This window comes from Pelophylax lessonae (genome assembly GCF_965119305.1).
Source record: "Pelophylax lessonae genome assembly, chromosome: 8".
Taxonomy (NCBI): Eukaryota; Metazoa; Chordata; class Amphibia; order Anura; family Ranidae; genus Pelophylax; species Pelophylax lessonae.
In genome coordinates, this window is record NC_138775.1 from 216,122,414 (window position 1) to 216,194,502 (window position 72,089).

Below are 72,089 nucleotides of genomic sequence, written 5' to 3' on the forward strand. Positions count from 1 at the left end.
TATAACTAGTTTATCTAGATTAGGCCGGCCATAGGTTGAAGGAAAGGGATTGCAGGAAAGAAATGTACTCAATTCCCCCATCAACACTGACAGTCATTGTGTTCTCCAGGCTATAATAGTAGCTAGCAATAAATGCATGTCAAATCCGGTAGGCCGGGTGTACCCAACTTGTACATTCAGCCTGCTCATACATGGTTCTAATCACATCCGGTTCCTGCTAAACCAGCCAAGATTCAAACCCTCTATGGCCAGCTTTACTTTTATTTTAGTTACTTTGGTTTATTCTTCTGCAGTTAAAAAGGATGATCCAAAATTAGCTGAGGATGGTGGAAATTTTTTTTTTTTTTTTTGAAGTAGTAATCAAGTTAACTCTTCTGCACATAACTCACATACTGGCTTAGTTTGCTATCATCACTCAGCACTCTTTGGAGAAACTGCTTCATGTGTTACTTAATCATTTGTGTTGATTTACTAAAACTAGAGAGTGCAAAATCTGGTGCAGCTGTATATGGTAGACCGTCAGCCTCTTACTTCGGCTTGTTCAATTAAGCGTTGACAAAAACCCCTGGAAACTGATTGGTTTCTATCCAGGGCTGCACACCATTTTGCACTCTCCAGTTTTAAAAACTTGACCCCTTTGTGTACCTAGTAGTAGATAACTTAGGATGAATATGGCTAACTACCACTACTGGGTATACCGTGACCTGAATAAATGAGACCCTTCACAGACATTATTTTGTATAGTAATGCATTCTTAAACAGTGCTTTTAACAAAGGCCTATTATCGAAAACCTTGTTAGACTCACAATAACATTTACCTTACAAGCTTGGTATTCACAGAGAAATAAACTAAAATCCTTGAATAATTCTGCAGATTTCTGAAAAGAAATAACATATGTTAGCGATTAACATATCGTACACTATTAATAGAGAAATACATTATAACAGTACAGGGTTATGAACTGTAAACCAGTTATTTATTTATTTTTTTAACCACTTCAGCCCTGGAAGATTTTATCCCCTTAATGACCAGGCCATTTTTTGCGATTTGGCACTGCGTTATTTAATGGAAAATTGCGTGGTCGTGCGACGCTGTACCCAAATATAATTGATGTCCTTTTTTCCCCCCACAAATAGAGCTTTCTTTTGGTGGTATTTGATCACCTCTGCGGTTTTTAGATTTTGCTCTATAAATTCAAATTTTTTTTATCAGTTTAGGCCAATTTGTATTCTGCTACATATGTTTGGTAAAAAAAAATCCCAAAAAGTGTATTTTAATTGGCCTACGCAAAAGTTATAGCGTTTACAAACTAGGGGATAGATTTTTGGACTTTTTATTTGTTTAATTTTTTTATTAGTAATGGCGACGATCTGTGATTTTTAGTGGGACTGCGGCATTGCAGCGGACAGATCAGACCCCTAACTGACATTTTTGACACTTTTTGGGGACCAGTGACACTAATACAGGAATCAGTGCTAAATAATATGTACCATTACTGTATACATGACACTGCCAGGGAAGGGGTTAATACTGGAGGTGATCAAAGGGTTAAATGTATGCCTGTATGCTTACTGACTGTGTGTGTGGTGGGGGGGGTTCTGTGACAGGCACAGACAGATCGCTGATCTGTCCCTGCCTGTCAGACAGAAAATCCGCCTGCTTTGTTTACATAAGCAGGCGGGTCTTCTCTCGGTTTCCCGGACGATTGCGGGAGAGCAGCGGCAATCGCCGCCGCTCCTCCCACGGCCCACCTCCCGCTGTGTCTAAACGCCGCCGAAACCACATGCACTCCAGTCACGTAGGACTACGTGACTGGACGCAGCCCAGCTGTGCTGCCGCAGTAATATTACGGTGGGCGGTTGGCAAGTGGTTAAACTTCCCCTGCAAGGCAATGACATAATGTGCTAGTATGCATCACATACTAGCACATTATGAGAGACTTACCTTAAAAGAAAGCCCTCCAGCAGCAGGCTGTCACCGCTGACAGGGCTTCCATTTTCCCCTGGTCTTCCTTCCTGGTTCGCAGCCTCCGGCTACATGGCTGGCTGGGGGCATGATGACGTCACTCCCGCGAATGCGCGCGGGACCCACTGTTTATGGCACAGGCTTTGAAGGTCCGCCATAGTATGCCAGAGCTTCAGAGCGCATGCTGTGTGAATGCAGTGTGAATATCTCTAAACAGTGAAAATTAGGAGATATTCACAGCCTTATAGGCTTACCTGTAGGTACAAGAGGTATAACTGAGTTTACTAACACTTAAAAAAAAAGGGGGGGCTCAATGAACCAATCATGCAATTAAAATTTTTTCTCCCTCATATCCTTTATACTGTACATGGTCAGATATTGAACATAAACAAGCTTATTCTTTGTTCAGTGTGTTATGCCAGCCATATATGGATTGAAATTCACCCACTTCAGCAGAGACTGGTCAAATTTCAATCCATGTATGGGCAGGGTGGATAAATAACTGCCCTGTTGAAAAATGTATGCGCGATTGGCCCTGCCAGCTGTAGCCAGCATCGCTGATCAGTGTATTCTAACAATGGGAAAGTCTCCCCCTTCTCAGCAAAGAAAAAAAATGTATAATCTATGAGCTGATTTAGGTTAATAGCCTCTATTTACTTTGTAAATTAACCTTCACTTAGGCTCCGTTCACATGTCAGCGTATGGATCGCGGGCAGAACCGCCGCGGTTCCGCCCGCGATCCGGAGATTATTGCAAATCGCGGGACGCCTGTGCGTTGCCCGTTGATTTGCAATAGCCCCCCAAACGCTGAGCGATGTTGCTGCGATTTCCGCCTGCCGAATCGCGGTAACATCGCGCAAAAACAATCGCGGGACGCAATACGCTCCAAAGAAGCTCTTGTACTTTTTTGGGCGTATTGCGTCCCGCGATTTTTTTTTGTGCGATGTTACCGCAATTCGGCAGGCGGAAATCGTGGCAACATCGCTCAGCGTTTGGGGGGCTATTGCAAATCAACGGGCAACGCACAGGCGTCCTGCGATTTGCAATAATCTCCGGATCGCGGGCGGAACCACGGCGGTTCTGCCCGCGATCCATACGCTGCCATGTGAACGGAGCCTAAAGCCTTCACTAAAGTCTTCATATAAAAATAAATAAATAAATATGATATTACTTTATTTAATAATAAAATTAAAATAAACAATTCAAAACAACCTGGTCACAAAACACTTTCTCTCGCTGTGGGATAGGCTCAAGACAACGTATGGCCTATAACCCCCACATAATCCTCTTCTCTCATTCCTTAAACCCAGCCTAGGAATCTTCCACCTCGTTTCGGGCTTGGTCCACATCCGGTCTTTTCCGAGTACACAACATTGTCTTGGTGACATATTTACTGCCAATTCCAACGCTATGCGAGTCATTTGGATTCCCCCAATCAGAATTATTCTGCTATCACCAAATAAAAAAAGTTTTACTCTGTATACAAATACAGACAATTCACTTCACTGAATCAATTTTCACTGTTTGAACATGTCTGCAATCAGGACCCGCATATTTGAACACTAATTTCAACGCTCTACTCCCAGTTACTCACCAAGCCAGATGAGAGCCCCCCTCAAATGTTGCCAAGTTGGAAAGTGACCTAGATCGCACCTTTGAAACAGCAGAACGGTCTGAAATTTGGTGAGCAACCAAGGCCTCTTTGTCAAATGCAATTGCGGTTGAACCAAATACAAGGTGCTTACTCGTTTGTATTTAGTCCCTGCCAGAACCGCTAAGTTTGCCCCTAACTAAAGATGGCCTTGCGGATCGCCCGGCGGTTGGTTGCGGCAAATTTGCTTGTTTGCTGCCCCCCAAATTTGCGAACACATGGCGTCGTTCGCGGCGGCCATATTAGTTTACATTGAGGAGAAATTTGACCCATGACACAGCTGTCAGGTGGAACGGGACAGCCAATTGAAACATTCCAGCACATGGACAGTCCCCTACCCTATAAATAGACCTGAGCTGTCGGCAAATTCACATTACGCTTTCTACCAGTGTAGGGAGAGGTCTGCTGTGCTCATGAGGGAGAGTTTGTTAGACACAAATAGCGCTGTGAAGATCCACAAAAGTCCTTTTGAGGGCTGGTATTTCGGTATAGGCTACTAGTATCTTTTGAGTTTAGGGAGAGGTATCCAGTCGTTGCTTTCGGGGCAGTTAGAGATCATCAGCAGTGACACAAATCACTCTGTTAATGTCCACAAAAGTCATTTAAAGTGCTGCAATGTCGGTATGGGTAGGGTCTATTACAGTCTCTTTAGTATAGAGGCAGGTATCCAGTCTGTTCTGTAGGGGCAGTTAGAGATCGTCAGCAGTGGCACAAATTGCTCTGTTAATGTCCACAAAAGTAATTTAAAGGGCTGCAAATTTTTTGGTATTGCTGTACAGTGCACTAAAAAGGGGGGGGGGGGTAATCCACAGTATAATATACTTTGTAGAAAGCATATTATAGTGGAATAGTAGTATTATTGTGCACTGTGCAGCATTGTGACAGGTGTGGTGACTGAGCGATGCTGCAGCAATACTACACACAGTGCCAAACTCCCTGGCCAATTTTTTCAACAACTAGTGTGATAGACCAGTGGCCCCCCAATACCACATATTGAAGTGGGGTGTATACTTTTCTAAGAGTTAAGAGTTAAGTCTGATACACACAGTGCCAAACTCCCTGGTCAATTTTTTTCAACAACTGGTGTGATAAACTAGTGGCCCCCCAATACCACATATTTAAGTGGGGTGTTATTTAACAGTATACTTTTCTAAGAGTGTATTTTAGTCTTGCAAAAATTTGGCCTCTCTTGTTGTGTTGACTGTGCTTCACACAGTGACAACAGTTACTGGCCAATTATTTGTAGAACTGGTGTGATAAACCTGTGGCCCCCCAATACCACAGATAGAAGCGGGGTGTTATCTACCTTTTTCCAGATATACTGCGATTCTCTAGAGACTTTTGTCATAGGGTAATTAAAAAACATGACAGGCAGAGGAAGAGGCAGACACGTACGCAGGGGTGGTAGGGGTAGGGCAGGAGCAGTAGGCCGGAGCCTAAATGTGAAGTTTCAAAAGCCGCGTGCAATTACGTCAGAGGACGCACCAGACTTGGTTGAGTGAATCACTCAGCCTTCCTCTTCTGCACCCTCCTCATCCTCTCTATCTGCACCCTCTTCACGCTCTGCTGTGTGCACCCCCAAAGACACCACCACCACATACCCTCCGCTTGAGTCACTGGAATTATTTTTCGATCCATCACAAGACGTTTGCGATGCGCAGCCATTGTTGTCATCGGATCAGGAAGAGGAGGTAGCAACAGCCGCCACTCAGCAGTCTGACGACAATCAGCCCAAGGAGGTTGGTCCCCGCTGTTGCTGCCTACTCCGAGATCTCGAATGTTAGTGGTGGGGAAGGTGACGTGGATGATGACGAGTCTATGGACGTCACGTGGGTGGCCACAAGAGAGGAAGAGGAATGGGGGTTCAGGGGGAAAGACGGACCGGCAGATAGGGAGGAGAGGCAGGCAGAACTTGCATTGCACGAGAGGTACAAAGCAGACTGCAAATGTATCAGGAGCGAGCCATCAACCATGTATAGTCACATCTGGCACTCCTAGGACGCCGGCACAGTAAAAGATATATAGTGGGGGGGAGGGGGAGGGAGGTACCGCGCTTCAGGGAGGTGATATAAATAAATATTCAATAATAATAAAACCACTCCAAATAAATAATAAATGATTGTGATGGTGCTCGATTTAAATTAGAATATCTTCGACAGATTATAGGTGTATCTCTCTAATAAAGTATTACATTTTCAAATATTCAGTGGATCTTAATAAATCTATACATATAAAGTGCAACGGTGCTTTTCAGATTGATGAAAAATGTTTTTTAAAATAATATCTCAATTACTTTCAAATAAAATAAATTCATATAGGTGACAATAAAGTGTTCAGTGCTCGATCTATTCACAGGTGAGTGATCTTATTACACAATATCAACATCAAGTGTTTTCAATCTTTATAAAGTGCTTAAAGTGTCCCAAATATAAACAACATAAAAAGTGTCCTTCTTTTTCCGGGTATTGAACCTCCACCTATCACCATGTGGAACTATGGGGTGCTTCTTCGCGCTTATTTCCCCTAAGGGCGTGCTAGCTGCTCACCTCAAGTTTTATAATAATGCGCCTCTACAGTGTTGCCATCTGCAGCCTTTGCAGAGATGTATAGTAACGAAGTAGAACTACTTAAGTACTGTACTTAAGTACTGAAATGCGGTATCTGTACTTTCCTAAAGTAGAATTTTTTTCTCCTACTTCTACTTTTACTTCACTACATTTTTTCGATGATTTCGATACTTCTACTCCGATATTTTTTTTTTGTGCTGCATCGTTACTCGTTACTTTTCTCTGCCTTTCCCTTTTTTGTTTGCTTTCCCTCCTTACTGCTCTCTCCTACTCTTTCAATTATCCTCCCTATTCTGTAAAACAAAATTAAAACAGCGCTTAACACGTGAATAAAAGGGATCAAAAAACCTGAAGGTGCAATTGGTATAAATATATGTGTGATATATTGTGCAGCTGCTGTGCATCCAAAATTATTGGAAAAAATGTGTATAAAAAAATTAAAACAGCGCTAGCAAGAAAAACATTAAAGTGAATAAATATGCATATATGATAAATTTAAACCGCTCTTGCAAAAATCAATAATGTGAATAAATAAATATATATTATAAAGTGCAAAATGGTCTGTGCAAAATAGCTGTAAACAATGGATTTATATAATCAATCAATAAATTCAGCATAAATATTGAATAATTAATTCTTATAAAAAAGTCCTTATTCCTTGGTGCAAATAAATATAAAGTGCTCAGGTGCAAAATCGATCCAATCAAATGGTGCTCCAGTGAGTGACCCGACCCTCCAGGTCCCCTACTCACCACAAATATGATTTATCAGCGCATGAAGGGATCAACTGCCGCTATGGCAACCGAGCTCCAGTGTTGTTTTTCCAAGGGATAAAGAAAGCCTTGATGGGATTGCTCCAAGCAAGTGTTCGTAATTTATCCAGATATGAGGACAAAAAGAAAGGGGCCAATAGTGTAATATGTTTAAGATGTTTTTAATTCCCCCAAAGTATCAATTATACTTACAAAGTAGATGGGTAAAAATCGCATATATAATATCAATGAGGAACGCCGCATTGGCGTGCGTTCCACCGATTCCAGGAAGCAAAACCGGATGTGACGATGTGTGGTTGTACGCCGGAAATTATGTCAACGCGTTTCACCCGTCAAAGGGGCGTTTTCAAAAGACCGTTACGTTGAGGTAATTTCCGGCGTACAACCACGCATCGTCACATCCGGTTTTGCTTCCTGGAATCGGTGGAACGCACGCCAATGCGGCGTTCCTCATTGATATTATATATGCGATTTTTACCCATCTACTTTGTAAGTATAATTGATACTTTGGGGGAATTAAAAACATCTTAAACATATTACACTATTGGCCCCTTTCTTTTTGTCCTCATATCTGGATAAATTACGAACACTTGCTTGGAGCAATCCCATCAAGGCTTTCTTTATCCCTTGGAAAAACAACACTGGAGCTCGGTTGCCATAGCGGCAGTTGATCCCTTCATGCGCTGATAAATCATATTTGTGGTGAGTAGGGGACCTGGAGGGTCGGGTCACTCACTGGAGCACCATTTGATTGGATCGATTTTGCACCTGAGCACTTTATATAGATTTGCACCAAGGAATAAGGACTTTTTTTATAAGAATTAATTATTCAATATTTATGCTGAATTTATTGATTGATTATATAAATCCATTGTTTACAGCTATTTTGCACAGACCATTTTGCACTTTATAATATATATTTATTTATTCACATTATTGTTTTTTGCAAGAGCGGTTTAAATTTATCATATATGCATATTTATTCACTTTAATGTTTTTCTTGCTAGCGCTGTTTTAATTTTTTTATACACATCCTCCCTATTCTGCCTTCCCCCCTCCCATCCCCTTTTCTATAGGAAGGCAAAGGTAAAGATACCCCCCTTTTTCATGGGTACCTGGTCTCTGGCCATTTGGGTAGCGTTGTTCCGCTCCAGGCTTCCGCTGGGCCGGCGTGGAGTGCTCCCACATGCGCCTTTCGGCGCTCTGACATGTGTGGCGGCCTTCGGCCACTCCGCTCTTCCCCTCCTTGTCTCCATTCGCTGATGTCTCAGCGCTGGGAGGCGGGGATTCCGGCGGCCGCGCAGTAGAGGCACGTGCGCATGCGCAGTGCGATCGAGGCCCTGGCGGCCATCTTGGTTAAGGGAAACATGGGGGGGTCTCTGATGTAACTTAAGGGGGGGCTTTGTGTGGGCGGTCTCTGATGTAAGGGGGCTCTGTGTGGGGGGGTCTCTGATGTAAGGGGGGTCTCTGATGTAAGGGGGGCTCTGTGTGGGAGGGCTCTGATGTAAGGGGAGCTCTGTGTGGAGGGGCTCTGATGTAGGGGGAGCTCTGTGGGGGGCTCTATGGGGGGGGCTCTGATGTAAGGGGGGCTCTGTGGGGATGGTCTCTGTAAGGGGGCTCTGTGTTGGGGTCTCTGGATGTAAGGGGGGCTTTGTGTGAGGGGTCTCTAAAGTAAGTGGGCTTTGTGTGGGGGGGTCTCTGATGTAAGGGAGGCTCTGTGTGGGAGGTCTCTGATGTAAAGGGGGCTTTGTGTGGGGGGTCTTTGATGTAAGGGGGCTCTGTGTGGGGGGTCTCTGATGTAAGGGGGCCTCTGTGGGGGGTTTCTGTTGTAAGGGGGCTCCGTTGGGGGGTTTCTGTTGTAAGGGGGGCTCCGTTGGGGGGTCTCTGATGTAAGGGGGGTCTCTAATGTAAGGGGGGCAAAGTTTGTAGTGATCATAAAAAAGAAAAGTCAAATGAAGTGCAAAAAAAGTGCAAGAAAAAATGTGCAGGGCGCTGGTGGGGGCGCAACAGGATCAGCTCGCACAGGGCGCTTGAACACCTAAGGCCGGCCCTGGTTGGGAGGTTCTTTCCCATTAACAGCAGATATGAAATTATATTCATCTTGTTTTGTCACATATATATATTTGAAGATTCACAATATTTTGAACTTTTTATTGACTTAGATTTCATACACTCTTCCTTTATTTCATTATTGGAATATATTGTTGTATATCACATTGGTTTATATATGATTTTGCGCACCAATAAGCTGTGGAGAAAAAAAAATATGCAGGGAAGAGAAGGAGGGATGCTTTAAAAGGGGAAGGGAGGGACATACTTTATCTGTTTTTTGTTTACAAAAAGTTACAGTCTAAGGAATTGTGAATGTCCTTTAGGTTAATCATTTGAATAAATCATTTGAAATAATAAAAAACAATATGATGTTCAAACTTTTGACTTCTTTCTTTAATAACTACATAACACAGTACTTCTACTTCTACTTTCAGTACTTGAGTATAATTTTTTTTTCAAAACTACTGGTACTTTTTACTTTTAGTACTTAAGTAGCAATTTTTTTGAAAAAACTACTTGCAATACTTAAGTAAAAAAAATGTTGAATACTTTAGTACTTCCACTTAAGTAACTTTTTCTGCGAGCACTTCCACTTCTACTTATGTCCCTTTTTGATCGAGCACTTAGTCACGGTAAGTCCAACACTCACCTAGGGACAACCGCCCTAAGAAGGCACCTGAACTCCCATCACGAGCCCAGTGGGAGCAACACCGTCAGAACCCACAAAGCCACACTCCAGGCTCTCACCATCCAGCCCCTTCTCCTTCTCCTTCTCCTCTCTCCTCACATTTGCCCTCCACTTCACCTTCCATGATGCCGTCGTCACGTTGTTCTGGAAAAAGGCAGGCTTCTGTGGTCCAAATGTTGGAGCTGAAAAAAATGATGACGCTGGATAACCCTCTTGCACAACGTTTGACTGCTGGCTTGTCGGAACTGATAGCCCGCCAACTACTGCCTTATCAACTGGTGGGCTCGGAGGCCTTTCGAAAATTTGTGGCCATTGGAACACCACAATGGAAGGTCCCAGGCAGTAAATATTTCTCGCAAAAGGGCATTCCAGAGCTGTATGGCCTTGTTCAGCGGCAAGTGAATATATCTCTGGCACACAGTGTTGGTGCCAAGATACATCTGACCACAGACACATGGTCTAGCAAACACGTGGCACCCATGTAGATTTAGTTGTACCGCCACGGATTGCAAGCAGGCCTGCCTCTTCTTCTCCTCCTCCTCCATCCTCCCTCTCCTCCTCGGCTGACTCCTCCTCTTCCGCTGCTACCGTCTCTTCTTCTGCGCCACTCAAGATCCCCAGAACCTATTCCACATGCCAGATGAGATGTTGCCATGCTGTGCTGCGTCTGTTGTGCCTGGAAACCAAGAGCCACACTGGTCCTGCACTCCTTTCAGCTTTGTGTTCACAGGCAGATCAGTGGCTGACACCGCTGAATTTGACAGTTGGTAACGTGGTGTGCGACAATGGTGCCAATCTGCTGAGTGCACTGAAACAGGGCAAAATATTACACGTGCCATGCATGGCACACATCCTGAACTTGGTGGTGCAGCGATTCGTTGGCAAATACCCTGGGGTCCAGGACGTCTTGCGGCAGGCCAGGAAAATCTCGGGCCCTTTCAGAAGATCTTACACAGCCATGGCTCGCCTTGCGTACATTCAGCGGCGACACAACCTGCCCCTCAGGCGTCTTATTTGTGACTGCCCGACGGGATGGAACTCAACGTTGCATATGCTCGATAGGCTGCTCCAGCAGAAACATGCAGTTAACGACTACCTGTTCGAACTCGGCGGCAGGACAGGTTCTGGGGAGCTTGGCTTTTTTTCACCTCGCCAGTGACTGCTCATGCGGGAAGCATGCAGACTTCTGCGGCCATTCAATGAGATCACCAAACTGGTCAGTCACGGCCAGGGCGCCATAAGTGACATCATACCTTACGTCTTCTTTCTGGAGCGTGCATTGCGTCGTGTCATTGATCAAGCCGTCGAGGAGCAGGAGCAAGAAGATGAGGAAGTCGCAATGTTGGATGAATTCCCAGGGGGTGCTACTCCATCTGAGACAAATCAACAGCAGGAGTTTGAAGAGGAGTCAGAGGAGGATGGTGCTGGGGGGGGGGGGGGTGAGGAGGAGCAAGAAGAGCATGCTTTAAACCTTTCTGGGATCCCTGGTGTTATCCGTGGATGGGGGGAGAACGAGGATGACATTATCCTGGTTGATGATCTGGAAGCAGGCCACTACACCGTTTCCCGTTTAGTGCGAATGGGGGTCTTCATGCTCCAGTGTTTTAAGGGGGACCCCCATATAAAACGCATAAAGGCCAAGGAAAAGTAATGGGTGGCAACGTACTTAGACCGCCGGTACAAACACAAAATGACGGAAATGTTACCACAGTCACAGAGGGCGGTCAGAATGCAGCACTTCCAGGCCTTGCTGCGGGAAATGCTGCATTCTGCTTTTCTGTGCGCTGGCAGAGGAATTTCCAGTCACAGAGAGACAGTTGCGGGTAGCAATCCAACAGCGCCTGCAAGAAGAGGTCGGTTTTAAGATGTCTTGGTCACTTCAGATATGGGATCCTTCTTTCAGCCAAACCATCGACAGCTGTACTCCGGATCCAGCAGCAAGGAACGCCTAGACCGACAGGTGTCCGACTTCATTGGGTTAACGGCCGATGTGGGCGCTCTGAGGAGTGATGAACCCCTGGACTACTGGGTGGACAGGCTTGACCTCTGGCCAGAGCTTGCACAATTTGCAATGGAACTGTTGGCTTCCCCCCGTCCAGTCTCCTGTCCAAAAGGACGATCAGCGCAGCAGGGGGGATTGTGACCGATAAGCACACTCGCCTAGCTCATGACAGTGTAAACTACCTCACATTTATAAAACTGAATGAGGCATGGATCTCTGAATTCAACACATGTGACCAGTAGACCATGTTTCATCGAAATTCCTCATGCCAGGCCACAAATATCTGCCAGACCGCCATCCACCCACAGCAATTCCTAGTCCTTGGCTTCGCTACATACAGCGGCATAAAAGGCATTTCATGTCCATTGAATGGTTTCTTTTTGGGGCCTATATAGGCCGACACTTCTGTATCCTGTGAACGCCTACTGTACCTCTAGCCATCAAATAGTAAGTTCTTTGCTGTCAGTTCAACCCATGTGAGCTAATTTTTGGGGCCCATACAGGCCGACACTTACTTCCGTATACTGCGTGAATCCCTAATATACCTTCAGCCACAGAATACTACGTACTTAGCTGTCAGTTAAACCCATGTGGGCTAATTTTTGGGGCCTATACAGGCCGACACTTACTTCTGTATACTGTGTGAATGCCTACTGTACCTCTAGCCATCAAATACTAATTCTTTGCTGTCAGTTCAACCCATGTGAGCTAAATTTTTGGGGCCTATACAGGCCGACACTTCTGTTTTCTGTGAACGCCTACTGTACCTCCAGCCTTAAATACACTACGTTCTTTGCTGTCAGTTAAACACATGTGAGCTAATTTTTGGGGCCTATACAGGCCGACGCTTCTGTATCCTGTGAACGCCTACTGTACCTCCAGCCATCAAATACACTACGTTCTTTGCTATCAGTTAAACCCATGTGGGCTAATTTTTGGGGCCTATACAGGCCAACACTTACTTCTGTATACTGTGTGAATGCCTAATGTACCTTCAGCCACAGACTACTACGTACTTAGCTATCAGTTAAACCCATGTGGGCTAATTTTTGGGGCCTATACAGGCCAACACTTCTCTATACTGTGAATGCCTACTGTACCTCTAGCCATCAAATACTAAGTTCTTTGCTGTCAGTTCAATCCATATGAGCTAATTTTTGGGGCCTATACAGGCCGACACTTACTTCTGTATCCTGTGAATGCCTACTGTACCTCCAGCCATCAAATACACTACGTTCTTTGCTGTCAGTTAAACACATGTGGGCTAATTTTTGGGGCCTATACAGACCGACACTTACTTCTGTATCCTGTGAACGCCTACTGTACCTCCAGCCGTCAAATACACTACGTTCTTTGCTGTCAGTTAAACACATGTGAGCTAATTTTTGGGGCCTATACAGGCCGACACTTCTGTATCCTGTGAACGCCTACTGTACCTCCAGCCGTCAAATACACTACGTTCTTTGCTTTCAGTTCAACCCATGTGGGCTAATTTTTGGGGCCTATACAGGACAACACTTCTGTATACTGTGTGAATGCCTAATGTACCTTCAGCCACAGAATACTACGTACTTAGCTGTCAGTTCAACCCATGTGGGCTAATTTTTGGGGCCTATTCAGGCCGACACTTACTTTTGTATACTGTGTGAATGCCTACTGTACCTCTAGCCAACAAATACTAAGTTCTTTGCTGTCAGTTCAACCCATGTTGGCTAATTTTTGCGGCCTATACAGGCTGACACTTACTTCTGTATACTGTGTGAATGCCTAATGTACCTTCAGCCACAGAATACTACGTACTTAGCTGTCAGGTAAACCCATGTGGCTAATTTTGGGGCCTATACTGGCCGACACTTACTTCTGTATCCAGTGAATGCCTAATTTTTCAGTCTGGAATTGAAAATCATTGGGTCTGTAAAGGTTCCGCCAAATTGTGGAATGGATGCGGAACCCATTTTACAGATGTGTGAATGGACCCTATATGTATTAGACATGTATTTACTGGTTGCTGTCAGTTCTGGCTGATTTATGAAAAAAAATATATATATATTTTTTGCTGTAAAAAAATAAATAAAAAATTTAGGGCAACATTTTCAATTGCAATACTTCTGTTATGACATTGTCCATGTGCCGGGCCTATTTGTGCACAGCTAGTACGTCTTTTGTGGCTGCAAATATGACCTAAAGGTTTTTAAAGTTTGCCTCCCATTAAAGTCAATGGGGCCCGCCGCGAACTTGCGGTTCGTGGACTTTTGAGAAAATTTGCGGCTTACGTTCGCGAAACGCCCTGGCCGATGTTCGTCCATCTCTACCCCTAACCACCCAGCCCTTTGCTTTCGTGCTGTTCTGAGCTGGGTATGCATGTGCTCATATGGTGGAGTTGCCCAGTAGCACAAGATTTCGCAATCACCTCAGAGATGTCGAACTCTCTCTCTGTCATGGTAATAGGAACACAACATTGTGCCCCACTTGATGCCTCCTCAGGGGAAGCTCTACATTCAGGGAATGTATCTTCTCTTCCTCCTCTCCCTTCTCGCCTACTTTGTTTCTCCATCTCTTATGTCCTTGATACCTCCTACCTCTTAGTAGCCCGCATTGTGTTTGATCTGTATAATCTGTTTCTGATGATATAACCAGACTGCTACACTGCAGTCAGATGAACATGGATTTCCACACTTCATTGACTGTCCAATGTTGGTACCGTTCAGACCGAGTTTGTAAATCGTAGATGGCCCTCCATCAAATATTTGGACAAACCACAATTATCCAGTTCTAGAATTTTACTTTGTGGCATATTAGCAAATTGACCATGTTCCACTAGTGACTATTTCTGTACTTGATTTATACCTACTCTATCACAATGGTCTATCCTTGTATATTGTATCTTATGCTTCTTGTTGTTATATTTTTTCCTAAAAACCTATTGAACAAGAAAAATAAATGATATAGTATATCTGTATATGAAAAATTGTAATACAATATATAATGCTTTTTAAAACAAATATGTTTAAAGTCAACAACAGTTCTGTACTATAGGAAAGCAAAACCCTATAATCCCTTCTACATTCCAAAGTTAAAATAAGACTGGAGATGACATGGCAGCATTAAGAAGCGTTTAAGCAGTTCTACTGGATGTCACTTACCCAAATAAAGCATTACCCAGATTCCTAACAAACTATATTCAAATAATACCTTGATGACAAACAGAGGCATAACTACAACCTTAGGGGCCCCGGTGCAAGAAGCCATGAAGGGCGCCCAGACCCCATCCCGGGACCCTTTCTCATGTTTTGCAGTGGGCCCACTCCTTCTGTCTTGAGGCCCCCACATGGGGGTGGAATGCCAGGGCCCAGCCGTAAGTGCGACCTTTAAGACCCTGGTAGTTCTGCCACTGACTTTACTATTACTAGCGAGCATTTTTGGAGGATGTAAGGTAGCAATCTGAAATATATAATGGGGACACTCTGGAGGTACTAAACACTACCTTCAGAGTCCCCCCTTACATCCTCCTAAGGACCCTCTTGGGATCAGTGGCAGTAGTGGTTGTGGGGGGGATGGGATCAGTAGTGGTGGTGGTGGGAGGGAGGGATGGAATCAGTGGCAGGGGAAATGTATCAGTTGCGGTGGTGGGATCAATGGCAATTGGGGGGGGGGATCAGTGGCAGAGGAATAGTGGTGGGGGGATGGGATAAGTGGCAGAGGGATGGTGGGGGGGTGGGATCAGGGGGCATAGGATGGTGGTGGAGGGATGGGATCAGCGGCAGAGGAATGAGATGGAGGGATGGGATCAGTGGCAGAGGGATGAGATGGAAGGATGAGATCAGTGGCAGAGGGATGGTGGGGGAATTGGGATGGTGATGGGGGATGGGATGGTGGTGGAGGGATGGAATCAGTAGCAGAGGGATGGTGGAATGGATGGGATCAGTTGCAGAGGGATGGTGGGAGGGTTTGGAGGGATGGGATCAGTGGCAGAGGGATGGTGGGAGGGATGGGATCAGTGGAAGAGGGATGGTGGGAGGATTGTGATCAGTGGCAGAGGGATGGAGGGATGGTTGGAATCAGGGGCAGAGGGATGGAGGGAAGGATGGGATCAGTGGCAGAGGGATGGTGGGTGGGATGGGATAAGTGGCAGAGGGATGGTGGGGGGGTGGGATCAGGGGGCATAGGATGGTGGTGGAGGGATGGGATCAGCGGCAGAGGAATGAGATGGAGGGATGGGATCAGTGGCAGAGGGATGAGATGGAAGGATGAGATCAGTGGCAGAGGGATGGTGGGGGAATTGGGATGGTGATGGGGGATGGGATGGTGGTGGAGGGATGGAATCAGTAGCAGAGGGATGGTGGAATGGATGGGATCAGTTGCAGAGGGATGGTGGGAGGGTTTGGAGGGATGGGATCAGTGGCAGAGGGATGGTGGGAGGGATGGGATCAGTGGAAGAGGGATGGTGGGAGGATTGTGATCAGTGGCAGAGGGATGGAGGGATGGTTGGAATCAGGGGCAGAGGGATGGAGGGAAGGATGGGATCAGTGGCAGAGGGATGGTGGGTGGGATGGGATAAGTGGCAGAGGGATGGAGGGATGCTTGGGATCAGGGGCAGATGGATGGTGGGAGGAATGGGATCAGGGGCAGAGTGATGGTGGGTGGAATGGGATCAGAGGCAGAGGGATGGCGGGAAAGATGGTGGAGGGGGGTGGGATGGTTGTGGAGGGATGGAATGGTGGTGGGGGATGGGATTAGTGGCGGAGGGATGGTGGGAGGGATGGTATTAGTGGCAGAGGGATGGTGAGGGGATGGGATGGTTGTTAGTAGGGATGATCGAACTTTTCAAAAGTTCGGTTCGACCAGAACATCCGAACTACCCGAAAGTTCGGCCCGGATTTCAGAACCCCATTGAAATCAATGGGACCCGAACTTCGGTAATCAAAAAACACAATTTTGAAGCCCTAAAACCCAATAAATGCCCCTAAAAAGTGCCTAGGGTTCTGGGTCATACCCCAGGGACTATTAATCACACAAAAAAAGTTCTTAAAAATTTTCATTTTTGATAGACAATTATTGAAAAAAAAAATGAAAAAAAAAAAAAAATTCTTTGGATTTAGTATCTGGGGGGTCTAAAAAGTGTACCTGTGAAGTTTCAGCTCTGTAGCATGTCCAGAAAAATAAAAAAAAAGATTGTTTGTATTTTGTCACTTATAGAACAGGTTAGTGGCTTCTCTCTTTTCACACCTTGCCGATTTAGTAGCAAGCGTTTTTTTGGGCATTTTTGGGGTCTTTTGAGGCAGGCAAAACATCTGAACATGTGTATAGGGGGTATATATACACACCCATGTATGTATATATACACCTAGACATATATAGGTGTGATAGTAGCAGAAATATATGCTTGCGCTAATGAAATCATTTACACTAATATGGCTCCGCTCCTATCACACCTATATATCTAAGTGTAAAATACATATAAGTATGTGTGTATATATACCACTATACACAAGTTCAGATGTTTTGCCTGCCTCCAAAGAACCCCAAAAAATGCCCAAAGAAACGCTAGCGCCAAAAAATCTCACTGCGGGAAAATCTCAGACCAAATAGGAATAAACATAACCGCCAATCATGCTTAACTTCCGTAAAACTAAGAGGGGTATATGCTAATGCCAGAAGCCTAGCTAATAAAATGGATGAGTTGGAAATGTTAGTACATGAGGATGACATAGACCTTGTGGGAATAACGGAGACTTGGTTCGTCCCCTCACATGACTGGCTGGCCAATATCCAGGGGTATTCGTTGTACCGGAAGGACAGGGTAGGAAAAAGAGGGGGAGGGGTATGTCTCTATGTCAAGAACAATGTAAAGGTGATAGAGAAGAGTGACATTACGGATGGGATGAGCATGGATTTAGAATCTGTGTGGGTAGAACTCCATAGGGAAGGAGAAAAGGGAAAAGTAATTGTGGGGGTTTGCTATAGGCCACCTAAACAAGAGGAGGAGGTAGAGCTGGAATTTTTAGCACTACTGGGTAAAGTGGCAAAACTGGGATCAGTCATTATATTGGGGGACTTCAATTATCCCGACATTGACTGGGAAGAGGGGACTACACACTCACAGAAGGCCCGTCTATTCACGGAAACCTTACAGGACAACTACATGTCACAGTTGGTGGATTCGCCTACTAGAGAAAACGCAGTCCTGGATCTATTGATCACTAATGACCCAGACCTAATCTCGGAGGTAGAAGTCCGGGACAACCTGGGCTCTAGCAATCACAGGATGATCACATTTAGTGTAAATAACAATATAACAAGGCAAGTGGGGAACATAAGAACCCTAAACTTCAGAAGGGCAAACTTTCCAAAATTGTGCTCATTGATGGAAAGGGTAAACTGGGACCAAACCCTGGGATCACTGACCACAGAGGAAAAATGGGAAGGCTTTAGGAACATATTAAGCAAATGCATCTTGCAGTGCATTCCTATGGGAAATAAATTTAGAAGAGACAAAGCCAAACCTGGCTGGCTAAACCGTAGCGTTAAAAAACTTATTAGGGGAAAAAAATTGGCCTTCAGGAAATATAAAGCAGAGGGCACGGTATCGGCTTTCGAGCAATACAAGGAGGCAAATAAGAAAATTAAACACGAAATCAAGATGGCTAAAATCAACTTTGAGAGACAAATAGCGGAGGATAGTAAAAAAAAAACCCAAAGAAATTCTTTAAATATATCAACAGCAAAAAAACTAGGGCAGAGCATATTGCACACATAATTAACAATGATGGGAGGATGGTTACAGAGGACACTGAAAAAGCAACCGTGCTGAATGCTTTTTTCTCGTCAGTCTTTACGCAGGAAAAGGAGGAGTACACTGACCATGACTGTATGGTTAGTAGTAATACACAGGACTTGCCACTATGGCTAACAGAGGGTGAAATCAGGGAAAGGCTGGATAAACTTAACACAAACAAATCACCAGGCCCGGATGGCGTACATCTGAGAGTACTCAAAGAAGTAAGGTTATATCTAAACCACTGTTCCTGATCTTTGCTGACAGTATTAGGACAGGAGATGTACCAGGGGATTGGAGGAAAGCTAATGTGATTCCAATTTTCAAAAAGGGGCAGAGGCATATCCCGGGAAATTATAGGCCTGTCAGTTGGACATCGATAGTATGTAAACTTCTGGAGGGGATGATAAGGGACTATATCATAGAGTTTGCTAAAGACAATAACATCATCAGCAGTAATCAGCACGGGTTTACAAATGGGCGTTCTTGTCAAACCAATCTCTTAACATTCTACGAGGAGGTGAGCTGTGAGCTAGATAAGGGCATACCAGTGGATGTGGTGTACCTGGATTTAGCTAAGGCGTTTGATACAGTTCCCCACAAGCACTTAATTTATAAAATAAGGTCTGCAGGTATCAACAGCAGGGTTTGCTCTTGGATACAGAACTGGCTAAGAGGGCATGTCCAAAGGGTGGTAGTAAACAGCGCATACTCAGACTGGTCTGAGGTAGTAAGCGGGGTCCCCCAGGGCTCTGTCCTGGAACCAACCTTGTTCAATTTATTTATAAACAGCATTGATGACGGGATCAGTAGTTCAATATCAGTTTTTGCAGATGACACAAAATTGGCCAGGGCAATAACTGTACAGCATGAAGCAGATATCCTACAGAATGACCTGGACAAAATAACGGTGTGGGCAACGACATGGCAAATGAGGTTTAATGTGGAGAAGTGTAAGGTTTTGCACTTGGGGACTAAAAACTTAAAAGCACAATACACGTTAGGAGGGGAACCCTTGGGGGAATCAAAAATGGAGAAAGATCTGGGAGTCTTGGTTGATGATAGATTAGGCAATGGCATGCAATGTCAAGCGGCAGCTGCCAAAGCCAGCAGAATATTAGCATGCATAAAGAAAGGGATGCATTCCAGAGATAAGACTATAATCCTTCCACTCTATAAAACTCTGGTCCGACCGCATCTGGAGTATTCTGTCCAGTTCTGGTCGCCGGTCCTCAGGAGGGATGTGTTGGAGCTAAAGAGAGTCCAGAGAAGGGCAACTAAACTGATTAGGGGATTGGAGGACCTTAATTATGAAGAGCGTCTGCAATCACTTGATTTATTTTCCCTGGAGAAGAGACGCCTGAGGGGGGACATGATAGCAATTTATAAATATCTCAATGGGGATCTAAGATTAGAAAAAAAGCTATTCAGTCGAAGGGAATGCATGAGGACTCGAGGGCATACATTGCGATTTAAGGAGAAACGTTTTAACCTCAGGCAACGTGGGGGGTTCTTTACTGTTAGGGCTACAAGATTGTGGAATTCTCTACCACAAGAAGTGGTTTCTGCGGGAAGTATGGTGGCCTTCAAAAGACTATTAGACGTACATCTCAAGGATCAGAACATTCAGGACTATGTGAGATGATTACAGCCACACACACCTACACAGGTTGAACTGGATGGACTATTGTCTTTATTCAACCTCACCTACTATGTAACTATGTAACTAAAAAAAAAAACGCCCAGGTGTGTTGTTGCAGGCATTTTTTGGGGGTTTTTGGAGGCAGGCAAAACATCTGAACGTGTGTATAGTGGTATATATACACACATACTTATTTGTATTTTACACTTAGACATATATAGGTGTTATAGGAGCAGAGCCATATTAGTGTTAATTATTTCGTTAGCGCAAGCATATATTTCTGCTACTATCACACCTATATATGTCTAGGTGTATATATACATATAAGTATGTGTATATATACCCATATACACAAGTTCAAATGTTTTGCCTGCCTCCAAAAAATGCCTGCAAAAACACACCTGGGCGTTTTTTTGGCGCTAGCGTTTTTTTGGGCATTTTTGTTGGTTCTTTGGAGGCAGGCAAAACATCTGAACTTGTGTATATGGGTATATATACACACATACTTATATGTATATATACACCTAGACATATATAGGTGTGATAGTAGCAGAAATATATGCTTGCGCTAATTAAATAATTAACACTAATATGGCTCTGCTCCTATAACACCTATATATGTCTAAGTGTAAAATACATTTAAGTATGTGTGTATATATACCACTATACACAAGTTCAGATGTTTTGCCTGCCTCCAAAAAACCCCCAAAAATGCCTGCAACAACACACCTGGGCGTTTTTTTTGGGCATTTTCTTGGGTTCTTTGAAGGCAGGCAAAACATCTGAACTTGTGTATATGGGTATATATACACACATACTTATATGTATATATACACCTAGACATATATAGGTGTGATAGGATACTAACTATATTGGTGTTAATTATTTGATTAGCGCAAGTAGTGTTTTCTGCTCCTTTCACACCTATATATGTGCAGGTGTATACATATATACATTCAGATGTCATGCCTGACTCCAAACATGTGCTCAAAAAATCACTATAGACGCCTGCAGCCAAAAAGCAAGCTAACAGGGGCGAAGCCATATTACTGCAGAGAAAGTGACTTCAGAGAAACTAGCTTTTCTCTATAGCAGTCACCCTGATATGGAAGGGTTTGGTCACCCTGCCATAGCAGTCACTGTCAGTTCACCCTACACTACATTATGGTCACCCTGATATGGAAGGGTTCGGTCACCCTGCCAAAGCAGTCAGTTAACCCTACATTACATTACGGTCACCCTGACACTTCACACTTTCCCTACAGAAACTAAATTTTTGCATGTAACTAAAGTGTAAAAGAGCACCCTAACTACACTAGATATCCCTTTCCTCACACTAATAAATGCTAAATGACACTTTTAAAGTAAAATTAACAGAACTGCTTCCACTCTCTTCCATGTCCCTGTATAACAATGCTAGGAATTTGGCGGGGGCTTTCTTATATACTGGGGGGCGTATTCACTAATGATTGGACTATGGACCCCCTAGTCACTCCAATCACATTCCTAGCATTCTCCTGCCCCCTCAATTGGCTTTTGCTAATGGTTCTGGTCCAATCACGGGCTTTTAAAGCCCATTTCCTGAACCATTGCATTTTGGTCGGATCTGGTTGCCGAATTCCGAACTTTTTCAGCAAAAAGTTCTAAATTCGGCCGAACCTCGAACACCCAATGTTCGGGTAGAACCGATGGTCGACCCAAACCGTTCGATCATCCCTAGCTGTTAGAGATGGGCTGGTGGTGGGGGGATGGGATTAATGGCGGAGGGATGGTGGGGTAATGGGATGGTGGCGGAGAGGTGGCAGAGGGATGGTGGGAGGGATGGGATGGGATCAGTGGCAGAGGGATGGTGGGGGGATGGGATCAGTGGCAGAGGGATGGTGGGAGGGATGGGATCAGTGGCAGAGGGATGGTGAGAGGGATGGGATCAGTGGCAGAGGGATGGTGGGAGGGTTGTGATCAGTGGCAGATGGATGGAGGAATGGTTGGGATCAGGGGCAGTGGGATGGTGGGAGGGATGGGATCAGGGGCAAAGGGATGGTGGAAGGGATGGGATCAGGGGCAGAGGGATGGTGGATGGGATCAGGGACAGAGGGATGGTGGAGGGGGATGGGATGATTGTGGAGGGATGGGATGGTGGTGGGGGGTTGGGATCAGGGGCAGAGTGATGGCGGGGGGATGGGATCAGTGGCAGATGGATGGTGGGAGGGATGGGATCAGTGGCAGAGGGATGGTGGGAGGGTTGTGATCAGTGGCAGAGGGATGGAGGGATGGCTGGGATCAGGGGCAGAGAGATGGTGGGGGATGGGATGGTGGGAGGGATGGGATCAGTGGCAGAGGGATGGTGGGAGGGATGGGATTAGTGGCAGAAGAATGGCGGGAGGGTTGTGATCAGTGGCAGAGGGATGTTGGGATCAGGGGGAAATGGATGGTGGGAGGAATGGGATCAGGGGCAGAGCGATGGTATGAGGAATGGGATCAGGGGCAGAGGGATAGTGGAGGGGGATGGGATGATTGTGGAGGGATGGAATGGTGGTGGGGGATGGGATTAGTGGCAGAGGGATGGTTAGTGGAGATGGGATGGTTGTGGAGAGATGGGATGATGGTGGGGGATGGGATTAGTGGCGGAGGGATGGTGGGGGGATGGAATGGCTGTGACAGAGGGATGGTGAGAGGGATGGGATGGTATCTGTGGCAGAGGGATGGTGAGGGGGTTGGGATGAGTGGAAGAGGGATGGTGGGGGGTGGGATCAGTGGCAGGGGGATGGTGGGAGGGATGGGATCAGTGGCAGAGGGATGGCAGAAGGGTGGTGATGAGTGGCAGAAGGATGGAGGAATGGTTGGGATCAGGGGCAGAGGGATGGTGGGGGGGTGGTAACAGGGGCAGAGGGATGGTGGAGGGGGATGGGATGGTTGTGGAGGGATAGGGTGGTGGTGGGGGGATGGTATCAGGGGCAGAGAGATGGTGGGAGGGAAGGGATCAGGGGCAGAGAGATGGTGGAGGGAGATGGAATGGTTGTGGAGGGATGGGATGGTTGTGGGGGATGTTAAGGAGGGATGGGATGGTTGTGGAGGGATGGGATCAGTGGCAGAGGGATGCTGAGGGGGTTAGGATCATGGGCAGAGGGATGGTGGGAGGGTTGGGATCAGGGGCAGAGGGATGGTGTGAGGGTTGGGATCAGGGGCAGATGGATGGTGGGAGGGTTGGGATCAGGGGCAGAGGGATGGGATGGTGGTGGAGGGATGGGCTCAATGGCAGAGGGATGGTGGGAGAGTTGTGATCAGGGGCAGAGGGATGGTGGGAGGGTTGGAATCAGGGGCAGAGGGATTGTGGGAGGGTTGAAATCAGGGGCAGAGGGATGGTGGGAGGGTTGGAATCAGGGGTAGATGGATGGTGGAAGGGTTGGAATCAGGGGCAGAGGGATGGTGGGAGGGTTGGGATCAGGGGCAGAGGGATGGTGGGAGGGTTGGGATCAGGGGCAGAGGGATGGTGGGAGAGTTGGGATCAGGGGCAGAGGGATGGTGGGAGGGTTGTGATCAGTGGCAGAGGGATGGTGGGAGGGTTCAAATCAGGGGCAGAGGGATGGTGGGGGGGTTGGAATCTGGGGCAAAGGGATGGTGGGGGGATGGGTTGGAGGGATGGGATCAGTGGTAGAGGGATGGTGGGGGGTGGAATGGTGGTAGAGGGATGGGATCAGTGGCAGAGGTATGGTGGGGGGATAGGATGGAGGGATAGGATTAGTGGCAGTGGGTTCAAATCAGGAGCAGAGGGATGGTGGGGGGAGGGGGGTGGAATCAGGGGCAAAGGGATGGTGGGGGGATGGGTTGGAGGGATGGGATCAGTGGTAGAGTGATGGTGGGGGGTGGAATGGTGGTAGAGGGATTGGATCAATGGCAAAGGGATGGTGGGGGGATGGGACTGTGGGAGGGATGGGATCAGGGGTAGAGGCATGGTGGGAGGGATGGGAGGGTGCGAGGGTTGGGATCAGGGAATGAGGCATGGTGGGAGGGATGGGATCAGGGGCAGAGGTATAGGGGGATGGGATGGTGGTAAAGAGATGGGATCAATGGCAGAGGAATGGTGGGGGGATGGAATCAGTGTCAGAGGGATGGTGGGGGGGAGGTGGTAGAGGGATGGTATCAGTAACAGGGGGCTGGTGGTCAATGGATGGGATCAGTGACAGAGGTATTGTTTTGGGGGGATGGTGGTAGAGGGATGGAATCAGTTGCAGAGGGATGGTGAGGTAGATGGGGGATGGGATGGTGGTAGAGGGATGGAATCAATGGCAGAGGGATGGGGGGGGTGGTAGTGGAGGGTTGGAATCAGGGGCAGAGGGATGGTGGGAGGGTTGGGATCAGGGACAGAGGGATGGTGGGGGGGATGGGATGGGGATGAAGGGGATGGGATGGTTGTGGAGGGATGGGATCGGTGGGAGGGTTGGGATCAGTGGCAGAGGGATGGTGGGAGGTTTGTGATCAGTGGCAGAGGGTTAGTGGGAGGGTTAGTATCAGGGACAGAGGGATGGTGGGAGGGTTGGGATCAGGGGCAGAGGTATAGGGGATGGGATGGTGGTAGAGAGATGGGATCAATGGCAGAGGGATGGTGGGGGGATGGAATCAGTGGCAGAGGGATGGTGGGGGGATGGGAGGGTGGTAGAGGGATAGGATCAGTGACAGGGGGATGGTGGTGGAGGGATGGGATGGGATCAGTGACAGAGGGATTGTTGGGGGGGGGGGGTGGTGTTAGAGGGATGGAATCAGTGGCAGAGGGAAAGTGGGGGGGGTGAGATGGTGGTGGAGGGATGGGATCAGTGGTAGAGGGATGGTGAGGTAGATGGGGGATGGGATCAATGGCAGAAGGATGGGGGGTGGGGGTGAAGGGATGGGATCAGTGGCAGAGGGATGGTGGGAGGGGTGGGATCAGGGGCAGAGAGAGGGTGGGGGGATAGAATGAAGGAATGGGATCCGTAGGGGGATGGGATGGTGGTAGAGAGATGGTATCAATGGCAGAGGGATGGTGAGGGGGATGGAATCAGTGGCAGAGGGATGGTGGGGGGATGGGAGGACGGTAGAGGGATGGGATTAGTGACAGGCGGATGGTGGTGGATGGATGGGATCAGTGACAGATGTATTGTTGGGGGGGAGTAGGATGGTGGTAGAGGGATAGTGGGGGGGGGTGAGATGGTGGTGGAGGGATGGGATCAGTGGTAGAGGGATGGTGAGGTAGATGGGGGATGGGATGGTGGTAGAGGGATGGGATCAATGGCAGAGGGATGGGGGGATGGTAGTGGAGGGTTGGGATCAGGGGCAGAGGGATGGTGGGAGGGTTGGAATCAGGGGCAGAGGGATGGTGGGGGGTGGGATGGGATGGTTGTGGAGGGATGGGGGTGGGGGGATGGGATCAGTGGCATAGGGATGGTGAAGGGGAAGGGATAATGGGAGGGATGGGATCAAGGGCAGAGGGATGGTGGGGCATGGGACTGTAAGAGGGATGGGATCAGGGGGAGAGGCATGGTGGGAGGGATGGGATGGTGTGAGGGATGGGATCAGGGGCAGAGTCATGGTGGGAGGGATGGGATCAGGGGCAGAGGTAAAGGGGGATGGGATGGTGGTAGAGAGATGGGATCAATGGCAGAGGGATGGTGGGGGGGGGGGATCAGTGGCAGAGGGATGGTAGGGGGGATAGGAGGGTGGTAGAGGGATGGGATCAGTGACAGGGGATGGTGGTGGAGGGATGGGATGGGAACAGTGACAGAGGGATTGTTGGGGGGGGTGGTGGTAGAATGATGGAATCAGTGACAGAGCGATAGTTTTGGTGGTAGAGGGATGGGATCAATGGCAGAGGGAAGGGGGTGGCGGTGGTGGAGGGCTCGCATCAGTGGCAGAGAGATGGTGGGAGGGATGGAATCAGGGGCAGAGAGAGGGTGGGGGGATAGAATGAAGGAATGGGATCAGTGGTAGAAGGATGGTGGTGGAGGGATGAGATCAGTGGCAGAGGGATGGTGAGGGGGATGCGATGGGGATGGGATGGTTGTGGAGGGATGGGATGGTGGTGGGGGGATGGGATCAGTGGCAGAGGGATGGTGGGAGGGTTGGGATCAGTGGCAGAGGGATTGTGGGAGGGTTGTGATCAGTGGCAGAGAGATAGTGGGAGGGTTAGGATCAGGGGCAGAGGGATGGTGTGAGGGTTGGGATCAGGGGCAGATGGATGGTGGGAGGGTTGGGATCAGGGGCAGAGGGATGGGATGGTGGTGGAGGGATGGGCTCAATGGCAGTAGGATGGTGGGAGAGTTGTGATCAGGGGCAGAGGGATGGTGGGAGGGTTGGAATTAGGGGCAGAGGGATTGTGGGAGGGTTGAAATCAGGGGCAGAGGGATGGTGGGAGGGTTGGAATCAGGGGTAGAGGGATGGTGGGAGGGTTGGGATCAGGGGCAGAGGGATGGTGGGAGGGTTGGGATCAGGGGCAGAGGGATGGTGGGAGGGTTATGATCAGTGGCAGAGGGATGGTGGGAGGGTTCAAATCAGGAGCAGAGGGATGGTGGGGGGGTTGGAATCTGGGGCAAAGGGATGGTGGGGGGATGGGTTGGAGGGATGGGATCAGTGGTAGAGGGATGGTGGGGGTGGAATGGTGGTAGAGGGATGGGATCAGTGGCAGAGTTATGGTGGGGGGATGGGATGTAGGGATAGGATTAGTGGCAGTGGGCTCAAATCAGGGGCAGAGGGATGGTGGTGGGGGGTTGGAATCAGGGGCAAATGGATGGTGGGGGGATGGGTTGGAGGGATGGGATCAGTGGTAGAGTGATGGTGGGGGGTGGAATGGTGGTAGAGGGATTGGATCAATGGCAGAGGGATGGTGGGGGATGGGACTGTGGGAGGGATGGGATCAGGGGTTGAGGCATGGTGGGAGGGATGGGATGGTGCGAGGGTTGGGATCAGGGAATGAGGCATGTTGGGGGGAATGGGATCAGGGGCAGAGGTATAGGGGGATGGGATGGTGGTAAAGAGATGGGATCAATGGCAGAGGAATGGTGGGGGGGGATGGAATCAGTGGCAGAGGGATGGTGGGTGGATGGGAGGTTGGTAGAGGGATAGGATCAGTGACAGGAGGATGGTGGTGGAGGGATGGGATGGGATCAGTGACAGAGGGATTGTTGGGGGGGTGGTTAGAGGGATGGAATCAGTGGCAGAGGGAAAGTGGGGGGTGAGATGGTGGTGGAGGGATGGGATCAGTGGTAGAGGGATGGTGAGGTAGATGGGGGATGGGATCAATGGCAGAGGGATGGGGGGGTGAAGGGATGGGATCAGTGGCAGAGGGATGGTGGGAGGGATGGGATCAGGGGCAGAGAGAGGGTTGGGGGGATAGAATGAAGGAATGGGATCCGTAGGGGGATGGGATGGTGGTAGGGAGATGGGATCAATGGCAGAGGGAAGGTGAGGGGGATGGAATCAGTGGCAGAGGGATGGTGGGGGGATGGGAGGGCGGTAGAGGGATGGGATCAGTGACAGGCGGATGGTGGTGGATGGATGTGATCAGTGACAGAGGTATTGTTGGGGGGAGTAGGATGGTGGTAGAGGGATGGAATCAGTGGCAGAGGGATAGTGGGGGGGGGGTGAGATGGTGGTGGAGGGATGGGATCAGTGGCAGAGGGATGGGGGGATGGTAGTGGAGGGTTGGGATCAGGGGCAGAGGGATGGTGGGTGGGTTGGGATCAGGGGCAGAGGGATGGTGGGGGGGGTGGGATGGGATGGTTGTGGAGGGATGGGATGGTGGTGGGGGGATGGGATCAGTGGCATAGGGATGGTGATGGGGAAGGGATAATGGAAGGGATGGGATCAAGGGCAGAGGGATGGTGGGGCATGGGACTGTGCGAGGGATGGGATCAGGGGCAGAGGCATGGTGGGAGGGATGGGATGTGTGAGGGATGGGATCAGGGGCAGAGTCATGGTGGGAGGGATGGGATCAGGGGCAGAGGTAAAGGGGGATGGGATGGTGGTAGAGAGATGGGATCAATGGCAGAGGGATGGTGGGGGGGATCAGTGGCAGAGGGATGGTAGGCGGGTGGGAGGGTGGTAGAGGGATGGGATCAGTGACAGGGGATGGTGGTGGAGGGATGGGAACAGTGACAGAGGGATTGTTGGGGGGGTGGTGGTAGAATGATGGAATCAGTGGCAGAGCGATAGTTTTGGTGGTAGAGGGATGGGATCAATGGCAGAGGGAAGGGGGTGGCGGTGGTGGAGGGCTCGCATCAGTGGCAGAGGGATGGTGGGAGGGATGGGATCAGGGGCAGAGAGAGGGTGGGGGGATAGAATGAAGGAATGGGATCAGTGGTAGAAGGATGGTGGTGGAGGGATGAGATCAGTGGCAGAGGGATGGTGAGGATGATGCGATGGGGATGAAGGGGATGGGATGGTTGTGGAGGGATGTGATGGTGGTGGGGGGATGGGATCAGTGGCAGAGGGATGGTGGGAGGGTTGGGATCAGTGGCAGAGGGATTGTGGGAGGGTTGTGATCAGTGGCAGAGAGATAGTGGGAGGGTTAGGATCAGGGACAGAGGGATGGTGGGAGGGTTGGGATCAGGGGCAGAGGGATGGGATCAGTGGCAGAGGGATGGTGAGGGGGAAGGGATGAGTGTGAAGGAATGGGATGGTGGTGGGGAAATGGGATCAGTGGCAGAGGGATGGGATCAGTGGCAGAGGGATGGTGGGAGTTTTGTGATCGGTGGCAGAGGGATGGTGGGAGGGTTGGAATCAGGGGCAGAGGGATGGGGGGGGGGTTGGAATCAGGGGCAAAGGGATGGTGGAGGGGATGGGTTGGAGGGATGGGATCAGTGGTAGAGGGATGGTGGGGGGGTGGAATGGTGGTAGAGGGATGGGATCAGGGGCAGAGGGATGGTGGGGGGGATGGGATGGAGGGACAGGATTAGTGGCAGTTGGATGGTGGGGGCTGGGATGGTGATAGTGGGATGGGATCAGTGGCAGAGGGACGGTGAAGAGATAATGTGAGGGATGGGATCAAGGGCAGAGGGATGGTGGGGTGATGGGACTTTGCGAGGGATGGGATCAGGGGCATAGGGATGGTAAGAGGGTTGGAATCAGGAGCAGAGGGATGTGGGGGGGGGGGGGTTGGAATCAGGGGCAAAGGGATGGTGGAGGGGATGGGTTGGATGGATGGGATCAGTGGTAGAGGGATGGTGGGGGGGTGGAATGGTGGTGGAGGGATGGGATCAGGGGCAGAGGGAAGGTTGGGGGATGGGATGGAGGGACAGGATTAGTGGCAGTGGGGTGGTGGGGGATGGGATGGTGGTAGTGGGTTGGGATAAGTGACAGAGGGATGGTGAAGGGGAAGGGATAATGGGAGGGATGGGATCAAGGGCAGAAGGATGGTGGGGGGATGGGACTTTGCGAGGGATGGGATAAGGGGCAGAGGCATGGTGCGAGGGATGGGATGGTGCGAGGGATGAAATCAGGGGCAGAGGCATGGTGGGAGGGATGGGATCAGGGGCAGAGTTATAGGGGGAAGGGATGGAGGTAGAGAGATGGGATAAATGGCAGAGGAATGGGGGGGGGGGTGGAATCAGTGGCAGAGGGATGGTGGGGGGATGGGAGGGTGGTAGAGGGATGGAATCAGTGACAGGGGGATGGTGTTGGAGGGATTGGATGGGATCAGTCACAGAGGGGTTGTTGGGGGGGGGGGGTGGTATGGTGGTAGAGGGATTGAATCAATGGCAGAGGGATAATGGTGGTGGAGGTATGGGATCAGTGGTAAAGGGATGGTGAGGTAAATGGGGGATGGGATGGTGGTAGAGGGATAGGATCAACGGCAGAGGGAAAGGGGGGGGGGGTGGAGGGATGGGATCTGTGGCAGAGGGATGGTGGGAGGGCTGGGATCAGGGGCAGAGAGGGTGGGGGGATAGAATGAAGGGATGGGATCTGTGGCAGAGGGATGGTGGGAGGGCTGGGATCAGGGGCAGAGAGGGTGGGGGGATAGAATGAAGGAATGGGATCAGTGGCAGAGGGATGGTGGTGGAGGGATGAGATCAGTGGCAGACAGATGGTGAGGGGGATGGGATGGTGACACTGGCACTCACCTGTTCTCAGTGTCAGTTGATCCCCCTTCTTATTCAGCACTCTCAGCCTAGCTTCACAGTGCCTCCAGCAGCAGTTGTCCCGACATGGGGACTCTATCTACACATTGGCTCATGCAGGGGTGATCTCCTCCCCTTCACTCTACTGGCCTATCAGCTGATCAGCTGACTTTCTCCTCCATCCGACATTGATTTGCTTGGAGGGATTTGCAGAAGGGACACCTGCCCCAGGCTTAGTGTCTCTGTGTAAAGGAAGGGGGCGCACTTGGAGCTAAAGCAGTTCCCTTCTCCTTTCCTACGGTAGCCAAAAACAAACACAGGGAAATAAAGTTATAAATCTTCTCTCCTGACATTACAACAGAAAATTCTCTGCCAAGGCTCAGCGTCATTTATTGCCGGTGTCCTGTTGAATAATACCTCCTGTCGAAATATGCATCTGACACACTGCGCATGCGCAGTACGTGACGGGAGACAGAGAGAGGAGGATGTAGAATCTTAATGTCAGATTCCGCCTCGCTCACTGCGCTCTGCGCTCGCGCACAACGGCAACCCTATTCTTATTGGGCGGGAAATTCTTTTTTTTTTTTTTTATTGGACGGATTGTTTATTTTAGTAAATTGCGGGAAAATTGTCGTGAGCACAGCTTGGATGGGGACACATAGAAGTGTCTGGACACTGATGTAAGGGAGCACTCCGATGGGAAGTAGTGCCTCCTTACCTCAGTGTCCCCATCGGAGTGCTCCCTTAAATCAGTGTCCCCACCGGAGTGCCTCCTTACATCAGTGCCCCATCGGAGTGCTCCCTTACATCAGTATACCCGTTGGTGTGCTTCCTTACATCAGTGTCCCCATCAAAGTGCTTTTTTACATAAGTGTCCCCATCAGAGTGCTCCCTTACATCAGTGTCCCCACCGGATTGCTCCCTTGCATCAGTATCCCCGTCGGAGTGCCTCCTTACATCAGTGTCTCCATCGGATTGCTCCCTTACATCAGTATCCCCGTCGGAGTGCCTCCTTACATCAGTGTCCCCATCGGAGTGCTTTCTTACATCAGTGTCCCCATCGGAGTGCCTCCTTACATCAGTGTCCCCATCGGAATGCCTCCTTACATCAGTGTCCCCATTGGAGTGCCTCCTTACATCAGTGTCCCCATCCGAGTGCCTCCTTACATCAGTGTCCCCATTGGAGTGCTTCCTTACCTCAGTGTCCCCATCGGAGTGCCTCCCTACATCATTGTCCCCATTGGAGTGCTTCTTTCGTCAGTGTCCCCATCGGAGTGCCTCCTTACATCATTGTACCCAACGGAGTGTTTCCTTACATCAGTGTCTCCATCGGAGTTCTCCCTTACATCAGTGTCCCCATTGGAGTGCCCCTTTATATCAGTGTCCCAATCTAAGTGTTCCCTTACATCGGTGTCCCCATCGGAATGCTCCCTTACATCAGTGTCCCCATCGGAGTGCTCCTTTACCTCAGTGTCCCCATCGGAGTGCCTCCTTACATCAGCGCCCCCATCTGAGTGCCTCTTTACATCAGTGTCCCCATCGGAGTGCCTCCTTACATCGTTCTCCCCATCGGAGTGCTCCCTTATAATACTGTCCCCACTGGAGTGCCTCTTTACCTCAGTGTCCCCATCGGAGTGCTCCCTTACATCAGTGTCCCCACCAGAGTGCTCCCTTGCATCAGTGTCCCCATCGGAGTTTTCCCTTACATCAGTGTCCCCATCGGAGTACTCACTTACATCAGTGACCCCATTGGAGTGCCTCCTTACATCAGTGTCCCCATGGGAGTGCCTCCTTACATCAGTAACCCATTGGAGTGCCTCTTTACATCCGTGTACCCATCGGAGTGCTCCTTTAAATCAGTGTCCCCATCGGAGTCCTGCCTTACATCAGTGTCCCCATCTGAGTTCTCTTTTACATCAGTGTCCCCATTCGAGTGCTCCCTTACCACAGTATCCCCATCGCAGTTCCCCCTTACCTCAGTGTCCCCATCAGAGTGCCCTCTTACATCAGTGTCCCCATCAGATTTCCCTCTTACATCAGTGTCCCCATTGGAGTGCTCCCTTGCATCTGTGTCCCCATCGGAGTGCTCCCTTGCATCAGTGTCCCCATCAGAGTGCCCTCTTACATCAGTGTCCCCATCGGAGTGCTCCCTTGCATCACTGTCCCTATCGGAGTTCTCCCTTACATCAGTGTCCCCATCGGAGTGCATCCTTACATCAGTGTCCCCATCGGAGTGCTTTCTTACATCAGTGTCCGCATCGGAGTGCTTTCTTACATCAGTGTCCCCATCGGAGTGCTCCCTTACATCAGTGTCCCCATCTGAGTGCCTCCCTACATTCGTGTCCCCATCGGAGTGCCTCCTTACATCAGTGTCCCCATCGGAGTGCTCACTTACATCAGGGACCCCATCGGAGTGCCTCCTTACCTCAGTGTCCCCATCGGAGTGCCTCCTTACATTCGGGTCCCCATCGGTGTGCCTCCTTACATCAGTGTCCCCATCGGAGTGCTCCCTTGTATAAGTGTCCCCATTGGAGTGCTCCCTTACTTCAGTGTCCCCATTGGAGTGCTCTCTTACATCAGTATCCCCATCGGAGTGCTCCCTTACATCAGTGTCCCCAACGGAGTTCTTTCTTACATCAGTGACTCCATCGGAGTGCCTCCTTACATCAGTGTCCCCATCGGGGGGCCTCCTTACATTCGTGTCCCCATCGGTGTGCCTCCTTACATTCGTGTCCCCATCGGAGTGCTCCCTTACATCAGTGTCCCCATGGGAGTGCCTCCTTACAACAGTATCCCATTGGAGTGCCTCCTTACATCCGTGTCCCCATCGGAGTGCTCCCTAACATCAGTGTCCCCATCGGAGTGCTCCCTTACATCAGCGTCCCCATCTGAGTATCCTTTTACATCAGGGTCCCCATTAGAGTGCTCCCTTACCTCAGTGTCCCCTTTGAAGTGCCCCCTTACCTCAGTGTCCCCATCGGAGTGCTCACTTCCCTCAGTGTCCCAATCGGAGTGCTCCCTTACCTCAGTTTCCCCACCGGAGTGCTCCCTTACATCAGTGTCCCCATCGGAGTGCCCCTCTACATCAGTGTCCCCATCGGAGTGCTCCCTTACATCAGTGTCCCCACCCGAGTGCCTCCTTACATCAGTGTCCCCATCGGAGTGCTCCCTTACATCAGTATCCCCGTCGGAGTGCCTCCTTACATCAGTGTCCCCATCGGAGTGCTTTCTTACATCAGTGTCCCCATCAGAGTGCTCCCTTGCATCAGTGTCCCCATCAGAGTTCTTCCTTACATCAGTGTCCCCATCAGAGTGCTCCCTTGCATCAGTGTCCCCATCGGAGTGCTCCCTTGTATAAGTGTCCCCATCGGAGTGCTCCCTTACATCAGTGTCCCCATTGGAGTGCTCTCTTATATCAGTATCCCCATCGGAGTGCTCCCTTACATCAGTGTCCCCATCGGAGTGCTTTCTTACATCAGTGTCCCCATCGGAGTGCTTTCTCACATCAGTGTCCCCATCGGAGTGCTCCCTTACATCAGTTCCCCCATCTGAGTGCCCTTTTACATCAGTGTCCCCATTAGAGTGCTCCCTTACCTCAGTGTCCCCATCGGAGTGCCCCCTTACCTCAGTGTCCCCATCAGAGTGCTCCCTTACCTCAGTGTCCCCATCGGACTGCTCCCTTACCTCAGTTTCCCCACTGGAGTGCTCCCTTATATCAGTGTCCCCACCGGAGTGCCCCTCTACATCAGTGTCCCCATCGGAGTGCTCCCTTACATCAGTGTCCCCATCGGAGTGCTCCCTTACATCAGTATCCTCGTCGGAGTGCCTCCTTACATCAGTGTCACCATCGGAGTGCTTTCTTACATCAGTGTCCCCATCGGAGTGCTCCCTTACATCAGTGTCCCCATCAGAGTGCCTCCTTACATCAGTGTCCCTATTGGAGTGCTTCCTTACCTCAGTGTCCCCATCGGAGTGCCTCCTTACATCATTGTACCAATCGGAGTGTTTTCTTACATCAGTGTCTCCATTGGAGTGCTCCCTTACATCAGTGTCCACATCGGAGTGCCCCTTTACATCAGTTTCCCAATCGGAGTGTTCCCTTACATCAGTGTCCCCATCGGAATGCTCCCTTACATCAGTGTCCCCATCGGAGTGCTCTCTTACCTCAGTGTCCCCATCGGAGTGCCTCCTTACATCAGCGCCCCATCTGAGTGCCTCTTTACATCAGTGTCCCCATCGGAGTGCCTTCTTACATCGTTGTCCCCTTCGGAGTGCTCCCTTACATTACTGTCCCCATTGGAGTGCCTCTTTACCTCAGTGTCCCCATCGGAGTGATCCCTTACATCAGTGTCCCTATCAGAGTGCTCCCTTGCATCAGTGTCCCTATCAGAGTGCTCCATTGCATCAGTGTCCCCATCGGAGTGCTCCCTTACATCAGTGTCCCCATCTGAGTGCTCACTTACATCAGTGACCCCATTGGAGTGCCTCCTTACATCAGTATCCCATTGGAGTGCCTCCTTACATCCGTGTACCCATCGGAGTGCTCCTTTAAATCAGTGTCCCCATCGGAGTCCTGCCTTACATCAGTGTCCCCATCTGAGTGCCCTTTTACATCAGTGTCCCCATTGGAGTTCTCCCTTACCTCAGTATCCCCATCGGAGTGCCCCCTTACCTCAGTGTCCCCATCAGAGTCCCCTCTTACATCAGTGTCCCCATCAGAGTTCCCTCTTACATCAGTGTCCCCATTAGAGTGCTCCCTTGCATCAGTGTCCCCATCGGAGAGCTCCCTTGCATCAGTGTCCCCATCAGAGTGCCCTCTTACATCAGTGTCCCCATCAGAGTGCTCCATTGCATCAGTGTCCCCATCGGAGTGCTCCCTTGCATCAGTGTCCCCACCGGAGTGCTCCCTTACATCAGTGTCCCCATCGGAGTGCATCCTTACATCAGTGTCCCCATCGGAGTGCTTTCTTACATCAGTGTCCCCATCGGAGTGCTCCCTTACATCAGTGTCCCCATCGGAGTGCTCCCTTACATCAGTGTCCCCATCGGAGTGCCTCCTTACATCAGTGATCCCATCGGAGTGCCTCCTTACATCAGTGTCCCCATCGGAGGGCCTCCTTACATTCGGGTCCCCATCGGCGTGCCTCCTTACAATCGTGTCCCCATCGGAGTGCTCCCTTAAATCAATGTCCCCATGGGAGTGCCTCCTTACATAAGTATCTCATTGGAGTGCCCCCTTACATCCGTGTCCCCATCGGAGTGCTCCCTTACATCAGTGTCCCCAATGGAGTGCTCCCTTACATCAGTGTCCCCATCTGAGTGCCCTTTTACATCAGTGTCCCCATTGGAGTGCTCCCTTGCATCAGCGTCCCCATCGGAGTGCTCCCTTGCATCAGTGTCCCCATCAGAGTGCCCTCTTACATCAGTGTCCCCATCGGAGTGCTCCCTTGCATCAGTGTCACCATGGGAGTGCTCCCTTACCTCAGTTTCCCCACCGGAGTGCTCCCTTACATCAGTGACCCCATCGGAGTCCCTCCTTACATCAGTGTCCCCATTGGAGTGCTTCCTTACCTCAGTGTCCCCATTGGAGTGCCTCCTTACATCAGTGTCCCCATCGGAGTGCTTTCTTACATCAGTGTCCCCATCAGAGTGCTCCCTTGCATCAGTGTCCCCATCAGAGTTCTTCCTTACATCAGTGTCCCCATCAGAGTGCTCCCTTGCATCAGTGTCCCCATCGGAGTGCTCCCTTGTATAAGTGTCCCCATCGGAGTGCTCCCTTACATCAGTGTCCCCATTGGAGTGCTCTCTTATATCAGTATCCCCATCGGAGTGCTCCCTTACATCAGTGTCCCCGTCGGAGTGCTTTCTTACATCAGTGTCCCCATCGGAGTGCTTTCTCACATCAGTGTCCCCATCGGAGTGCTCCCTTACATCAGTTCCCCCATCTGAGTGCCCTTTTACATCAGTGTCCCCATTAGAGTGCTCCCTTACCTCAGTGTCCCCATCGGAGTGCCCCCTTACCTCAGTGTCCCCATCAGAGTGCTCCCTTACCTCAGTGTCCCCATCGGACTGCTCCCTTACCTCAGTTTCCCCACTGGAGTGCTCCCTTATATCAGTGTCCCCATCGGAGTGCCCCTCTACATCAGTGTCCCCATCGGAGTGCTCCCTTACATCAGTGTCCCCACCGGAGTGCCTTCTTACATCAGTGTCCCCATCGGAGTGCTCCCTTACATCAGTATCCTCGTCGGAGTGCCTCCTTACATCAGTGTCACCATCGGAGTGCTTTCTTACATCAGTGTCCCCATCGGAGTGCTCCCTTACATCAGTGTCCCCATCAGAGTGCCTCCTTACATCAGTGTCCCCATTGGAGTGCTTCCTTACCTCAGTGTCCCCATCGGAGTGCCTCCCTACATCATTGTCCCCATTGGAGTGCTTCTTACGTCAGTGTCCCCATCGGAGTGCCTCCTTACATCATTGTACCAATCGGAGTGCTTTCTTACATCAGTGTCTCCATTGGAGTGCTCCCTTACATCAGTGTCCCCATCGGAGTGCCCCTTTACATCAGTTTCCCAATCGGAGTGTTCCCTTACATCAGTGTCCCCATCGGAAAGCTCCCTTACATCAGTGTCCCCATCGGAGTGCTCTCTTACCTCAGTGTCCCCATCGGAGTGCCTCCTTACATCAGCGCCCCATCTGAGTGCCTCTTTACATCAGTGTCCCCATCGGAGTGCCTTCTTACATCGTTGTCCCCTTCGGAGTGCTCCCTTACATTACTGTCCCCATTGGAGTGCCTCTTTACCTCAGTGTCCCCATCGGAGTGCTCCCTTACATCAGTGTCCCTATCAGAGTGCTCCCTTGCATCAGTGTCCCTATCAGAGTGCTCCATTGCATCAGTGTCCCCATCGGAGTGCTCCCTTACATCAGTGTCCCCATCAGAGTGCTCACTTACATCAGTGACCCCATTGGAGTGCCTCCTTACATCAGTGTCCCCATTGGAGTGCCTCCTTACATCAGTATCCCATTGGAGTGCCTCCTTACATCCGTGTACCCATCGGAGTGCTCCTTTAAATCAGTGTCCCCATCGGAGTCCTGCCTTACATCAGTGTCCCCATCTGAGTGCCCTTTTACATCAGTGTCCCCATTGGAGTGCTTCCTTACCTCAGTATCCCCATCGGAGTGCCCCCTTACCTAAGTGTCCCCATCAGAGTCCCCTCTTACATCAGTGTCCCCATCAGAGTTCCCTCTTACATCAGTGTCCCCATTGGAGTGCTCCCTTGCATCAGTGTCCCCATCGGAGAGCTCCCTTGCATCAGTGTCCCCATCAGAGTGCCCTCTTACATCAGTGTCCCCATCAGAGTGCTCCATTGCATCAGTGTCCCATCGGTGTGCTCCCTTGCATCAGTGTCCCCACCAGAGTGCTCCCTTACATCAGTGTCCCCATCGGAGTGCATCCTTACATCAGTGTCCCCATCGGAGTGCTTTCTTACATCAGTGTCCCCATCGGAGTGCTCCCTTACATCAGTGTCCCCATCGGAGTGCTCCCTTACATCAGTGTCCCCATCGGAGTGCCTTCTTACATCAGTGATCCCATCGGAGTGCCTCCTTACATCAGTGTCCCCATCGGAGGGCTTCCTTACATTCGGGTCCCCATCGGCGTGCCTCCTTACATTCGTGTCCCCATTGGAGTGCTCCCTTAAATCAATGTCCCCATGGGAGTGCCTCCTTACATAAGTATCTCATTGGAGTGCCCCCTTACATCCGTGTCCCCATCGGAGTGCTCCCTTACATCAGTGTCCCCAATGGAGTGCTCCCTTACATCAGTGTCCCTATCTGAGTGCCCTTTTACATCAGTCTCCCCATTGGAGTGCTCCCTTGCATCAGCGTCCCCATCGGAGTGCTCCCTTGCATCAGTGTCCCCATCAGAGTGCCCTCTTACATCAGTGTCCCCATCGGAGTGCTCCCTTGCATCAGTGTCACCATGGGAGTGCTCTCTTACCTCAGTTTCCCCACCGGAGTGCTCCCTTACATCAGTGTCCCCATCGGAGTGCCCCTCTACATCAGTGTCCCCATCGGAATGCCTCCTTACATCAGTGTCCCCATCGGAGTGCTCCCTTACATCAGTGATCCCATTGGAGTGCTTTCTTACATCAGTGTCCCCATCGGAGTGCTTCCTTACATCAGTGTCCCAATCGGAGTGCCTCTTTACATCAGTGTCCCCATTGGAGTGCCTCCTTACATCAGTGTCCCTGTTGGAGTGCTCCCTTACATCAGTGACCCCATCGGAGTCCCTCCTTACATCAGTGTCCCCATTGGAGTGCTTCCTTACCTCAGTGTCCACATTGGAGTGCCTCCTTACATCAGTGTCCCCATCGGAGTGCTTTCTTACATCAGTGTCCCCATCAGAGTGCTCCCTTGCATCAGTGTCCCCATCAGAGTTCTTCCTTACATCAGTGTCCCCATCAGAGTGCTCCCTTGCATCAGTGTCCCCATCGGAGTGCTCCCTTGTATAAGTGTCCCCATCGGAGTGCTCCCTTACATCAGTGTCCCCATTGGAGTGCTCTCTTATATCAGTATCCCCATCGGAGTGCTCCCTTACATCAGTGTCCCCATCGGAGTGCTTTCTTACATCAGTGTCCCCATCGGAGTGCTTTCTCACATCAGTGTCCCCATCGGAGTGCTCCCTTACATCAGTTCCCCCATCTGAGTGCCCTTTTACATCAGTGTCCCCATTAGAGTGCTCCCTTACCTCAGTGTCCCCATCGGAGTGCCCCCTTACCTCAGTGTCCCCATCAGAGTGCTCCCTTACCTCAGTGTCCCCATCGGACTGCTCCCTTACCTCAGTTTCCCCACTGGAGTGCTCCCTTATATCAGTGTCCCCATCGGAGTGCCCCTCTACATCAGTGTCCCCATCGGAGTGCTCCCTTACATCAGTGTCCCCACCGGAGTGCCTTCTTACATCAGTGTCCCCATCGGAGTGCTCCCTTACATCAGTATCCTCGTCGGAGTGCCTCCTTACATCAGTGTCACCATCGGAGTGCTTTCTTACATCAGTGTCCCCATCGGAGTGCTCCCTTACATCAGTGTCCCCATCAGAGTGCCTCCTTACATCAGTGTCCCCATTGGAGTGCTTCCTTACCTCAGTGTCCCCATCGGAGTGCCTCCCTACATCATTGTCCCCATTGGAGTGCTTCTTACGTCAGTGTCCCCATCGGAGTGCCTCCTTACATCATTGTACCAATCGGAGTGCTTTCTTACATCAGTGTCTCCATTGGAGTGCTCCCTTACATCAGTGTCCCCATCGGAGTGCCCCTTTACATCAGTTTCCCAATCGGAGTGTTCCCTTACATCAGTGTCCCCATCGGAAAGCTCCCTTACATCAGTGTCCCCATCGGAGTGCTCTCTTACCTCAGTGTCCCCATCGGAGTGCCTCCTTACATCAGCGCCCCATCTGAGTGCCTCTTTACATCAGTGTCCCCATCGGAGTGCCTTCTTACATCGTTGTCCCCTTCGGAGTGCTCCCTTACATTACTGTCCCCATTGGAGTGCCTCTTTACCTCAGTGTCCCCATCAGAGTGCTCCCTTACATCAGTGTCCCTATCAGAGTGCTCCCTTGCATCAGTGTCCCTATCAGAGTGCTCCATTGCATCAGTGTCCCCATCGGAGTGCTCCCTTACATCAGTGTCCCCATCAGAGTGCTCACTTACATCAGTGACCCCATTGGAGTGCCTCCTTACATCAGTGTCCCCATTGGAGTGCCTCCTTACATCAGTATCCCATTGGAGTGCCTCCTTACATCCGTGTACCCATCGGAGTGCTCCTTTAAATCAGTGTCCCCATCGGAGTCCTGCCTTACATCAGTGTCCCCATCTGAGTGCCCTTTTACATCAGTGTCCCCATTGGAGTGCTTCCTTACCTCAGTATCCCCATCGGAGTGCCCCCTTACCTAAGTTTCCCCATCAGAGTCCCCTCTTACATCAGTGTCCCCATCAGAGTTCCCTCTTACATCAGTGTCCCCATTGGAGTGCTCCCTTGCATCAGTGTCCCCATCGGAGAGCTCCCTTGCATCAGTGTCCCCATCAGAGTGCCCTCTTACATCAGTGTCCCCATCAGAGTGCTCCATTGCATCAGTGTCCCATCGGAGTGCTCAGTTGCATCAGTGTCCCCACCAGAGTGCTCCCTTACATCAGTGTCCCCATCGGAGTGCATCCTTACATCAGTGTCCCCATCGGAGTGCTTTCTTACATCAGTGTCCCCATCGGAGTGCTCCCTTACATCAGTGTCCCCATCGGAGTGCTCCCTTACATCAGTGTCCCCATCGGAGTGCCTTCTTACATCAGTGATCCCATCGGAGTGCCTCCTTACATCAGTGTCCCCATCGGAGGGCTTCCTTACATTCGGGTCCCCATCGGCGTGCCTCCTTACATTCGTGTCCCCATTGGAGTGCTCCCTTAAATCAATGTTCCCATGGGAGTGCCTCCTTACATAAGTATCTCATTGGAGTGCCCCCTTACATCCGTGTCCCCATCGGAGTGCTCCCTTACATCAGTGTCCCCAATGGAGTGCTCCCTTACATCAGTGTCCCTATCTGAGTGCCCTTTTACATCAGTCTCCCCATTGGAGTGCTCCCTTGCATCAGCGTCCCCATCGGAGTGCTCCCTTGCATCAGTGTCCCCATCAGAGTGCCTTCTTACATCAGTGTCCCCATCGGAGTGCTCCCTTGCATCAGTGTCACCATGGGAGTGCTCTCTTACCTCAGTTTCCCCACCGGAGTGCTCCCTTACATCAGTGTCCCCATCGGAGTGCCCCTCTACATCAGTGTCCCCATCGGAATGCCTCCTTACATCAGTGTCCCCATCGGAGTGCTCCCTTACATCAGTGATCCCATTGGAGTGCTTTCTTACATCAGTGTCCCCATCGGAGTGCTTCCTTACATCAGTGTCCCAATCGGAGTGCCTCTTTACATCAGTGTCCCCATTGGAGTGCCTCCTTACATCAGTGTCCCTGTTGGAGTGCTCCCTTACATCAGTGACCCCATCGGAGTCCCTCCTTACATCAGTGTCTCCATTGGAGTGCTCCCTTACATCAGTGTCCCCATCGGAGTGCCCCTTTACATCAGTTTCCCAATCGGAGTGTTCCCTTACATCAGTGTCCCCATCGGAAAGCTCCCTTACATCAGTGTCCCCATCGGAGTGCTCTCTTACCTCAGTGTCCCCATCGGAGTGCCTCCTTACATCAGCGCCCCATCTGAGTGCCTCTTTACATCAGTGTCCCCATCGGAGTGCCTTCTTACATCGTTGTCCCCTTCGGAGTGCTCCCTTACATTACTGTCCCCATTGGAGTGCCTCTTTACCTCAGTGTCCCCATCGGAGTGCTCCCTTACATCAGTGTCCCTATCAGAGTGCTCCCTTGCATCAGTGTCCCTATCAGAGTGCTCCATTGCATCAGTGTCCCCATCGGAGTGCTCCCTTACATCAGTGTCCCCATCAGAGTGCTCACTTACATCAGTGACCCCATTGGAGTGCCTCCTTACATCAGTGTCCCCATTGGAGTGCCTCCTTACATCAGTATCCCATTGGAGTGCCTCCTTACATCCGTGTACCCATCGGAGTGCTCCTTTAAATCAGTGTCCCCATCGGAGTCCTGCCTTACATCAGTGTCCCCATCTGAGTGCCCTTTTACATCAGTGTCCCCATTGGAGTGCTTCCTTACCTCAGTATCCCCATCGGAGTGCCCCCTTACCTAAGTGTCCCCATCAGAGTCCCCTCTTACATCAGTGTCCCCATCAGAGTTCCCTCTTACATCAGTGTCCCCATTGGAGTGCTCCCTTGCATCAGTGTCCCCATCGGAGAGCTCCCTTGCATCAGTGTCCCCATCAGAGTGCCCTCTTACATCAGTGTCCCCATCAGAGTGCTCCATTGCATCAGTGTCCCATCGGAGTGCTCAGTTGCATCAGTGTCCCCACCAGAGTGCTCCCTTACATCAGTGTCCCCATCGGAGTGCATCCTTACATCAGTGTCCCCATCGGAGTGCTTTCTTACATCAGTGTCCCCATCGGAGTGCTCCCTTACATCAGTGTCCCCATCGGAGTGCTCCCTTACATCAGTGTCCCCATCGGAGTGCCTTCTTACATCAGTGATCCCATCGGAGTGCCTCCTTACATCAGTGTCCCCATCGGAGGGCTTCCTTACATTCGGGTCCCCATCGGCGTGCCTCCTTACATTCGTGTCCCCATTGGAGTGCTCCCTTAAATCAATGTCCCCATGGGAGTGCCTCCTTACATAAGTATCTCATTGGAGTGCCCCCTTACATCCGTGTCCCCATCGGAGTGCTCCCTTACATCAGTGTCCCCAATGGAGTGCTCCCTTACATCAGTGTCCCTATCTGAGTGCCCTTTTACATCAGTCTCCCCATTGGAGTGCTCCCTTGCATCAGCGTCCCCATCGGAGTGCTCCCTTGCATCAGTGTCCCCATCAGAGTGCCCTCTTACATCAGTGTCCCCATCGGAGTGCTCCCTTGCATCAGTGTCACCATGGGAGTGCTCTCTTACCTCAGTTTCCCCACCGGAGTGCTCCCTTACATCAGTGTCCCCATCGGAGTGCCCCTCTACATCAGTGTCCCCATCGGAATGCCTCCTTACTAGTGTTGAGCGACCACGGACTGTATTATTCGTGTTCGTACCGAATAATTGGATTTTTTGTACCCGAACACGGACACGGACACTTTACTGTATGTTCGGGTAAAAATCCGTGTTCGGTCGTTTTATTTCCGGGTTTTGCATGCTTTGGCGCTCTTTTCATGGCGGGCTTTCAACAGCCAATCAACAATCGTTTAACTGGTGTGCCTTAAGCCATCCCAGCCATGCCTGCAAATGTCTCAGTAGCTGTGATTGGCCGTCTGAAGCATGTGACCAAGTCTTTATAAGTTCGAGGCAGCCGCAGCGGCGTCATTATGCTGCTTAGATTCAGGGACAGAGCACACATCAACGTGCTGGCTGCTGATTAGGGAAAGATAGGCAGGAAAAAAACATTTGTGTCCGGATAGAATTGAGGGACAGGTCGGAGTGTTTAGGCAGGGCGAGTTGTAGGCATTTTAGGGATAGAGTCTGCTGAATTATATAGGGTCAGTGTCTTCTACAAACTACAATCGATATTGCTGTGTGGGGGGTGGGGTCTGCACTCAATCCTGATCTACGATCTCTTCTCAATCCTGTTAGGGACAGAGTCTGCTGAATTTTAGGGAAACTGTGTTCTACAAACTACAATCGATATTGCTGTGTGGTGTGGGATTGGAGATAGGCAGGTGTCAGTGATCCACATCCATTTTTCTGTGTGTGAGCTGCAGTGAACACAATCTTTTTGGGCTGCAGTGAACACAATCTTTTTGGGCTGCAGTGAACACAATCTTTTTGGGCTGCAGTGAACACAATCTTTTTGGGCTGCAGTGAACACAATCTTTTTGGGGTGCAGTGAACAAAATTTTTTTGGGGTGCAGTGAACACAATCCTTTTTGGTGTGCAGTGAACACAATCTTTGTGGGGTGCAGTGAACAAAATCCTTTGTGGGGTGCAGTGAACACAATCTTTTTGGGGTGCAGTGAACAAAATCCTTTGTGGGGTGCAGTGAACACAATCTTTTTGGGGTGCAGTGAACACAATCTTTTTGGGGTGGAGTGAACAACATCCTTTTTGGGGTGCAGTGAACAAAATCCTTTTTGGGGTGCAGTGAACAAAATCATTTTTGGGGTGCAGTGAACACAATCTTTTTGGGGTGCAGTGAACACAATCTTTGTGGGGTGCAGTGAACACAATCTTTTTGGGGTGGAGTGAACAACATCCTTTTTGGGGTGCAGTGAACAACATCCTTTTTGGGGTGCAGTGAACACAATCTTTTTGGGGTGCAGTGAACACAATCTTTGTGGGGTACAGTGAACAGAATCTTTGTGGGGTGCAGTGAACACAATCTTTGGGGGGTACAGTGAACACAATCTTTGTGAGGTGCAGTGAACACAATCTTTGTGGGGTGCAGTGAACACAATCATTGTGGGGTGCAGTGAACTCAATCTTTGTGGGGTACAGTGAACACAATCTCATACTGAAGGTTTGAGGGTGCTGCCTGTTCCATACTCCCCCTACTCCTCATCTAGCCTTTTAGGGGTACAAACAATAGTAATTGGGGCCTAGTGTGGTTGTGTACGTGTGATATACATACACTTTTTTGGGATCATATTTTCTATTCCGCTATTTAATCAAAAACCTTTGGGGATCAGTTAAATTGGGGGATAGTCTGTGTTGGTACGTGTGAGAGAGATCCACCTTTCCAAGTTGTTGGGGTTCATCTCATACTTCTGAAGGTTTGAGGGTGCTGCCTGTTCCATACTCCCCCTACTCCTAGACTTTTAGGGGTACAAACAATAGTAATTGGGGCCTAGTGTGGTTGTGTACGTGTGATATACATACACTTTTTTGGGATCATATTTTCTATTCCGCTATTTAATCAAAAACCTTTGGGGATCAGTTAAATTGGGGGATAGTCTGTGTTGGTACGTGTGAGAGAGATCCACCTTTCCAAGTTGTTGAGGTTCATCTCATACTTCTGAAGGTTTGAGGGTGCTGCCTGTTCCATACTCCCCCTACTCCTAGCCTTTTAGGGGTACAAACAATAGTAATTGGGGCCCAGTGTGGTTGTGTACGTGTGATATACATACACTTTTTTGGGATCATATTTTCTATTCCGCTATTTAATCAAAAACCTCTGGGGATCAGTTAAATTGGGGGATAGTCTGTGTTGGTACGTGTGAGAGAGATCCACCTTTCCAAGTTGTTGGGGTTCATCTCATACTTCTGAAGGTTTGAGGGTGCTGCCTGTTCCATACTCCCCCTACTCCTAGCCTTTTAGGGGTACAAACAATAGTAATTGGGGCCTAGTGTGGTTGTGTACGTGTGATATACATACACTTTTTTGGGATCATATTTTCTATTCCGCTATTTAATCAAAAACCTTTGGGGATCAGTTAAATTGGGGGATAATCTGTGTTGGTACGTGTGAGAGAGATCCACCTTTCCAAGTTGTTGGGGTTCATCTCATACTTCTGAAGGTTTGAGGGTGCTGCCTGTTCCATACTCCCCCTACTCCTAGCCTTTTAGGGGTACAAACAATAGTAATTGGGGCCTAGTGTGGTTGTGTACGTGTGATATACATACACTTTTTTTGGATCATATTTTCTATTCCGCTATTTAATCAAAAACCTTTGGGGATCAGTTAAATTGGGGGATAGTCTGTGTTGGTACGTGTGAGAGAGATCCACCTTTCCAAGTTGTTGGGGTTCATCTCATACTTCTGAAGGTTTGAGGGTGCTGCCTGTTCCATACTCCCCCTACTCCTAGCCTTTTAGGGGTACAAACAATAGTAATTGGGGCCTAGTGTGGTTGTGTACGTGTGATATACATACACTTTTTTGGGATCATATTTTCTATTCCGCTATTTAATCAAAAACCTTTGGGGATCAGTTAAATTGGGGGATAGTCTGTGTTGGTACGTGTGAGAGAGATCCACCTTTCCAAGTTGTTGGGGTTCATCTCATACTTCTGAAGGTTTGAGGGTGCTGCCTGTTCCATACCCCCCCTACTCCTCATCTAGCCTTTTAGGGGTACAAACAATAGTAATTGGGGCCTAGTGTGGTTGTGTACGTGTGATATACATACACTTTTTTTGGATCATATTTTCTATTCCGCTATTTAATCAAAAACCTTTGGGGATCAGTTAAATTGGGGGATAGTCTGTGTCGGTACGTGTGAGAGAGATCCACCTTTCCAAGTTGTTGGGGTTCATCTCATACTTCTGAAGGTTTGAGGGTGCTGCCTGTTCCATACTCCCCCTACTCCTCATCTAGCCTTTTAGGGGTACAAACAATAGTAATTGGGGCCTAGTGTGGTTGTGTACGTGTGATATACATACACTTTTTTTGGATCATATTTTCTATTCCGCTATTTAATCAAAAACCTTTGGGGATCAGTTAAATTGGGGGATAGTCTGTGTTGGTACGTGTGAGAGAGATCCACCTTTCCAAGTTGTTGGGGTTCATCTCATACTTCTGAAGGTTTGAGGGTGCTGCCTGTTCCATACTCCCCCTACTCCTCATCTAGCCTTTTAGGGGTACAAACAATAGTAATTGGGGCCCAGTGTGGTTGTGTACGTGTGATATACATACACTTTTTTGGGATCATATTTTCTATTCCGCTATTTAATCAAAAACCTTTGGGGATCAGTTAAATTGGGGGATAGTCTGTGTCGGTACGTGTGAGAGAGATCCACCTTTCCAAGTTGTTGGGGTTCATCTCATACTTCTGAAGGTTTGAGGGTGCTGCCTGTTCCATACCCCCCCTACTCCTCATCTAGCCTTTTAGGGGTACAAACAATAGTAATTGGGGCCTAGTGTGGTTGTGTACGTGCGAGATACATACACTTTTTTTGATCATATTTCCTACTCCGCTATTCAATAAAAACCTTTGAGGATCAATTGAATTGCGGGATAGTCTGTGTCGGTACGTGTGAGAGAGATCCACCTTTCCAAGTTGTTGGGGTTCATCTCATACTTCTGAAGGTATGAGGGTGCTGCCTGTTCCATACTCCCCCTACTCCTCATCTAGCCTTTTAGGGGTACAAACAATAGTAATTGGGGCCCAGTGTGGTTGTGTACGTGTGATATACATACACTTTTTTTGGATCATATTTTCTATTCCGCTATTTAATTTAACTGGGCCTCCATGCGAGACCTGTGTGCCTTGTTGCGCTGTTTTGAGTACTCCACCAACATGGCCAGTGGCAATGACGCCGTTCTCAGCTTAACTATCCCACTTCCATGCCTCCTTGAAAAAACAATTCGGGCGATGATGGAAGAGGATGTGGCACAGGATGAGGAGGAGGAGGAGGATGAAGAGGTAACATTTCCAAGGCTTTCAGGGCAGTCATTCGCAAGGGGCTCCGAGGGTGGGTTCCTGCACACGCAAACGCCAGGGACGCAATTGTCCAGCAGGGGCACAGTTCTGGAGGATGAGGAGGATGAGGAGGAGGAGGAGCTGGAGGAGGAGATGGAACCATGTTCACAGCAGGGTGGCACCCAGGCCAGCTCATGGCCATCACTGGTGCGTGGCTGGGGGGATACAGAGGACACGGACGATACACCTCCCACAGAGGACAGCCTTTCGTTGCCTCTGGGCAGCCTGGCACACATGAGCGATTACATGCTGCAGTGTCTCCACAACGACCGCCGAGTTGCCCACATTCTAACTTGTGCTGATTACTGGGTGGCCACGCTGCTGGATCCCCGTTACAAGGACAACGTACCGTCCTTAATTCACTCACTGGAGCGCGATCGCAAGATGCGCGAGTACAAGCGCACGCTGGTAGACGCCATGCTGCTGGCATTCCCATCTGACAGCGGGGCCACAGTGGAAGCACAAGGCAGAGGAGGAGGAGGAGGAGGTCGCCAACGCAACCAGGGCACCGCCAGCACCTCAGAAGGCAGGGTTAGCATGGCCGAAATGTGGAAAAGCTTTGTCAGCACGCCACAACAAACAGCAGCACCAGCAGCTCAGATGGAACGTCTTAGCAGGAGGCAGCATTTTACCAACATGGTGGAGCAGTATGTGTGCACACGCCTACATGTAGTGAATGACGGGTCTGCCCCCTTCAACTTCTGGGTCTCCAAATTGGGCACATGGCTTGAGCTTGCCCTTTACGCCTTGGAGGTGCTGGCGTGCCCTGCAGCCAGTGTATTATCTGAACGGGTATTTAGCACGGCTGGGGGCGTTATAACAGACAAGCGCAGCCGCCTGTCCAGAGACAATGTGGACAAGCTCACGTTCATTAAAATGAACCAGGCATGGATCCCACGGGACTTTTCCGTACCTTATGCAGAATAGCAATGGATACCGACCTTACCCACCCATTGTTCCATTTTTGCTCTTTCTCACTCTTTTGGGGTGTACCCTCATTTAAAATTTTTGAAAAGAAGCAGTGTTGGCTACCTCGTCCTCCTCCTCAGGGCCAGATTAATGTAGGGGCTATTGGAGCTGCAGCTCCAGGCCCCTACCTTTTATATAGGCCCCGGGTTGGCCATATTCACTGTTACCGCTCTTCTGTCACTTGTAAACACAGAAGTCTGGCTTCTATGCTCGCTTCCCCAGGCAGCACCCTCAGAACCTCCCCACACAGCGTGAAGGCCGGACAAGGAGGGACAGTTGGCGATGCATGGATGTGTTTATGGGCTTCAGAGACAGCATCCCATGTTGAATTAGGCATGCATGGCTGCACCCTTCCTCCTCTGGGTGCATGGCAAGGCACGGCCCTTAAGGCCCTTCAAAATCCTCAGCACCAAGCCCATGATGCTGTTAATCCGGCCCTGGTCCTCCTCCACCGCCGATTCCACCTACACCGCCCATAGGTGTGCGCAGCCTATTGCATTAAGGTGTGCACCCCAAAGTTGAAATACACATGCATGTGTTTGCCAGCAGGGAGAGTAATGTATCGGGGCCATGTACCTGTAGGCAAAGAGAAATAGAGCAGAGCAGGTCCCAGGGAGATCTTTCCCATCTCCTCACTGGCAATGCTATGTGCCCTAGGTGATTAGGGTGTGCCCAGGCACACCCAGCACACCCTGTGCGCACGCCTATGTCACCGCTAGGCTTGTGACGGTATCAGATTTTCATGCTGCGATTAATTGATTAAGGTTTTGCCACGGTATACGGTATTATCACGGTATTCTATTATTAAATTTAAATTATTAAATTTCCACCTCACTTCAATTTCATTGCTGAATTTAGGGGCTTTGGTTCACTTATGCACATTATTATATAGTCAGTCAGTACAGACTCTGTGAACCAGGCCTAAAATAGGTCATCAAGCAGTGTCTGGCCTAACTGGTGATAACTGGTTCTGGCGCTCGGCTCCGATCCGATGGCCTGGTCATTAAGAGGGCAAATCCTTGTGGTCAAGAAGTGGTTAAACCTGAAGGAGGTGTTGTTTATAAATTACTTTACTATTGCTTTAGGCCTGGTTCACATGTATGCGGGTTGGTGGTTCACATTTGCACAGGCATAGCAGCCCATTGATTTGAATGGGCTGCTATGCCCTCATTTTCCGCAGAAAAAAGGTGCATGCAGCATTTTTTTAAAATTCAGTGGCCTTGAAATCCATCCTGCTTTTGCACCATGCGACTAACCTGCAGTTCCTGCTCTGGCAAGCTTTCTGCATTTTTTGTATACGTGGGCACTGTTGGTAGCTGAGACCCCTGGTCCCAATGATAGTACCGTACTATCTATAACTTCTTTGCTCGTTTTGTGTCTGGCAGGCCTGGGAGGCTGGTTTCTGGAAATAACACAGGCGGAGACAGATGTATAGTGAAACCAAGCTCTCAGTTTATTATAGGCTCGTTGCGGCTTATATAGTAAAGATAAAGGCATATAATCATAGGTATAGGGCACTTGTTACGTTCTTATTGGTTAAACAGCTTCAGGAGACAAAAGGTCACCTTGGGGAGTAATACCATATAAGACATATATCGTGTGACTAGAATCACCTGACACAGCCTTATCGCGAACTGCAGAAACTTTCCATGGTACGTAGACACTTTTCATATCTTGTGTAACTAAGGTCACATACACACACAAACACACAGCTTATAAGACATTAATGCATACAAAATGGGGTAGGGACATACAAAATGGAGGACACATAGAATTTGATATCTCCCCATCTCCCACAATCCCCTCTTAAAATCATTAACCCTTAATTGATTTTCCCTTGTCACCCTGTATATCATTGGAATATATAATTCTTAGGGATATTATCAGGAGTCCTAAACCTCCTAGGAATATAGTACCACGATTGGCAGATTAATTTTCTATATCCCTGCTGCTTGAAAGACCAGATCATATATCATCCTTTAAACAATAAGGTTCTTTTTTTCTTTCTGTTTATACCTCTTAATGTACTCAGTATATTCTTTAGGGTTATTAGTCGAGGAGGTCTGGTAGCCTGGGACTTGGTGGGATAGCATAGAGACATTTTTCACCTTTGGTCGGGAAACTCTAACAATAATACACATTACGAGTTTGAAGCATGCATATAGGAATAATAAAAAAAGCAAAACCATTACAACAGTCATAGCGATATTTTTCAACCATGAGGATATTCCTCCAAATTCAAAATTCCTACTACCAAAAGGACTCCATGTCTTAGCAATATTCCTAGCTTCCTGTTGCAACTTGTCTACTTCTTTCCGGTGCTGTGCAATAATATCATAGTAATCGGGTATCTCAACAGATGTATTGTGTATCCATGTGCAACATTCATAATCCTCCGTAACTTCACATAACCCAGTAAGAGCAGCACTCATGCTTTCTATGGCTAGGTCATGGAGCTCAAGTTGTTTCTTAATTGCCCTCACTTCTATATTTAATTTGGTAATGTCCCCTGAGTTCTTATCTAGGATGTCATCGAGAATTTTAGAGTAATTATTCAACCTTTTCATCATGTCTATTCCCCATCCGGTCCATGAGGGGAACCAGGCCCATACCATATCCTTCTCAAGGAATAATTCCCTTTTATTGCGGTGTTTGAGGGGGTACCTAGGATACATACTAGCTTCTAGGAGATGTCCTCCTTTGTTGTCTCCCACTACACCCATGATGGGAACTAGGGATGCGAGGTAACACCACCCTTGGGGTTCAATGGGGATCCAAGGGTGACAAATCTTTCCACAACAAATATAAGTACTGTTTCCCAAAGCCAGGGGACGTTTGTGAAGTAGTGCCATTAATTGATCATCATAACTGGACCAAGCTAAATTTGACAACAACTGTCCTACTGGGGAAGAGGAAGTGGAACTGGAGTTAAGAAAGTTCATTAGAGTGGCGTTTAGGGCTGGTTCTGAGGTGTGCCAGAAGGAGCTGTCCATCGAGGTCATTGAGAAATTAATCTTAGTTTGCCGGCACACTTCAGCTCCCTTGGTGGAGTTTCCCAACCTAAAACACCAGTCTGGGGAATGACTCCTACCAATAATTTGGAAAGTGAGGGTATCATTTGAGAGTGTTCTCGTGACATTGGTGAGGACAACAGGAGGTGTACCATTTAGGAAAGGGGTGAAGTTTAAAGGTATCGCTATTAGGGGGATTCTAGCGGTGCTAGGATAGAGTTTACTACATATCCAACATTTTTCATATCCGGATTTCTGGGCATATGCATATTTAAATTGCAACAATGACATTTTATCTGTAAGACTTTTTGAGCTTTCATCTCTCTTTTGTCTGTTATGTGCATTACTCTGTGTTGGGGTGTTGGAAGCTCTGCAAATGGCCTGTAGCCCTACCAGGTCTTCTGGATAATAAATACAGTTAGTGGTAACCCATACTACAGAGAAGACTGAAAATGATACGAGTCCCATAAGTAGCCAAAGTTTTCCAGAATCTGGTGCTATTAGGAATGTCATTTTTCTACAGGGTCAGGGCCGCCTGCCTCTGAAAAACCCCCTTTTCTTGACTATCCTGTTCGAGGTCAGAGTCGTCCACTCCCGTTAGTACCTCTCTTGCTTCTGGACCTTCCTGTTCAAGGTCAGGGCCGTCCGCCCCCGTTAGTACCTCTCTTGGGTCTGGATCTGGACTTGCTTCTGGGGGTGGAGGCTCCTTTACCAATTTCACTCGAGTAGCATGGATCCAGGCTTGTTGGTTCTCCACAAGGACAGCGATTCTGGTCACTGCGACTACCTTTGTCTTTTGGTCCAAAACGAAATCCAGCCTTGGTCTTGTGATGCTACTTCATCTCCTTCCCTCAAGTGATGGGTTGATACCTGTGAAAAGAAAAGAAAGGTGCGAGCAACTTTTCCGTTCCACTTGATTCAAAATTCCAATTTACTTTTTCTCAACTCGTCTTTGATTGTCCTATTTATCCTTTCCACTGTACCTGAATTCTGGGCAATGCAAATAGGAGCACTATTACGGGGTATACACGGTTTCCCCTCTTTGCAAATCAATCCTGTTTCAGGATTCCTTTGCAAAACAGGATAACACCAGTCCTCCAATTCCTCAGCAGTGGCTGAGGCCTGTAGATCTGTGATCAACTGGGCATCATCGGGGAGGATGTGGGTTAGGACAGGCATTTGTTTTAGGGCTCCTAAAGGTAACTGTTGTGCGGCTGCTTTTGCTATTTTGTCTGCTAGTGCGTTGCCCTTGGAGATGTCATCAGTACCTCTGGTATGTGCCCTACAGTGAATGATAGCTAACTCTGAGGGTAACAACATAGCCTGAAGAAGGTTGGTGATGAGCTCTTTCATCATGTCTGCACGGGGTGAAGTGACACTTTCAATAGTTTCTAGGCAGTCATGTGGTTCTTGGCCCATATCATCTGCTGAATCCATCTACTATTGACTAAAAGGAACTCTTATTTCTTCCCTGCTTTGGGCCTATATGTAAAAACCTATTTCTAGATGTTCATGTTTGGCCTTATGTGTTTGTTTGTGTTGTTCCTAATACAGGTGATGCACCTAGCAACATATGCTTTCACTAATTTAGGCCTGTAAATGCAAAAAAAACTTCAGTAATACTTCATATGTTCTTTCCCACCCCCTGTGTCCTATTCCATCATACTAGGCAATAGACAGTGGGGCGCTAGCTGCGGGGATACAAGATCTCCCCTCTTTTAGAAAAAGGCCACTCTCAACTTTTTCTAAACCATCACCTAATTCCTTAAACCTGTTCTGTAGCATGCGTTTGTAGCTCTAATAATGTGTGATCTTTTGGCCTGACTTTCAGCTCTACAACCAGGAACCATCTACAAAAACATCCTCTGCTCCCTCTATGGCTGTCTAGATATATTATGTCTATACAATCATGTTGTTGTGTAACACACCCTTTAATCCCAGTACCCATTTAAAACTGGGGCCTACCTAGGGCAAAAGATGTGGCCATCCCTATTACCATCTCACAAGATGCTATGTTTGGAGTCACCTCAGGCATGCCTTAGACCTGGACTGCGACCATCTTTGGACAAAAACTATAGGGCAAAGTCCACCACCATACTCCTGGGCAAGTACATCTGTCATGGTCTTACAATTGTCCCTTGCATAAACACAAAACATTTTTCCATAATTTGGGAGGCCCAGTGCAGGCGCTACAACCATAGCATTTTTCAGATACATAAACGCATTCAACATTACTTGTGACATTTCTGGACCTGTGGCTTGTCTCAAAATGTTGTCATAAAATAGGAGCAGTCGGATCCATTGCAATCAATGATCCTGGTTTTGTGGGCGGGCAAGACCCACTGTGGGCTGGCAAGACCCACGTGACTGACTCTCCTTTTCCCCCTCTGTGAGAACAAAACCAAGGTAAACAACACTTTCCTGACACCATTGTCATTATTCCTGTGACACTTTGTGTCCACATACATGTACATTTCTCAATGAACTCACTCGCTCTGACTGGCCTCCACAGAGTGACTACATATGTTATCCACATATTGTAGCGGGACTGACTCATGAGCAGGTGTCCATCCCCTCTTGCGTGGTCTGGAGAACTATAGAGCAGACAACTAAAACTGTCTATTTAGCCCTGAGGCATTTCTACACCAGGTCAGTTACCTGGACTGATTATCAAAACAAGAAACAAAGATGGCTGTGTCTCCTCGTCCACTAGGACGGTAAAAAAAAAAACATTACTTCAACCAATCACTGTAAAGTGGGTAGCATCGGATGGTATGGCTATCAGTAGAGATGGCACATCAGATACCACTTGCATATTACATACTTCAGTCAGATAAAACTAAAACTTTTTGGCTCTGTGCCAATCTTACTAAAAAAAAAAACTTTTTTATTTTTTTTTTCTTCTGCCAATCTAACAAAAACCTGTCCAGAGGTTCCCCTCCCTCAATAGAGGACTCCCCTAAAATATCACCCAAAAACTGAAATCAGATAAAAAGTTAATCTGATTTGAAACTTTTGGCTCGGTGCCAATAGGGTCCAATGGTCACACTAATTGCGGTAACCCTTTCTGTCCCAAAATAAATTTCATAACTTATAACAGGAATGAAAATATTTAAGTTTGAACCCTTTCTTGGCAAGTAGCCAATTTTCAAAATTTTGCACCAGAGCTCCCTTTTACATTTAGGGACACAAGGGACCCATTTGTAAAATGTAATTTCTCATTATCTATAATTCTATAAAAAATAACCTCAAAATATCTTGCCGACTACGGCGAACTATGTTTTGCCTGATAAAAACTGTATTTGTTCACTATTATTACTCTTCCCAGAGGTTCCTATGCTTTATGCACAAATGTATAAATGGCAAAACTCCAAAAATTCCATAAAAAGATAATTGCATATGTTTGGCAATGCTGGTGGCCGTGAGAAAACCAGGTGCTGCTGTACTGTCTAATGTTTGCCTGACTCCATACATTTTTAAACCTTGATTAAATCTCCAGGACAGTTTCACCTTCTGCTTACAAGCAATTGGACTTTACTCTTAAAAGCCCTAGTTAACTCTTTATTATTCTTATTACTTTTCAGCCTTCTAGTCTTTTCAACTGTTTTATTATTCTACAAGGGGGCATAGGTTAACCATTTTTCATCTCCCCTTATTCCATATACGCCTGATCCCATTGTGGATCAGGCCCATAATAGGGCCACACTGTTGTATCTAAAAGGCATAGTCCTTTGACCATATCCATATGGAATGTGTCATTAGCGCCCTCTCGTGGGAAAGGACTGGAACTTTTCATTGTTTCAGTCCACTCTGCTTATTTTATCTATCCATGGGTTGATTAAATAGTAGTCAGTGCCGCAGACTCGCGCCACATATTCCTTACAGTTTTCTCCTGCTTGGGGAGGTGGGGGTGGCTTGCTGCCTCCGTGACCCATTGCTGCAGACAACGGGGTTCACGGACCGAGCGCTTATTAGACTAAATCAATCTAATTCTAAGTTCCCTGTCTATTTATAACTGGCAATTTTATTTATTATAAAAGATTGTTGTCTGCGTCTGGTAAATATTTTTTAAGTTGTCTATATGTTACCCCTACTAGGTCAAAATCTATCTGTCCGTGAAAGTTGACTCTATGATGCACAAATTTTTTTTTTTTTTACATTCAGGGTTACTAGAAACAAACTGACTTCCTAAAAATATTTTTCTCTTCAGTGGCAAAATACAGACTAATTTAGCAGAGTCTAAGTTATGGTGAGTTATATCAAAATCTAAACAATGGGTGCAGATTGGACAGGGCATCTGCTACAATCTATCACAGAGTCATGGAACGTTCACAGTGCTCGACTGCCACCCAGGTTGCCCTGTGTGCGTCTTCCCAAAACGTGAACTAGTCACAGTGTATTTCAGCCGTGCTGACAATACGGAGCGTTTTCGAATGCAGCGTGACTACTCTGGCATTCTCATCAGAGAAAGAACATTCAGTAAATGACTCAGGTCTGTTCACTTACCACCCAGACTCATTGAATCATACAAACAGATTATCTTATACTTCTATGCGACAGAGAAGGAAAGCTTAAAGATTTTTCAGACACAAAACGAGCAATTTTCTAACACTTCTTAAGTCTCCCTGAGACTAAATATTTCCCTGAAATATTTCAATTATAGGTATGTTGCGTGTGTTCCCGGAACACACCAACCCCTGTGGTTCAATTGGATATGAGTCTAGCCAGTGTCCCCCGGAGCCGCACTACAATCGGTTACATAGAAAGGAGTTTTCTACTTACCGGGTGAGTGTGGGTGTCCGCGGAGAGTGACTCGCATATCCCGGACATAGCCCCCAAAACTGTTGGTAGCTGAGACCCCTGGTCCCAATGATAGTACCGTACTATCTATAACTTCTTTGCTCGTTTTGTGTCTGGCAGGCCTGGGAGGCTGGTTTCTGGAAATAACACAGGCGGAGACAGATGTATAGTGAAACCAAGCTCTCAGTTTATTATAGGCTCGTTGCGGCTTATATAGTAAAGATAAAGGCATATAATCATAGGTATAGGGCACTTGTTACGTTCTTATTGGTTAAACAGCTTCAGGAGACAAAAGGTCACCTTGGGGAGTAATACCATATAAGACATATATCGTGTGACTAGAATCACCTGACACAGCCTTATCGCGAACTGCAGAAACTTTCCATGGTACGTAGACACTTTTCATATCTTGTGTAACTAAGGTCACATACACACACAAACACACAGCTTATAAGACATTAATGCATACAAAATGGGGTAGGGACATACAAAATGGAGGACACATAGAATTTGATATCTCCCCATCTCCCACAGGCACGGCATTTAAAAATAAACAGTTTGCGTGTGCAGCAACGGCAGGTAAGTCGCATGGTGCAAAAGAAGGATGGATTTCATGGCCACTGCATTTTTTTAAATTCTGCATGCACCTTTTTTCAGCTGAAAACGCAGGCATAGCAGCTCAAGCCCATTCACATCAATGGGCTGCTATGCCTGTGCAAATGTGGGCCCCCAACCCGCATACATGTGAACCAGGCCTAAAGCAATAGTAAAGTCATTAATTGGTTAAACCTGCAGGAGGACCGGTGTTTTTATCTATTAATGACTTTACTATTGCTTTAGGCCTGGTTCACATGTATGCGGGTTGGGGGCCCACATTTGCACAGGCATAGCAGCCCATTGATGTGAATGGGCTTGAGCTGCTATGCCTGCGTTTTCAGCTGAAAAAAGGTGCATGCAGAATTTAAAAAAATGCAGTGGCCATGAAATCCATCCTTCTTTTGCACCATGCGACTTACCTGCCGTTGCTGCACACGCAAACTGTTTATTTTTAAATGCCGTGCCCACGTATACAAAAAATGCAGAAAGCTTGCCAGAGCAGGAACTGCAGGTTAGTCGCATGGTGCAAAAGCAGGATGGATTTCAAGGCCACTGAATTTAAAAAAAATGCTGCATGCACCTTTTTTCTGCGGAAAATGAGGGCATAGCAGCCCGTTCAAATCAATGGGCTGCTATGCCTGTGCAAATGTGGGCCGCCAACCCGCATACATGTGAACCGCCAACCCGCATACATGTGAACCACCAACCCGCATACATGTGAACCAGGCCTAAAGCAATAGTAAAGTCATTAATAGATAAAAACACCGGTCCTCCTGCAGGTTTAACCACTTCTGGATCGCAAGGATTTGCCCCTTTAAAGACCAGGCCATCGGATCAGAGCGCCAGGACCAGTCATCACCAGGTAGGCCAGACACTGCTTGATGGCTATATAATAATGTAATGTGGGCTGCTAGGCGTGTGTGTGTGTATATATATATTTATTAGAGCTGCACGATTCTGGCCAAAATGAGAATCACGATTTTTTAGCTTGGAATAAAGATCACGATTCTCTCACGATTCTCTGTGTAACAAAAAAAAAAAAAATTGGGATAACTTTACTGTTACGTTTTTTTTTTTTTTTTTATTCATTAAAGTCTAATCATTGCGTTTGAAAGACTGCTGCGCAAATACAGTGTGACATAAAATATTACAACAATCGCCATTTTATTCTGTAGGGTCTCTGCTAAAAAAATATATAAAATGTTTGGGGGTTCTAAGTACTTTTCTAGCAAAAAAAAAAACTGATTTTAACTTGCAAACAGCAAGTGTCAGAAAAAGATCCAGTCTTTAAGAGGTTAAACTTCCTTTCTCCCTGGCAGAGGGAAGGAAAAGATACAAATGTAATCATTTTTGTTTATAGTTAGGAGACTTAATGCTGAAAGGTGTTAGCTGAGTGAGTGAATGAGTCATCCAGCTCACTGAAATGTATCAATTCACAAGTCAGGCAGACTTGACAGAGAAACTCGGTATTTTAAAAATGCCACAATAACAATACCGTGGCTATGCAATACCGCGATATATCGAATTACCGAAAACCGGCATATGTCTAGTCACCGCCACATCCACCACCACCTCAACCTCCCTCCTACTCCATATGGGCCTCGTCCTTCAGAGATGAAGAAGAACATTGTTTTATTTTTCTGTTTTTTTTTGTTGTTTTAAGTTATTTCCCTATCCACATTTGTTTGCAGAGCACTTGCCATGCTCTTAATTACGTTTTGCTGCCATTTGCAGCACTCTAGCCCTTTCCTTTGGTGTTTTAGAGCCATTTTAGTGCCTTAAAGTTCGGGTCCCCATTGACTTCAATGGGGTTCGGTGTCTGGGAAAAGTTCGGTAAAAGTCCGGGACACGGACCCGGACTTTTTTTTAAAGTTCGGCCGAACCCGTCGAACACGGACATCTAGGTGTTCGCTCAACCCTACTCCTTACATCAGTGTCCCCATCGGAGTGCTCCCTTACATCAGTGATCCCATTGGAGTGCTTTCTTACATCAGTGTCCCCATCGGAGTGCTTCCTTACATCAGTGTCCCAATCGGAGTGCCTCTTTACATCAGTGTCCCCATTGGAGTGCCTCCTTACATCAGTGTCCCTGTTGGAGTGCTCCCTTACATCAGTGACCCCATCGGAGTCCCTCCTTACATCAGTGTCCCCATTGGAGTGCTTCCTTACCTCAGTGTCCCCATCGGAGTGCCTCCTTACATCATTGTACCCATCGGAGTGTTTCCTTACATCAGTGTCTCCATCGGAGTGCTCCCTTACATCAGTGTCCCCATCGGAGTCCCCATTTACATCAGTGTCCCAATCGGAGTGTTCCCTTACATCAGTGTCCCCATCGGAATGCTCCCTTACATCAGTGTCCCCATCGGAGTTCTCCCTTACATCAGTATCCCCATCGGAGTGCATCCTTACATCAGTGTCCCCATCGGAGTGCTTTCTTACATCAGTGTCCCCATCGGAGTGCTTTCTTACATCAGTGTCCCCTTCAGAGTGCTTTCTTACATCAGTGTCCCCATCGGAGTGCTCACTTACATCAGTGACCCCATCGGAGTGAATCCTTACATCAGTGTCCCCATCGGAGGGCCTCCTTACATTCAGGTCCCCATCGGTGTGCCTCCTTACATTCGTGTCCCCATCGGAGTGCTCCCTTACATCAGTGTCCCCATTGGAGTGCTCCCTTACATCAGTATCCCATTGGAGTGCCCCCCTACATCCGTGTCCCCATCGGAGTTCTCCCTAACATCAGTGTCCCCATCTGAGTGCCCTTTTACATCAGTGTCCACATTGGAGTGCTTCCTTACCTCAGTGTCCCCATCGGAGTGTCCCCTTACCTCAGTGTCCCCAATCAGATTGTGCCTCTTACATCAGTGTCCCCATCAGAGTTTCCTCTTACATCAGTGTCCCCATTGGAGTGCTCCCTTGCATCAGTGTCCCCATCGGAGTGCTCCCTTGGATCAGTGTCCCCATCAGAGTGCCCTCTTACATCAGTGTCCCCATCAGAGTGCTTCTTTCATCAGTGTCCCCATCGGAGTTCTCCCTTACATCAGTATTCCCATCGGAGTGCATCCTTACATCAGTGTGCCCATCGGAGTGCTTTCTTACATCAGTGTCCCCATCAGAGTGCTTTCTTATATCAGTGTCCCCATCTGAGTGCCTCCTTACATCAGTGTCCCCATCGGAGTGCCTCCTTACATCAGTGTCCCCATCGGAGTGCTCACTTACATCAGTGACCCCATCAGAGTGTCTCCTTACATCAGTGTCCCCATCAGAGGGCCTTCTTACATTCGGGTCCCCATCGGTGTGCCTCCTTACATTCGTGTCCCCTTCGGAGTACTCCCTTAAATCAGTGTCCCCATGGGAGTGCCTCCTTACATCAGTGTCCCCATCGGAGTGCTCACTTACATCAGTGACCCCATCAGAGTGTCTCCTTACATCAGTGTCCCCATCAGAGGGCCTTCTTACATTCGGGTCCCCATCGGTGTGCCTCCTTACATTCGTGTCCCCTTCGGAGTGCTCCCTTAAATCAGTGTCCCCATGGGAGTGCCTCCTTACATCAGTATCCCATTGGAGTGCCCCCTTACATCAGTGTCCCCATTGGAGTGCTCCCTTACATCAGTGTCCCCATCTGAGTCCCTTTTTACATCAGTGTCCCCTTCAGAGTGCCCTCTTACATCAGTGTCCCCATCAGAGTGCTCCCTTGCATCAGTGTCCCCATCGGAGTGCTCCCTTGAATAAGTGTCCCCATTGGAGTGCTCCCTTACATCAGTGTCCCCATTGGAGTGCTCTCTTACATCAGTATCCCCATCGGAGTGCTCCCTTACATCAGTGTCCCCATCGGAGTGCTTTCTTACATCAGTGTCCCCATCGGAGTGCTCCCTTACATCAGTGTCCCCATCTGAGGGATCCCTTACATCAGTGTCCCCATCGGAGTGCCTCCTTACATCAGTGTCCCCATCGGAGTGCTCAATTACATCAATGACCCCATTGGAGTGCCTCCTTACATCAGTGTTCCCATCGGGGGGCCTCCTTACATTCGTGTCCCCATCGGTGTGCCTCCTTACATTCATGTCCCCATCGGAGTGCTCCCTTACATCAGTGTCCCCATGGGAGTGCCTCCTTACAACAGTATCCCATTGGAGTGCCTCCTTACATCCGTGTCCCCATCGGAGTGCTCCCTTACATCAGTGTCCCCATCAGAGTGCTCCCTTACATCAGCGTCCCCATCTGAGTGCCCTTTTACATCAGTGTCCCCATTGGAGTGCTCCCTTACCTCAGTGTCCCCATCAGAGTGCCCCCTTACCTCAGTGTCCCCATCGGAGTGCTCCCTTACCTCAGTGTCCCCATCGGAGTGCTCCCTTACCTCAGTTTCCCCACCGGAATGCTCCCTTACATCAGTGTCCCCATCGGAGTGCCCCTCTACATCAGTGTCCCCATCGGAGTGCTCCCTTACATCAGTGTCTCCATCATAGTGCCTTATTACCTCAGTGTCCCCATTGGAGTGCCTCCTTACCTCAGTGTCCCCATTGGAGTGCCTCCTTACCTCAGTGTCCCCATTGGAGTGCCCCCTTACATCAGTGTCCCCATTGGAGTGTCTACTTACATCAGTGTCCCCATTGGAGTGCCTCCTTACATCAGTGCCCCCCATCATAGTGCCCCTTTAAATCATCAGTGTCCCCATTGGTGTGCCCCCTTACATCAGTGTCTCCAACGAAGTGCCTCCTTACCTCAGTGTCCCCATTGGAGTGCCTCCTTACCTCAGTGTCCCCATTGGAGTGCCTCCTTACATCAGTGTCTCCATTGGAGTGGCTCCTTACATCAGTGTCCCCATCAAAGTGCTCCCTCACCCCAGTGTCCCCATCGGAGTGCTCCCTCACCCCAGTGACCCCATCGGAGTGCTCCCTTACCTCAGTGTCCTCATTGGAGTGCTCCCTTGCATCAGTCCTCCCATCGGAGTGCCCCCTCACCCCAGTGTCCCCATCGGAGTGCTCCCTTACCTCAGTGTCCCCATCGGAATGCCTCCTTACATCAGTGTCCCAATTGAAGTGCCTCCTTACATCAGTGTCCCCATTGGAGTGTGCCTTTACATCAGTGTCCCCATCGGAGTGCTCCTTTACCTTAGTGTCCTCATCAGAGTGCTCCCTTACATCCAATGTTCCCATCGAAGTTCTCCCTTATATCCGGTGTCCCCATCGGAGTACTCAATTACATCCGGTGTCCCCATCGGAGTGCTCCATTACATCCGGTGTTCCCATTGGAGTGCTTCCTTATATCAGTGTCCCCATGGGAGTGCCTCTTTACATCAGTGTCCCCATGGGAGTGCCTCCTTTACATCAGTGTCCCCATGGGAGTGCCTCCTTTACATCAGTGTCCCCATTGGAGTCCTCCCTTACATCAGTATCCCCATCGGAGTGCATCCTTACATCAGTGTCCCCATGGGAGTGCTTTCTTACATCAGTGTCCCCATCGGAGTGCTCCCTTACATCAGTGTCCCCATCTGAGTTCCTCCTTACATCAGTGACCCCATCGGAGTGCCTCCTTACATCAGTGTCCCCATTGGAGTACTCCCTTACATCAATGTCCCATCGGAGTGTTCCCTTATATCAGTGTCCCCATCATAGTGCCGCCTTACCTCAGTGTCCCCATCGGAGTGCTCCCTTACATCAGTGTCTCCATCGTAGTGCCTCCTTACCTCAGTGTCCCCATCGTAGTGCCTCCTTACCTCAGTGTCCCCATCAGAGTGCCTCCTTACCTCATTGTCCCCATCGGAGTGCCTACTCACATCAGTGTCCACATCGGAGTGCTCCCTTACCTCAGTGTCCACATCGGAGTGCCTCTTTACCTCAGTGTCCCCATCGGAGTGCTCCTTTTCATCAGTGTCCACATCGGAGTGCTCCCTTACCTTAGTGTCCACATCAGAGTGCCTGTTTACCTCAGTGTCCCCATCGGAGTGCTCCCTTTCATCAGTGTCTCCAGACACTTCTATGTGTCCCCATCCAAGCTGTGCTCATGACAATATTCCCACAATTTACTAAAAGAAACAATGTGTCCAAAAAAAAATAAAATATCCGCCCAATAAGAATAGGGTTGGCGTCGTGCGCATGCGCAGAGCGCAGAGAGCAAGGCAGAATCTGACATTAAGATTCTACACCCTTCTCGCTCTGTCGAAAAATGCATCCGAAGGACTGCAAATGTGCACTGATTGCGTCAACTCCAGCTGATCGAAAAAAAAATCAGCTGGAGTGCGCAGTGTGTCGGATGCATTTTTAGACGGGAGATATTGTTCGACAGAACATGGGGCTCATGTCAGTATCTCGATCCTCCGCTGCCCCAGTGCTGCCATCAGCCCAGCCTGAGGAGTGTGCACTGAGCGTCACTAATCAGGTGAGGAGATTAACCACTTGCCGACCGCCGCACGACTATCTACGTCGGCGGTCAGCCCCTCACAGGCAAACTAACGTAGGGCTACGTTGCTTGCTTGTGAGGGTCTAGGGAGCGAGCGCGCGCCCCCGGAGGCGCGCTCCCGCTCCCGCGTGGTCACGGACCCCCCGCGCGTGTGACCAGCGGACCCGATGTCCGCCGGCCACTCGGCGATCGGCGGGGGAGAGGGAGAATGTCAGGCAGCTTGTGTAAACAAGCTGCCTGTCATTCTCCTCACTGCAAAGACACTGATCACATGGATCTACTATGTAGATCCGTTGATCAGTGTCCTTACAGCTGAAGCCACAGCCAATCACAGTAGAAAGCACGCCCCTAGGGACACACACAGCCCCTCCCTCCCAAATAAAGTTAACCCCTTCACTACCAGTGTATTTTTACAGTAACAGTGCATATATATAGCACTGATTACTGTAGAAATGTCACTGGTAACCCCAAAAGTGTCAAAAATGTCAGTCAAGGGTCCGATCTGTCCGCCGCAATGTCGCAGTACCGCAAAAAAAAATCGCAGATCGCCGCCATTACGCGTTAAAAAAAAAAACAACAAAAATGACAAAAATCTTTCCCTTTGTTAGTAAACGCGATAACTTTTGCGCAAACCAATCAAAATACGCTTTTTGCAATTTTTTTTTACCAAACATAGGTAGCATAAAACAAATTGGCTGAAAATGTTAAAAAATTTTGATTTTTACATTTTTTTTGGGGGGAATTTCATATAAAAAAATGTGAAAAATATTGTTATTTTTGCAAAATTGACGCTCTTTTTTTGTTTATAGCGCGTGATCAAAAAATCGCACAGGTGATCAAATACCACCAAAAGAAAGCTCTGTTTGTGGGAAAAAAAGGACGCCAAATTCGTTTAGGTACAGCGTCGCACGACCGCGCAATTGTCCGTTAAAGTCACGCAGTGCCGAATCGCAAAATACCCCCTGGTCGGAATGGGGATAAAATCTTCCGGGGGTTAAGTGGTTAATGGGCCATACACACTATACAATTGTTTTTAGATTTTTTCCTTTAGATTTACCAAAACCATATAATATGAGGTCAAATCTAAACACTTTTGATTTGTATGCAATCAGGCAGGCCCTTGCTCTATATAGTTGAAGGTAAATCTAAAGGAAATCTAACAACAAAAATTTTATAATTTGTATCCAGATTAACACTTTTGGTCCCTGCATTTTTTTAGTTGGCTACAGTTAATGACTACTGTAGGTAAGGAGAACGATCGCCTCTCAAAACCAAGGCTAGTGCTCCATTCTTGAATATTAGATTAACCTACATTGGGGAATTTGTCTATCCCTTATTTTTTTTTTCTAGTTTTTATATATGTTTATTGGTTTTTAAACATACAGAGTATTCAAAGTTATAATAACAATAGCTCTAGATGAGCTTTAGGCTCCATGTACACGGGACGTTGTTAAAAGTCCCTTTGAATGCTGGAATTTTTAGGACGTTTGAAACGTCCGTTCAGTCGCGTTTGTACCCGCGTTTAGTGGGCGTTTAGCAGCGTTTGCGGGCGTTTGCGTTTAGAAGCGTTCCTAGAGGTCATAAAAATTATTCCCCTTTAAAATGGAAAAACGCGAACGCTAAACGCGGGTCATCGCGTTCAGAGGCGTTCGGACGCGTTCAGACGTGTTCAGACGCGTTTGTGCGTTTGAAACGCCGGGAAACACACGTTCGAACGCAAATAATTGCGTTCTAAAAACAGTCCCCGAACGCAACTGCCTGCAAATGACTGTAAACGAATTGGTGTACATGGACAGATAAGATAAAATGTAGATGGGTTCAGGGGCTTCTGAAAAAAACGCCCAACTGCTCCTAAACGGCCATTTCCAGCGTCCCGTGTACATGGAGCTTAAAGAGAAGAAAAGAGAACTGGCTACAAAAATAAAGATGCCTGAACAAGAATTGGCTATCTTCTATCTTTTCACTGACCTTTTTAGGTGGATTGCATGATGGCATGAAGTATCACATGCACCATGAAGACTAGGGATGGCCTTGCGGTTTGCTTGGCGGTCGGTTCGCGGCGAACTTTGCTCGTTCGCAGCCTGCCGATTTTGCGAACATATGGTGTTGTTCACAGCGGCCATATTAGTTCACATTGGGGGGGGGGGGGGGAACTTTGACCCTTGACACAGCCATGAGGTGGAATGGGACAGCCAATTGAAAAATTTCAGCATATGGACATACTCCCTACCTTATAAATAGACCTGAGCTGGTGGCCATTTCACATTCTGCTTTTTGTATGTGTAGGGAGAGGTTTGCTGTGTGCACCAGGGACAGATTGTCAGTGACACAAATCGCTCTGTTGAGGTCCAAAAAAGTCCTTTTAAGGGCTGGTATTTGGTATAGATGTACAGTCTCTTTTGTCAGTGTAGGGAGAGGTTTGCTGTGTGCACCAGGGACAGATTGTCAGTGACACAAATCACTCTGTTAAACTCACACAGCAGTCCCTTTGACAGACTAGAAGTGTTGTCTTGCACTGCAGCAGAATTTAACATGTGGCGGAAAAGATGAGGTTAATGAAGTCAACCAGGATTACATTCAAAACGATACTGTCAATGAGCATAGCAAGCAGAGAGGCAAAGATAAGTGACTTTAGCAGCTAAAGCAATGAAAATTCAACTTGCTAATCACAGAACATAGTAGCAGACTGCTCATCCATGCCGACCAGTGTGTGTACATACAGGCATTCCCAGTTATGTTAATAGCAAGCAAACATCAGTTCCAACAAGCACATGTTCTGTTTCAGATTGTAAATTGCTCACCACTTTTCTTATCTTTGCTGCCTTAGGAATGTCATTGTCTCCTCTCTGCCATCCCCCCTCACTCATTCTCTGCCACTGTTTGTCAGCCTGTCTCTCCACTCGGCCAGCTCTGCTATCAGGCATGGACACCTCCGATAACTGCTTCCCAATCCCTTTCCCTTCAGCTACAGCTGCTGGGAGCAATTGTTTGGATGTTAGGCCTCACAACAATGACAGGACACAGGGCAGTTGCCCCATTTTCCCCTACTTAAAGACAGCCCTGAGTGCCAGGCTAATGACAGTCAGACTCGACTGCCCTGTGTGTACCTGTTCCCGTGGAGGCAGACAGGCATTCCTGCAGTTGTGGGCTCCCCTTCCCAAGTGGCCTGACAGCACCGAAGGGCGGACAGGTGCTTGCCACCTGTTAAGTTTGGCGGCGGGATGCACACGGGAGTCGGTACTAATGCTTGGCTGGGGCTGGGTCACTTGGCAAGTGGGGCCAATCCAGCCCAGGGGGCTACTAAGCTTAAGTGGTTCTAATGCCATATGGCATATAGGACCCACAAGATCCGGTAAATGATCCAATCTATTCATTCACACGAGGCAAGGAACCAGTGATACGGCCAATCACGTCTGAGCACCTGCACTTTCAAATTAATTTGAAGATTCACATTCACTGAGGACTTTGTTACTAATATCTGAGCACTACAGTTACTGATTCTTTGGACTATTTATTTCTTATGAGTATATCCGTTTTACCATTTTTTATTTTTCTACTTTATTTATGTAATATTCACCAAGTCACTTATGCACACTGTGGCACCTATTTATTTATTTATTGGAAGATTGATGATTTACCATTGCTATTTATATTTGTTTACAAAATATGTTTAATCATTATTTATACCACTACATATTTATTGATTATTTATACTTACCACAGAGGTTTTAGTTAGCAAGCGCTGTATTTGGCCTTTATTATAAGACCAATTATTTTTCAACACATCTGTATTTGCCCTTTCATCTCAATGTCCTCACTGATGGCTCCCCTAGATCCCTCCAGTTCTATGCAAGCCTCAGAGCTCACCGCTCCATCTCTCCTTCATCCCACTGACTGCCCTCCTCAGACTGGCACTAGTGATGCAGCGTTTTTTGTCTTAGCGATACGGCTGACACAGGAACATATTTTCTCCACTCCACCACTGTTACCCACATATTTGTGTTTCATTTTTAAACTCTTCAGTTTGCTGCAGTGTACCCCAACAATTGGTACTATTTCAGTGCATACTACAAATATTACATACATTTTGCTATTAGCCCCGTCCCCTCCTCACAGGTAAAGGGGGAGCACAGTTTTTGCAACTTCACCCAGGGCTCTGGATGATCTCATTCTGCCACTGATGGGCGGATACTGTGCCGATAGCAGTGAGTGCTCACTCAGGCACAGTGAGTGTATAATGTCCCGACTGACATGATGTCTGCAATTAGTGGCGGTGGCAGGTGGCACCCACAGTGTACAACTATGTCTGGAACATATTGCCCTGATCATTACCTAGAAGCGGTGGCAGTGGGCGGCGGACCCCCCCACAGTGGTGAAACTCCGGGCTCAGTCGCAAGTGCGACTGCTGCAGCCCTGGTAGTTCTGCCACTGATGACAAATTAAGAAAATAAGAAAAGGCTTAAAAACATATTTATTTTTATTATAAATACAACTTTACCTTCAATGTTAGCTCTGGATAATTTGCAGAGTCGGCATTCGAAAATGAAGATGTACAGGTGTGTTTTTTAGGGTCAGAATTGGAAGAGCCATCATCGCCTTTAGCTATAATACAACGTTGACATAACACAGACGCAGTGTTAATACTATTTAAAGACACCAAATACATTTCTACATTTTTGTAGCAAAATAGTACAGATCTTGTATATCAGGGTACTTACCCTGATAGAAGCTGAGACCGAACATGGCAAAAAGTAGGATCTTCATTGTGCTAATTGTTGAGTTCTACTCAGTAAGTGATTGAATGACTTCATGATTCAGTTCCTCTTTTCAATATGTTACAGTCAGTGACATCATTAAACATGTGACATTGTGCCACACACACACTGGCATATGTTTTAGACATTGAGAGGCTTTCTTGATGATGAAACATCCAATCAGATCAGTTGGCAGCAGTTAAGGAAACAAGCAGTGATTGCCAAGATTTGAGACATCATGACTTTTTTAACCCTGTTTCCTACCATCTCAACCTTCGGAACATTTTAACTATTTGTATTACTATTTTTTGTAGTTTATAAACTTTATTAAACATTAAGGGTTTTTGGAGGGACATGACTTGGATGTGAAGCAGACAGTCGCATGGCTCCCAAGCTCTGCTCTTTCCATTATCCTGCAGGCATCCTGTGAGTGCTGATTGCTACCCTGACAGCTATGCTCTCACTGCATGTCTCAGCAGCAGCCCCTCTGGAGCAGATATCTTAGCGGTCATCTCATCATTTAAGGAGGCACTGATGGCCAAAATCGACTTTCTAGCAATATTTGTCAGTCTGATCCGCCATGACCAGGGCCGTTTGAAGGAATTTGGGGGCCCCAAGCAAAATGGACATGGAGCCCAACCCCCCCCCCCCCCCGCACACACGCAAAGCCCACAGGAACCACAGCATAGCCATACAGTTTAAGTTCACCCACACTTTATATAAATAAAAAATAAGTACAGTGCAAATGCTGCTTGAAAAAATATTTGAAATTTGAACATTTTCAACAATTGAACATTTGCAAAAAAACACCACTTTGTCTAAGGTGGGACAGACTGATAAGTGGGACAGAGACTGTCCATGCTGCTAAATTCTGGCAAATGCAATGTTATGCGACAATGCGAGAAGGACTGACAGATTTGTGAGGGAGGGAAAGCAGTAATTGAGACGGGCACTGATATAGTAATGGAGGGCTATGAAGGAGGGCAGTAGAAGGCAAGGCAGACTGGCATCCACTAAGATCTCTGATCATCTTATACAGCTTTATATTTTTCATTAAACTTAAGTGACCCCTATACAACAAGTTGCCAGATAATATCGCCCCTCCTTTTCCCCCACCATGTGCCCTAGATGATACCAGGGGGACTTTTTTCTTATGCTATAGGACTATCCAGCTATTAACAGGCAGGTATTGTTCCCAATTGGACAATTGGTCCAATTTTTGCACGAGAAAATGGAGTGACAGACTGTCAGTGTGATCATACCTGTCGCTGGCCTGGTCCGGTCCATGTGTGTGAGGAGGATGTGATGACTCGTGGTGTGTCTCTCTCTGGCGAAGTTCGCGGGCCTGGTGGGGTGGCGCCACTCCCGCGCGCGCTTTAGGCCGCCTAGGCTGGGGCGGGGCTGGTGCGCACTGCGCAAATGCACACCGCCAACGTGCACTCTCCCCCTAGCGAGCCGGCGCCGCGTGACGTCATGCCGCTTCTCCGCTGTGCGCCCGCCCGCCGGCCTGTCACAGGCCTCCTGTGTGTTGTGAGGCCGGCCTGTGTGTGTGAGGCGCGGCGCGCGGCGTTTGTGTTTTTGGGATAATGTCAGTCTCTGTCTTGGGGCCCCAGGCCAGCTCGGGGCCCCAAGCAATTGCTTGTTTTGCCTGCCTTGACGCGACGGGCCTGGCCATGACCTAGATAAGTTTGGGTCTTGGCTGTGTGAGGTGGAAGAGAGGATCTCCTGTGTGGATAGGGTTGCCAGATTATCCCTTTAAACCAGGACACATATTAATTACACATTTTCTGTGGCTGATTAAGGTGGTAATTAAACTCACTTAGTGCCTTATGTGCATTATATTAGCCTCAGAACCTGTGTAATTAATGTGTCCTGGTTTAAAGGGATGAGGTGGCAACCCTATCATGGTTAGGAAAGATTTCACAGAGTTGCATGCTTTAAAGTGGCAGGTTAAAGCATTTCAGGAGACAGCAATTGATACAGAGAACTGCCTTCGCTGCAGCAACCTGAGAATTGTGGGTCTCCCAGAGGGGGCAGAGGGGGCAGAGGGGACCAAGTCGGCGGAATTTGCTGAATATTTTTTGACCACACTTCTGGATCTTTTCAATCTTCTGCTGACCTTTGTGGTGGAGAGAGTGCATCGGGTCTCTCCTGCTCCTCCAGTCACTGGGGCACCACCACTGGGTTTACTGCTTCGGCTCCCGAACTACAGGGATCCAGACCGACTGTTGATGGCTTCCAGGAACACGCAAGATCTTATGTATGGTAATACTAAAATCTCCTTGTTTCCAGCTTATTCCTCAGAACAACAGCAACGCAGATGTTCCTTTACCATACTACTGCCTCCTTTACCCCCAGCAGACTCAGGATCATAGATGGTGATACCGTTTGGTTCTTTTGATATGTCAACAGCCGCTTTATCCTGGCTTGATTTTCATTGAGGGGGAGCTACCCCCTCCACCCTACATCTATCCACTCATGTGGAAGGTCTGCCTCATGCAAGTATATCCCTTGTGCTTGGAAGCCAGATGCACAGAGATCTCTGTTTACACTTAATTCTACCCACATCTAACAAATATACCTCCATTTTCTCCATCAGCTCATCCCCCACAGTCATTGCCTTCTGTTTCACTTGCCCCCCCCCCCTCTAAATTGTAAGCTCTAACGGGCAGGACCCTCTAATTTCTCCTGTATTGAATTGTATTGTAACTGTATTGTCGTCCCTCATATTGTAAAGCACTGTGCAAACAGTCGGCGCTATATAAATCCTGTATGATAATAATAATAATTATTCTGTTGCCCTTGAGACAAGCAGGTGGTTGTTTTAAAGGAAACTGATATCTACAGCATTGATGTTCATCTATGTGATAGCGCTCTTCCATAGGAGCTCAGACATTCAGCCCCTATCTATGTTTACTTGACTGTAGTTTACGCAATTAGAAGTCCTTTCCTTCAGTAATTGTTTTACCACTTGGCGCTAGTTGAATACCACATAGGGTTGCGGGGGATTCCCCTGCAGTACACCCTCACATTGTAGTTAATGGAATTGCAACTGTTTTGTAATTTGTGTTTGGGGTATAGGCTGCTTTACCGTAGGACCCTAGTTTTTTGGGTTCTGTGGCATATTGTCAGGGTTCATGCATTACAATTTTCTTGTACAATTTTTCTTTAGATTTACCAAAACCATATAGTATGAGGTCAAATCTAAACATTTTCAATTTTATAGCAATCAGGTAGGCCCTTGCACTACATAGTTGAAGGTAAATCTAAAGGAAATTGAATAGGAAAATTTTATAATATATGGCCAGCTTTAATATTATTTATAATTGTGTTTCTTGTGTTTCTCCTTTACTTTGCTAGTCACTTTGACTTCAGCTCAGTTAAGGTCAAGGCCTCTGCTCCTCCACCCTTGTTTTCTTTTGAGGTCTGGAGGTGCTTTGGCAGGGTAGGTCTCACGGCCTTGGGGAGTTGTAGTTCTGATATTGTTTTTTGGTTGTTTTGTGTTCTCCATTATGTCAATAATAATGTGTTGGCTTGTGCATATTTTGCTGTCCAATGGGTCCCCGCCCCCTCTACTCCCCAGTCTTCCAAACATTTTTTTTGGTACTCCGGATGCCTAGCTCTGCAGGGCATACCTTGCATTTTACGATTTTATCGTGGAACATCCGGGGTCTAAATGTATTAGTATTTATTACAGGTACTAATATAGTGCCATCAATTTATGCAGCACTTTATATATTTATTATACATGCACATCAGTTCTTACTAACAACCGTAGTATCCCGAGGAAACCCACGCAGGCATAGGGAGAACAGGCAGGTAGTGTAATGGTTGGGATTCGAACCGACGACCCTAGTGCTGCCAGACAAAAGCGCTAACCACTTATTCTAAAGTTGAGCATGCCCTGATGATTCAGTATGTTAAGACCCATGCCACTCATATTATTCTATTGCAATAAATTCATTTCTGGGGCAGTAAAATACTAGCACTTAAAAAACCCTGGGTTCAGAAAACATTCCATGCTATGTACTCTACTTTCTCTCTGTGTTAATTGTCCCTGTGTGGTGGATGCATAGATCCCTTGGGTACATTTTTTACAGTTGTACTCCATTTCTGGGGTAAAAAGTATGTAATTGTGAATGTTTATATCAACCCCCCCCCCCCCCTTTCTGACTTGGTATTATTCATGATTCTAGACAAAATCTCCCCCTACTGCCCGGGTAAGCTCCTGATTATGGGGGACTTTAACACAAATTTGTCCCCAGCTGGATAGACCCATCTAAGCCTCCATTTGGAGACCTTGGGGTCTGGGCCCAGGCTGCTGATTTGAGGGAGATTTGGAGCTAGAAAAATCCCACTTTCAGG